The sequence below is a fragment of the Bos grunniens genome, chromosome 19 (assembly GCF_055505025.1).
Source record: "Bos grunniens cultivar Pamir isolate PY7600 chromosome 19, Bosgru_T2T1.0, whole genome shotgun sequence".
Taxonomy (NCBI): domain Eukaryota; kingdom Metazoa; phylum Chordata; class Mammalia; order Artiodactyla; family Bovidae; genus Bos; species Bos grunniens.
Window position 1 is genome coordinate 38,415,395 of NC_141183.1, and position 69,640 is coordinate 38,485,034.

Here is a 69,640-nt window from a genome sequence, read left to right on the forward strand (position 1 = left end):
CAGCTGAGATCAGAGGATTGCTTGGGGCTGTGGGAATGCCCCTCTCCCTCCCACGCCCATGTTGTACTTAGGAGCAGAACCCTAACAAGGACCCTCAGGAATCGTTTTTCTTGTAACCTCAGAGCCAGCCCATTTCATGAGCTCCAAGCATCAGACAGTGGTGGGTGGGGGCAGGCAGTCAGCCTGATGATGGCTGCTCCAGAGGGAGGGCTGAGACTTGGGAAGGTTGGGGGTGGCAGGTGGGGGTTGAGCTGGAGAGTCCAGCTCCTGGAGCTTGTCCCCTCCAACCTAAGGGGCAGGGAGGACACCCATAGAGGGCAGGGATGGAGCAAACAAGGGTCAGGAGGTTAGCGTGAGTCTGGGTCACTGCTCTGCCCACAGCCGCTGAGAGGCAGACCCAGCGGCAGCGATCAGAAAGTGAACAGTGATTGCCTGGCTAGGCACCAGGGGAGAAGGCAAGACGCTTATGCTCATGGCGGAAAGAACATGCCTCCTCACTGCTACCCGCCTGGAAGCTGTTGATCTCCTGCAGGGCCTGCTGCGCCCAGCTGCTCTGAACCCGGTGAGTCCCCCCGAGCCGGCCCTCTCCATGGGGGAGAGGGTAGGGATGCAGAGCAAGGCACTCATGCACAGCCATGCAAGCCCCCCAGCATGGGTCTGAGGCGGCTGGGTAAGTGCAGGCAGAGGATTTCCATGGATCTTGTGGCCACACCCCAACACCAGCACCCAAGTAGAGACCTATCTTCCAGAATACTGATTCAGCCCCCACCTTGAGTTCAAAGGGTGATGCACACAGAGTGGTGTCCCGTGCCCTCCCGACCCTGCAGTGTGGGGAAGCAGGGTCAGAGCGGGCAGTCCAGGGTGGGCACCCCTAGAGACCCACGCTGAGCAGCCATGCATCCTCCACCCAGACTGTCCACCTCCTCCTCTCCGGCTCCTGATCCCAGCAGAGACACCTTGAGGCTATAAATAACATGATTGTCTAAAGGCCTATATCCACGGGCTTTGTACCGGCCACACTTTAATCGGGCCTGCTGGCAGCCAGGCTGAGGACTCGGGGCTGGAGTGAGTGGCTTCGTGCTGGGTGCAGGCATAGGCTCAGGCCTCCCGCGGGGTTGCTGACAGCTCAATTCCCAGCCCAGCCACAGGCACTGCCAGCTCTCCAGCTGGGAGCGAAGAAACGGCAGGTGCAGCTCGGCCAGGGTCCTGGAGCCACAGTCAAAGGTGGGCAGAGGCACTGATCCAGTAGAGGTCACCCAGAGGGGTACAGACAGGGCAGGTGGGACCTCCTCGCTGCCAGGCAGGGCCTCAGGGGTCCTTTGGGGGGGCACCCCTGCCAGGAATCAGGCGTTGGTTCTCGCTCTCAAGGATCCCTGTGGGCAGAAATCACTCAGCCAGCCCCAAAGGAGGCAGAGGTGTTTGGGGACCATGCCTGGGCACAGTCTGCCACAAAATCCTCCAGCTTCCGTTTTCAAAGTAAATTCCAGATCCAACCTGTTCTCCCCACCTTCAATGCCACCACCATGGTCCCAGCCCCTCTGCTCTCCCCTGATGGCTACAGACCTCCCTTTGGCCTCCCTCCTTCAACACTGACCACCCCCACCCCGCCACAGTCTGCTCTCAACACAGCAGCACCACAGTGGTGCTTTTATGATGTCAGTCAAATATCTTGGGGCCTGCGCCCTGGAAACCCCACAGCAGCTCCCATCTCACTCAGTGTTAAGGCCTCAGTCCCTACAAAAGCCTTCAGTCCCCCATGCTCTGGTCCTCTTACTGTCACTCTTGTCTCTGCCGCTGGCCCCCCTTGCTCCTGCTTCAGCCACAGCGGCCTTCTTGCAGGTCCTCAAACACAAGCCGGTACATTGCTACCCCAGAGCCTTTGCACAAGCTCTTCCCTCCAGCAGGAGCACCTTCCCCAGACAGCTGCACAACTCAGTCCCTCCTCCAAATCTTTGCTCCAAGGCCACCTGTGCAGTGAGGACCTCTCTGACCACCCTTTCAAAGACTGCAACCTGCCCCCACCTGTTCCTCTCTTCCCACTTTCCAGCCTTATGCCTCTCATAGCACTTATGACCTCAAACACACTCTTTTATGGCTTCTGTTTTTTGTATCTTGTTTGTTTTTCTTCACGTGGGCTTGGACTTGATGTTCACTCCCCAGGATCTGCAATCTTGCCTGGCACATAGCAGGGGCATAATAATTACGTGTGCATGAATCAACAAATGAATGAATGGATAAATTAATAAATTCAGGGGGTGGCCAGTGCTCTTTGTTTCTATAGGGTCAGCCCTGAGCCCGGCATGGGTGCAAAGGAGCAGGGTACCTGTGCCAGACTTCTGGGCTTGGGCCTGGTCTCTCTCTAGGTACAGCGCAGTCAGTAGGAAGCAGCCACCACCCAAGGCAATGACGAAGGCGCAGCACAGGAAGCTCTGCTGAAGGCTGAGGAAGCGCTGCAGGTAAGTGTCAGGGCGCCCCGCCTGCAGGGCGCTGGAGATCTGCAGAGGAGAGAGGCTGGGTCTGCCAGGACCACCAGGAAGCCACTAGGCCTCCAAGTGCAGCCCTTCCCTGGAGCCCCACCATCCACCCGGCCTTACAAGTCCCATGAGGTAGGGGCTGCCGGCATCTCCCAGGATATGGCCCACTGTGATCTGAAGCGCCTCAGCTGTCCCCCGGCATCTGGGCACCACCACCGACTGCAAAACACAAGAACACCAGGGGAGGTCCCTGAGCGAGGACAGGGAGTAGGTGGCCCCTCAGACCCTCTCCTGTCCCTCTGCTGCCAAGGACCTGCGTGGTGGGGCGACAGCCTGGCCGAGAGAGTAGGGCGGCAGGGGGTCATTGATCCCAACGCCTGAAGCCCCACCACCGAGACTTTAGCCTCTCAGAGTCTCAGGAAGGCTCCCCAGTCTCCCAGGATAGAGCTGCCAGGCCCCTAATGAGGGCCACCCCTCTTAAGGGTTTGCTCTTGAACCAGGGGGCCCAGGCATAGCTGTGACCTCAGTGAAGGGGTGGGCAAGTCCCAGCTCAGGGGCGCGGAAGGCAGCAGTGGGCTGTGGAGTGAAGACAGGGTGCACAGCCAGGTGCCCACATATGTGGGCACCCAGGTGGGGTGGTGTGGAGGGCTCAGTCTCTCTCTCCGGAAGCCCGTCTGGGCAGAGACCAAAGGCAGCCTTGCTGAAAAGGCCCACCTGGAAGGGGGTGGGGAGGTTAAAGATATGAATTCTGGAGTCAAACTGTCTGGGTTCCAATCCCATAGCCCCCACTCACTAGCTGTCTGACTCTGGGCAAGTCACTTCACCTTTCTGTGCCTTGGCCTCCTCATCCCTATATGGGGATAATCATGGGACCTACATAAAGGGTTACTTTCATGATCATTCCTCATCCGGTACCTGAGGACATTAGGCTGAAATAAACTGAACCTGCTGTGCCTCCTGCTTGGCAAGCGTTCCCTTCTCTGGTCCAACTGGAGCATCCTTATTCATCCTTCAGGACTGACCTTCAAGGAGGTCACCTCCTCTTGAAGACTTCCCAGAGTTCAGGTGCCTGCCTTGAGCTCCCACAGCCCCTGTGGGCACCCCTAACTGAAGGCACATCCCCCATAGCTGGAAGGGTTCATCGCCCTCCTCCCCTTACCCTTACATGGTCTGGCAGCAAAGCTCCTGCCTAATTTCTCTTGGGGTCCCTGGGGGTTCAGCAAGGCACCAGGCATGGAAGGGACTAGCTGACAGCTTGCCAACTAAACAAGTCAAGTAGAATCATCTTGGAGACTGACCCCAGGAGAAACCCTGCTAGAACCCAGAGCTGCAACAAGACGGTAAGAGGGAGGCAGGGAGGGAGGCAGGAGGTTCAGCTAGAAGCCACAAGGTCCACGGTCCCAACAGGACATCCAAGGGGGAGCTTCCCACACCAACGCCTTATTCCCAAGGCCTAGTTGGCCATAATCTGAGCCCATCAGAGAACAACAACAACATAATACTAATTATTATAATAATAATTACTAACATTCATTAAGTGCTTCCTGTATGCATTTTCTATATCTCATATATATATTTTCTATATATCCACTCAAGCAACCCATGAGGGAGACATAATTCCTATCCACTATTACAAATGATGAAACCCTCCACAGAGAGGGTGAGTAACTTGCCCAGGGCCACCCAGCCAGCAAACAGTGGGGCTAAGATTTGATTCCAGGCCTTCTTCTCCAGGGTCTGATGCTTGACCATCCTGCTGTTAAAAGCAAAAAGGAGCCTTTCCAGCAATACTTACACGTTTGTTACAGAACGTTTGGAAAACAGTGAGAAGAACCAAGAGGAAAAGCTCACCTCAAGCCCTGCAAATGGGGAACTGGCAAGGAGGGCAGAGAAAGGGACTCCCGACAGGGAACAGGGTGAGCCAAGGTGTGAAGGCCGGAGCTGCAGGACTAGAGAGAGGGGCTTGTGGGTGGGCAGCACAGAGCAGCAGGAGGTGACCGGCTGGTCCTGGAGTCACTGGCACTTAGCCACTCTGTCCAGGTGGTGAGAGAAGCTGGGCCTCCCACCCATCACCAGGACCTGCCAACAGGCCTGAGGAGGAACTGACCACAGCTTTGCACCTTCCCCAAGTGCTTCCTTCTCACCCCATAATTATGTGATTACTCACTGGTGGTTCTGGGCAGAATGGCAGGGCCTCCTAGAGACAGCAGTCCCCAACCTTTTTGGCACCAGGGACCTGTTTCATGGAAGACAATTTTTCCACGAATGGGGTGGGGGGTGGTTTCAGGATGATTCAAGCACATTACATTTCCCGTGCACTTTATTTCTAATTTATTACATCAGCTCCATCTCAGATCATCAGGCATTAGATCCCAGAAGCTGGGGACCCGAGTCCTAGAACATGGGCTCTGATGTCCCCAAAAGTCCATGCAGGGGGCAGGGCTGCTTGGAGAGAGAAAGTTCCCTTCCTCCCCTCCCAGGAACTCCAACCTGCAGGACCCAGACCGCTCCTGCGGCCTGTGGCAGGGAGGTAGGTCTCCCCCTACCTGTTCTGGGTCCCCAGGGTCTCCACGTAGCCAGGGGCCAAGGCTGGCCCTCGCCAGCAGCTGGAGAGCCAGGCAGGTAGTTTTAGAAGCTTAGAGGCTTTTGGGTCCCCAAAACTCCAGGCTCACTCTATTCGGAGACAAAAACACCTCTGTTTTTGACTCTCCCTTCTTAGAAGAGCTGTTCCCTTTATAGCCCGGGGCATAACCAGCGCCAATCAAGGGCCCGCAGAAAGTCGGAGTGGCAGTCACCAGGTGCAAACTTCCTGGCAGCCTGCCTCACGCGCCCCAACTCAGCCCTCACACCCAGACACCCCTGGGAGGGTGAGACAGACAAGTGAGCAGACGGCTACCCAGGGGCAGAAGGCAGAGCAGGGAAGCATGGAGACGCATGGATGGAGGGAGACCTGGAGGGTGATGATCCCCCAGGGAAGGGGGATCTGCTGAAGAGGTGGGAGGTGATCGCGGTGGCAGGATTCCAGCATCCCAGAATACAGACCTGGGAGAGGGAGCGAGTCCCCCTTCTGCCCGACTCCCCACAGCTGGGGATGGGCAAACTAGAGGGGGGCCCAGAGAGAGGAGGGTGGGAAGGGAGCTGGAGACACCATCAGTGGGTTGGGGGAGATAGGGAGCTCATTTGGGGATACACAGTCTCCAGTCTTCCAGGGAGGAAGGCCATCCGAGGCCCAGCCAGGCTAGTGGGGAGGTCGCAGATGAGTCTGAAGTGGGTCTTGGCTGTGATGAGCCAAGATCCTTTTTATTAACCAAGCCACCAGGAGGCAGGGGTTTCACAGGATGCAAGGAGTGAGCTGCCCATCAGAGGGGTATGTAAACAAGGGGTGGACGGCACTGGTCAGAATTTTGCAGAAGGTTCATGAGTTGGAGAGCTGTCTGCACTAGAATAGTGCCCTCCAGTGCATTCTGAGGAGCAGCTCCACCAGGATCACGCAGGACAATTCAAGAGCAATGCCGATCCCTGGGCCCCAACACATACACAACTGAATCAGACTCTGAGGACAGAGGGCCGGGAAAATGAATTTGTAAAGAAAGTGAAGTCAAAGTGTTAGTCACTCAGTCATGTCCGACTCTTTGTGACCCCATGGACTGCAGCCCACCAGGCTCCTCTGTCCATGGAATTCTTCAGGCAAGAATACTGGAGTGAGTAGCCATTCCCTTCTCCAGGGAATCTTCCTGATCCAGGGAGTGAAATTTGTAAACCTGATTCTTATGCTCAATGAAGTTTGAGAACTTCATTGAGAACTGAAGAGTTCCTGAAGTCTCTTCCCCAGAGAGACTCTGGATTATCCTCCCTGCGGATAAGCAGATCAAAGAGAGCTGTGTCTCTGAGGCAGGACCACCGTGGGGCCCGTGGAGCCCACAGCAACCCCTCAGGGATGCAGGCTTAGCTCTCTCGGCCCTTGTAGCCTGGGTGTAACTGGTAGGTACTGCCTTTCTGTTAAATACCTATTGCACATTTGAGCACACCAAGGCCAGCCAGAGAGAGTGGCAGAGCTGGGAGTGAAAGCAGGTGGACCATGCCAGAATCCTGGCTCCTGGGCTCCGCTGCCCTCTCGCCTTCCGGGCCTCAGAAGAAAGGGCAGCCAGCAAGGACCTCCCTGTACTTCATGCCACACCAGCGTCCCCACACTTCCTGCCCCGGCCCCACTCTAACCCCTGCCAGTCTCTCTCTACCCATCTCCCCTCCGGCCTCATCTCTAGAAAAGCAGCACTCGCTACCTATGACCCCCCAACTCCAGTGACCTTCCTCTCTTCCCCTCTCCCCTGTGCAGCTTCCCACAGGCACCGTCTACTCGCTGGTCTACACTCCAGCTTCGTCACCTCTCACCCTTCCCCACCCTGCTCCTGGTCTGCCCCTCCACTCCACAGCTCAGGTCCCCGCAGCGGTCCCCTCACCAGCATTTGGCTTGAGACCCCCTCCCTTCTGGAACCCCTCCCCCTCTTTCTGCCTGGAGACTGAGCTCCAAGAACGGCAGAGACGTGGTCCAGCTCCAGCCAACAAAGTGTCACAAAGCTGTCCCTTCTGGGAGGCTTTGGGAAGGTGGGGAGGCAGGGGAAGAGGGGCTAGAAGCCTCCCTGGGTTGACAGGCCCCACTGAGCTTTGGGGGCTGGACACCTCTAAGCCAGGGGAGGAGGAGGAGCACCAGGTGGGCTGGGCCCAGTCTGGCCCCCTGGGTAGTACCCGCCCGCTGCCCAGCACCGCCAGATGGGTCAGACTATGGTTGACTGGCCCCCTCAGCTCTCCTCTCCCCGCCACCCTCTCCCCGACCCCTGCCCCCAACCCACACGTGGCGTTACAAAGAGGCCAGCTCCGCCAGGTTAATCATTCCTGCCAACACAGACCACGGGCGGGCGCAGTCTTCACATATCTGTGGGGCTGTCATGTGGAGCGGGAACAGGGCTGAGGGGGTGGTGGAGGAAGCTTTGGGGGCCCAGGTTTCAGAGGACAAGCTGTGTTGGGGGTGGGGGCAGGGCATCATCCTGTGCCTACAAGTAGGCAGCCGCACTCGGGGCAAGCTTTGGCAGCATAATCCCATACACCGAGGGCTTTCCCTCAGGCCATCTTGCTCATCCCGCCAGGCCAGTTATGATTGCCCCTTTTTATAGGCAAGGAAACTGAGGCCCAAGGCCGTTCAGCAGGTCTGTGGCTGAGTCTGGGCTGGAGCCCAAGTCTCCTGTCTGGAGGGAGGAAAAGAGAAGAGCCGACAGCCTTGCAGCTGATACACTCACCCGGGAGTCACAGACAGGATAGCGCTGTCTATACCCCGTAGCCTGGGTCAAAGGGAGGGCCAGAGCATCTAGACAGAGAGTGAGCCTCCTGTCCACAGCAGTATTCAAGCAGGTTTTGTTGGCTAGTTACATGACTACACTTCCCCACAACCCTTTCAAACTCAGATTCCAGGATGCCAGGATTTCTTTAGGAGATGGAAGATGAGAAAGTAGGAACCGCTGATTTATTACCAGAACCCCAGGCAGCATTCCCTGCCCCAGGCACAGGGCACAAGCTTTACAGGGATCATCTTGTTTCACCCTCACCATAATCCAGGAGGTCTTTTCATCCCCATTTTCCACACAGGGAAACTGAGGCTCAGAGACACAAAGTGACTTGCCTAGGTCGCATAGAGTTAGTAAGTGGCAGTAACAGGGCTGACACCTAGGTTCGTGAGCCCGGCTGCATGCCCCTGCACTGGACCACCCTCAGGACAGCTCTGGTTCCCTAATGCCCAGTGCTTGACCATGCTGGGCTGCCAGGAGGTAGGAAGAGGGCTCTCAGGGTGTCGCTAGGTTGGGGACCTGGTGTAATCCACAAGGGCACAGCCCTTCAGTGTTTAACAACTTCCCTGCAATCTCCAAGAAGGAGGCAGGGAGGCTGGATGGAGAGTGTGAGGCTCAGGGAGGGTCGTGCTAGACTCTGGACCTAGCATCATGTGGTCAGGACAGCATCAGGACTCACTGTAGCCTGAGCCTTGCAGCCCATGATATGGGAGCTGGGGCGGCCCGAACCCACCTGGGCTCGGTGCCCCCGAAGTCCAGCATCCCTGACTGCATGCCCAGTGTAGAGGCCAAGGAGACCACTTGCTTAGAAGGATAGCAGTCAAGAAACAGGGGCAAAGAAAGAGGTCTGGAGTCAAAAAGCCTAGGTCCCAGCCCTGGCTCAGTGCCTCTGCGGGCCGTGTGACCTTGGTCCAGGCCCCTGCCCTCTCTGAGCCTCCATGTGCTTACCTACAACACAGGAGTGATGGCCAGAGGATATATTTGAGAGTGTCAGGGAGGCCCCTGGTCCAAGGTAACTGCTTGCTGACCTCAGTCCCTGACCCCATGGTCTCTGAAGCCCCACCTGACCTCTGGGCCACTCAACAGCAGAAGTCCGGCCCTGAGCAGGACAGACCCCAGCTGCCCCCGTTCAACGCCCCAGGACCAGCCCTCTGCCCTGACCCCCACACCTACCAGCAGGATGTCGGCAACCACCGCCCAGTTGCAGGACAGGAGCAGCTCCCCAAGGGCCAGGAACACCTGTGGACACGGGGTCAGGATGAGGCTCCCCGGATTTCAGTCACCAGCCCCTCCCTGTGGTGTCTTCCCACCTGTGCAGAGGGAGACTAGTCTGCACACAGGAAGCCCCATCAAGACTTCCAGGGGTGGGTGAGGTCTGCAACTGTTATCCCAGTGGCAGCGGCCTCCAGAGTCGGTGGGAGGAATGGTTTAGTCGCTAAGTCATGTCAGACTCCTGCAACCCTACAGACTGTGGCCCACCAGGCTCCTCTGTTCATAGGATTTTCCAAGCAAGAATACTGGAGTGGGTTGCCATTTCCTTCTTCAGGAGATCTACCTGACCCAGGGATCAAACCTCCATCTCCTGCATTGACAGGTGGATGCTTTATCACTGAGCCACCAGAGAAGCTCCCAGAGTGGGTACACATGCCCATCTGGGCAGAGAGGAGTTAGGGCCCAGGCCTGGAAAGAGCACATCCCTTGATGGAAGGGCCCCAGTGCCCAGTTCTTGAGGTCACCCAGGGTAGCAGCCAGGACTCCCAGGCCACTTTACATATATATGTTTGTTTATTTTTATGTGACTGCACTGGGTCTTCGCTGCAGCCCGTGGGATCCTTAGTTGCGGCAGGCAAATCTTAGTTGCAGCATGTGGGATCTAGCTCCCTGACCAGGGATCAAACCCAGACCCCTGCACTGGGAGCACAGTTTTAGCCACCGGACCACCAGGAAAGTCCCTCCCAGGCCACTTTTAAAGGTGGGGAAACAGAGAAAGGTACAGAGGCTGCTCTGGCCTTGCCCACCCCTCCCACTTCGTTCCCCTAAGGCCTGTGTACACTAAGGAGGCACCTACTGCATGCCAGCCAGACCACCCAAACCAGGCATCCCATCCACAGCCCCTCCCAGGCCTTCCCCTTCCCAGTTCCCTGGAGCATCACAGGGAGGTGAGCAAGGCTGAGGCAGTAAACTGTGCCCGGATCAGGGCTTCTCTGAGGTCATCAGCTGGCCAAGGACAAAGCCAGACTGAAACACGAGGCTTCCAGCCCCTGTCCAGTGCCCACTCCCGCTCTGGGCACCTATGGGGCTCAGAAAACCTGTTTGCCTATCTGCGGGTGACTGGAGGCTGCTGTGGGCCTGTCTCCCCCAGCTCCCTGAACCCCCCACCTCATGCCAAAGGATTAGGACAATCTTCATTCCACTCACTCAAGAAGAGTTTAATGAGGCAGGAAGAAGGGGAAAGTCTCATTTCTCAGAGCTCCTGAGAGCTTATTGCTGGAGTGGAATTAGTCATTCCTGGAGTCACGGGGCTCTGCCCAGGGCAGCCCAGGCTCTGGGACCCAAAGGCCTACAAGCACCCAGGACAGAGGCACTGAAGGGTTACTACCTGCCCACTGACAACATGCCGGGCCTGTCTCCGTTTGTCAACCACCCAACTCTCAGCCACCTCGTAAGACACATACCATGACTCCCACTTTACAGATGAGAAGGATCAGGCCCAGGTCACAAATCACTTTCTGGTGATCCCCTCACCCCAGTGACAAGATGAGGGACAGGAAGCTATCAGAGGGCCGGGGGGAGACTCTGAAAGGTCCCAGAAGTTGCAGCGCAGGGCGAGGCTGGTACAAGGGAAGTCAGAGGAAAGCTCAGGATAGGGAGGGCTTCCACGTGGAAGTGGCACTGAGCAGAGCCCTGAAGGATGGGCAGGATCGGGATGTGACTAGAAGAGCCCCAAGGCCACGCCAGGCAGAGAAGCCGGTGAGCAGAGGCGAGGAGGCCAGAAGGTACCTGCCAGGCTGGGAGGGCAGGAGTGTGGCCAGGGCTGCAGAGAGAGGGCAGGACCCACTGGGGAGGGGACGCAGCAGGGGTCTTCTCCCAGTCTCACAAGGCCTTGGCCCTCCACAAACTGGGGAACTCTTGAGGGCACGGCAGGCCTCCTCTGGGCCTGGGCTGGGCATCCACAGGGCTAGGAATCAGGAAGTGGCTGGTGGGCAAGCCTTAGGTGGGGCGCAGGCAGGCCGCAGACCCACATTCCAGCTAGACAGGATCTGCCAAGCCAGTCTCCTGGGGCCACATGAAAGCGGGGACCGCTCACGCCCATCCTCCCCTCAACTCCCACCTCCAGGGCCGGCCAGGCCACTGTCCCCCTCCCACTCCAGCTCACAGGCCGGGGTCCTACCCTCCACACCCCCTGCACCAGCCACTCCAAGCTACTTTCTCTCCTGGGGCCGCGATCTGCCCCCTGCCCGCCCCCCACACCCACAGGACACGCTGAAATACACCTTTTCCTTCCTCCAGCTGGGGCAGGGTGGATCCTGTCCCAAAATAGAGCCGATCAGAGGGAAGCTGCAGCCACAATGGAGCCTTTCAGCTGAACAAACCGCCAGAGGAGGCCAGGTTTCCTCAGACACACCTGGAAACCCACCCCAAGCCACCAAACCCTTGTCTCCACGCGGCAGCTCTGAAGGGCAAAGAGAGGCCCGGCTAGGGAGAGGCCACCTCCTCACCCCATAATTACAGAGCCTCCTGAGGCGCCGCCTGGGCTCAGGGAGGGTCACTCCTTCAGAGAGGTGTGACCCCCTAAGAGTAGACAGCTCGGCCCACCCTGCCACACGGGGCCGCTCCGAGGAGATCACCACCCACTGGGTCTTGATTTCCCCAGCCCCACACCCCACCAGGTGCCTCCATGTGCCAAGAGCTTGTGCTTCTAAATCTGGGAGAGGGACATCCCTGGTGGTCCAGTGGCTGAGACTCCATACTCCTGGGTTCAATTCCTGGTCAGGGAACCAGACCCACATGCTGCAACTAAAACCGGTACAGCCAGATAAATTTTAAAAAACAAGAATAAAAAATAACCTAGGAGATAACCTCAGTGGGTGCCGTTTGTGTTCCCCACAGGCTGTGTGCAAATCAGGCTAATCACCAGCAAACTGCCCAGGGGGCTTTGCTCCTGGATGGCCCCTGTCCCCCCATCACCTGGTCAGACACAGACAGGGGGAGGTGGGGTGGGGCGTCTCCTCCACACCTTGCTTGCCCTCACACCCCTCCAGACACTGATTCCTGTCCATGCTGATCCTAGATGTCCCTCCCTTCTGCCCCCTCCTCCCATCCACTGTCTGGCCTGGGCCAGTCCCTCCTCCTCACCGGTTTCCCAGGCCCCAGTATCCCCCCTCCACAACAGCAGCCCCAGAGGGGACTTCCGAAAGGGAAATCTGACTCTGCCCTCATCCCCTTAGGACCGGCACATGCTTCCCCTGCACCCTGACTCCATCCCCCAGGCCACAGGGCCTGGGAATGCCGCTGGGAGCCTGAGAAGCATGAAGCCCCGCAGTCCCTGGCCTTTTCCATCTCAGACTCAAGAGGATTTCCCCCTTGAGTTGGGGCAGTGATGGTGAATATTTCTAGCCTGAGTCACCCCCAGACAGAGAGGCATGCACACACACACATACGCACTCACACAAAACCACACAAGCACGCACAGACACAAGTGTCCTCATCTCACACACACACACACACATGAGCTCCAACACCCACGCACACACACCTAGACCCAAAACCTGAGATGCAAAACTCACACACCGCAAGGAAACACCTAAGCATGTAACAGGGATGACATTCCAAGTATAAAAACATGTATGGCAAGAGTACCAAGCAGATAGTGGCTGACAACATTGATGCAGGCTTGCTGGGGTGAACCTGTTGGAAAACAGCCTAGCATGTACACATGCCTGCTTGTGGTCTCATGATGTGGACAAGAAGTCATGCACACACAATCACACAGGCACACTTGTGCTTGATAAGCACCTATGTGCTTGATAAGTCACTTCAGTTGTGTCTGACTCTTTGCAACCCTAAGGACTGTAGCCCGTCAGGCTCCTCTCTCCATGGGATTCTCCAGGCAAGAATACTGGAGTGGGTTGTCATGCTCTTCTCCAGGAGATCTTCCCAGTCCAGGGATCAAACTTGTGTCTCTAAATGTCCCCTGCATTGCAAGGCAGGTTCTCTACCACTAACTCCATCTGGGAAGCCCACATACACATATACAGATACACAAATATACTCTTGTATTTGCACTCAGGCACCTATATACACATGGACGTGCACACACTCATACCTTCACACACGTCATCACCCCTCCTTGTGTACACGTGCAGGCACAGGTGGGCATGGGCAGGGAGCAGGAGGGAAGCTGGAACACCTACTCCAGAGAAGACTCAGTCCCTGTGTGGTAGAAAGGACAGTGTCTCCACCTTGGTCCATCTCACTCTTCCAACTGGGTAGTCACTGACCTCTGAACTGCAAAGAATGGGTTCTAGGTGCCCCCAGGAAGGGGGAAAGCAAAGATCTCCCAAAGGCTCATGGAGACTTGGGGAGAGCTAAGGCTGATCCTCCCCTTGCATGGGTCAACTCTTCACCCAGTGTGGCTGAGCCAGTCAGGATGCAGGTCCTCAACACAGACTGGTCGTCAGCAAGCTGCTGGGCCGGCTGGCACACTTCACCCCTGGGCCTGCCAGCCTGTAACTGTAGGAACTGGCTCAGGGCACAAGGGTACCGTCCGGCTCCCAGGGGCCAGCAGCCTGGGAGGCAAGCAGGTGGGGAATGGGCTCCAGTCCTCCTGGAGAACTCAGCTGACACGGCGGACTCTTCTGCCCATCCAAGAAGAGACACCTGCTAGCTTCCCGCAGGGACTGGGTCCTCAGAAGAAGGGTAGGTGGGTCTCTCTGAGCCCCTCTGAGGCAGCCCCTGGCAAGTCTCAGTTACTCCAGCTCAAGATGCAAGAGAAAATTATCCAAGAAGCCCCCAAGGGCCAAGTGGTAGGAGAGCCCCCCTAACCTGGGCTATCTGCACAGCCCACCAGTCTCGGTCCTATACACTGAGGAGGCACCTCCTGCATGCCAGCCAGACTGCCCAGACCAGGCGCCCTGTCCACAGCCCCTCCCAGGCCTTCCCCATCCCAGACCCCTGGAGCATCACAGAGAGGTGAGCAAGGCTGAGTCACTAAACTGTGCTCGGTTCTCAGCCAGGGGTGACAGCAGATCCCAAAACCAACTCTGGAACCCTCAGCTGACCCTGACCACAGCTACAGGGTGGACACATATCCTGGCTGCTCCCTGCCAAGCACCACACAAGGTTCCCTTGTTGGCACCAGACTGGGCAGATGTGGGGCCTACATCCTTGGTCCTTGCTCAGGAATCTCCAAGGCTGAGGAAGGCAGCATCCCCTCCCGGATGTGAAGGCCTCAGTGACCACCATGCTGACTCTGCTTTGTCGTGGTAGCTGCATCTCTCCTTGGGCCACTAGAGAACTCAGAGTTATAACCCGGTTTGGGCTGGAAGGAGCCTAAAGGTCATCTGGAGCAACTCCTGGGTAAAAACGTGCTCAGTCGCTCAGTTGTGTCCGACTCTTTGCCATCCCACGGCAAGAGATGGAGCCTGGGGGGGCTTGGGGGGGGCTCTCCTACCAGAGGAGCCCGCCAGGCTCCTCTGTCCATGGAATTTTTCAGGCAAGAATACTGGAGTGGAGATCTAAGGGATCTCCCCAACCCAGGGATCGAACCTGAGTTTCCAGTGTCTCCTGCATTGGCAGGCGGATTCTTTACCACTCTGCAACCTGGAAAGCTCCCATACTACACTTGATCTTAGCTAAAAGGCTGAGAAGTCTTTTGTAAAAATGGAAGGTTGCAATTGCATCATAGATCTCCCATCCCCCAGAAGTAAAAAAAAAAAAAAAAATTTACACCAGGGGGGACAAATGTTTTTCACCAAAGAAAAGAACAAAGCTTAATGAGATAAATATTAAATATTGGCAACAAGGCAAAAAAACCCCAGATGATTCTAGGGTAGAAAATATAGCCATTCCTAGCTCTCCCTCCCCAAAGCTATTCTCCAAAACCTCCATATCTGGAGGGAAATAAACTGAGGAGGGGTCCTTTGTTTCCACTCTTAACTGAGACCCAATGGCAAAAGCTACTGGGGAGAAATGGGTAGAAGTGGAGAAAGTGAATGAATGACACCAGTTATTGACTTCACGTGAGACCTAAAAACAGCTCCCATCCCAGAAGAGGGGATACACCCCGTCATTAAGTAGAATGAACCCTGTGATAGAGCATTTACCTAAATCCCAGAAGAAAGAGCAGCGTCCAGGTGTTCTAACAAAGCCACTCCCACCTTACCTGAGCCCTGCAATTCCCTCCAGTGACAGAAAACCTAACACTCAACTCTCAAGCTGCAGCCCCTTTGGGGAAGAGAAGAGTCACAGGAAAGGCAGGAATAGGGTGGAAGAAAACAGAGAGTCACCCATACTACATCACAGCACTGTGACATCAGAGCAGAGCTGCCCATACCCAGGCTGGGGAGAGCAAGCAGCATGTGAACTCTGCAAACATACAGAAAAAGAGAGAGAGGGGAGGAGGAAGGCAAGTGGGGAGGGAAGGAAGAAGAGGAACGAAGGGAGGAAGGCAGAGAGGAGGGAGGGAGGAAAGAAAGAGAAAATAGGGAAAATAAAGAAAAAAAGGAAGAGAGGATGAGAGGCAAAAGGAAGGGGAAGAGAAAGAGGGAAGGAAAGAAAGGAGGAGGGAAAGAGAAGGAAGGAGAGAGAGAAACAGAGGAAACAAAGATGGAGAAGGAAGAAGAAAGAGAGGAAGAAAAAAGAACCCGACCTAGAAGACAAAGGACAGGAAGAGGAGCAGGAGGAAATCTCTAATAATGGTTCCAAACCAGCTGTGTGCTCAGTCGCTTCAGTCGTGTCCAATTCTGCGACCCCATTGACTATAGCGTGCCAGGCTCCTCTATGGAGTGGGTTGCCAGACCCTCCTCCAGGGGATCTTGCCAACCCAAGGATTGAACCCGGATCTCCCTCACTGCAGGTGGATTCTTTACCACTGAGCCACTGGGGAAGCACTTTCAAACTATATTGAATATTAATTCAATAAAGAAAGAGCTCAAAGGACTTCCCTGGTGGTCTAGTAGCTAAGACTTGGTGCTCCCAACGCAGGGGGCCCAGGTTTCATTCCTCATCAGGGAACTAGACCCTACATGCCACAGCTAAAGATCTTGCATGCTGCAATGAAGATAGAAGATCCCACATGCTGCAACTAAGATCTGGTGCAGCCAAATAAATATATATTTTTAAAAAAGGAAAAAAAGCTGGTCAGAATTCGTCAATAAGTCCAAAATTTTCAAATTAATTTGAAGTTAAACAATTCCTTTGATTTCAATTCAATTTCTTCAGGTAAGTTCATACTAATGAATGAAACATTACGTGATTCTATGTATATGAAATATCCAGAATAGGAAAATCTATAAAGACAGAAAGCAGATTAGCAGTTACGTATAGCTGCTGGCTGGGGGAAATGGTGAATGATTTATATGACTATAGAGTTTCTTTTTTTAATAGAAAGTCCAAGAAATGCATTTACTCTGTTGTCCCTTAGTAAGTTTCTTTTTGAGGTGATGAAATGTTCTACAATTGATGTGGTGATGATTACAAACCTCTGCAAATATACTAAAAACCATTAAATTTTGCACTTTAAATGGGTGAATTGCATGGCACATGAATTTCATCTCAATAAATCTGTTTTTAAAATTATCGTATAGGGACTTCCCCAGTGGTCCAGTGGTTGACTCCGTACTTTCAATGTGGGAGGCAAGGGTTCGATCCCTGGTTGGGGAACTAAGATCCCATGTATCACAAGGCACAGTCAAACAATTTTTTAAAAAGAAACAAGAAAAATTTCCATATAACCCCAGTTTAATAAAAGTATTTCTAAAAACATAAACCTATGTTTATACACTGAGAGACACATACAGAAGGATGGTCACATAAAAGTGGAAACAAACAGGCCAAGATGTTAAGAGTAGCTGATTCTGGAGGATGAGAAAATGGAAAGCTGTTATTTTCTTCTTTGGGCTTTTCTGGTTTTGCTTTTTTTTTTTAATTTTTCCCCAAATAAAAATAGAAAGGGCACTGATAGAGTGTGCTGGATTGAACTGCTGGTCTCAACGTTTGAGTTCACTGTGGTAGCATGTGGCTGCCACATCCCTGATGTGTCAAGGGCCCCAGAGTATCATCCTCTGTCCTCTCCTCTTCTCTATTCAAGGTCAGGCCCGTGCTGATTTCATTCAGCCTCATGGCTTTAAATAACCAGCCTAGACCTCTCTCCTGAACTCCAGACTCATATATTTCCAACTGCCCCTTAACATCTGCAGGTGAATGTCCCAAAAGGCACCTCAAATTCAAAATGTCTAAAATTGAACTCCTAATCCTACTCTTTTCAAAAGCAAAAAAACAAAAAAACAACTTAGCACCTCCATCTCAGTAAATGGCAACTCTGTGTTTCCAATGGCTCAGGCCAAAAACCCTGGAGTCATCCTTTCTCTCATCCTTTTCTCTCACACCCCACACTGAACCCATCAGGAAATCCTGTTGATTCTACTTCCAAAACACACCCAGAATCTGACCACTTCTTTACACTTCCTCTACAACCAGCCCAATCCAAGCCACAGGCATCTCTTGCCTGCATTATTGGAAAGTCTGCTAATGGGCTTTCCTATCTCTTATCTTTATCTATTTCATGTTGTTATCATCCCAGCAGCCAGGAAGACCTTGTTAAGCCACATGCTAGGGAGTTACAAGTGAAAATGAAAGTGTTGGTCGCTCAGTCGTGTCCTACTCCTTGCGAACCCATGGACTTCAGCCTACCAGGCTTCTCTGTCCAAGGAATTCTCCAGGCAAGAATACTCGGATGGGTTGCCACTTCCTTTTCCAGGGGCTATTCCCAACCCAGGGATCGAACCAGATTCTTTACTGTCTGAGCCACCAGGGAAGCCCAGGTAGTTACAAAAAGTCCACAGCTGGGACTGCCCTGGTGGGCCGGTGGTTAAGTCTCCATGCTTCCACTTCAGGATGCATGATTCAATCCCTGGTCAAGAAACTCAGATCCTGCATGCCATAAATAAATTTAAAAATTTAACAAAACAATTCCCAATTAATCATGCTTCTTGGTATGCACATCCTTGTACAGTCCTCTCCCAAGGGGAAAACTGGGCCAGCTTTACCCTTTGCTTCAACCAATGCAGTAAGGCAGCAGTGATGCTATGCTCTTCCTGGCATAGGCCTTAAGAGACTTCACAGCTTCCATGTCTGCTTTCTGAGAATGCAGCCCTGAGACCACAATGGAAGCAATGAGTTTGGGCCAGTGGAGGATGAGAGACCGAATGGAGGAGCCCCAGCCAACCACCAGACACAAATGAGATCAGCTTGGAGGTTCAACCCAGTCTCCCAGTTAAAGGCAGCTATGGAGTGAGCCATCCAGCCAACTCACAGAATCATAAGAATAAATCATTAACTGAAGCCACTAAGTGGTATGATGATTTGTTACTCGGCAATAGCTAACTGATACAAACCATCAGTCAGAGCATCACCTCTGAGCTAAAAATCCTCTAATGGCTTCCCATTTCACTTAAATTGGAAGCCAAAGTCATTTGATGTACAGGGTTCCATACAATCAGCACCTCCCTCTCCACCCCTACCACTCCCTCTGACCTCATCTCCTCTGCTCTACCCTGGTTGGACCCATTCCAACCGCATTTCCTAGAAGACACCAGTATGTTTCCCCTGCCCAGGGCCGTTGCACTTGCTGTTCCTTCTACATGGAGGGCTCTCCCCACCTCTACCCCCGTATCCACATGGCTCCTTCCCTCACTGGCTTCAGGTTCCCACTGAAGCATCACCATCTCAGTGAGGCCTCCCTGACCTCATGGCACAGCCCAGTCCCTCTTCTTGTCCACTCTCTGCACTCTGTCCTTTTCCACAGAACTCAGCCCCATCTAACTCACCATTTATTTTACATCTTTTTTTTTTTTCGGCCGCGTGCACAGCATGTGAGATCTTAGTTCCCCAACCAGGGATTGAACTCATGCCCCCCTGCGTTGTAAACATGGAGTCTTAACCACTGGACCACCAGGGAATCCCCTATTTTATATCTATTTTGTTGCATACATATTTTTGCCTGTTTTGTTCAATGATGCACCCTCAGAGCCTAGAACAGAGCCTGGTACACAAGATACGTTTGGGAAATACTGGGTAAGTGAGTGAACATCATTTCTGCTCATCCTGGCTAGGACCTGCCTTGCAGCAACCTCACCATGTCCCCAGCTCTGCTCCCTCAGCCCATGAAGCCCACCAGGGTGTGAGGGTAAAGAACCCCCACTTCCAGGCTTCTCACCTGTGAGACGAGAAGAGCAGCACAGAACCAGAGACGACTTGGGCGGGGGCGGGTACACCTGTGGGGCTTCGTGGCTGCGTGTGCCCAGATATAGCGCACCATAATGCTGGATAGCAATTGGACCTGGGGCTCAGTGAAGGATGAGCCTCTGGGCCACAGAGCAGACTATTTTCCCAAAACAGCCACTGCAATATTTCCACATGCTCTTTCAGATCACTACTAGTCTCCACCAAAAAGAGTAAATCCATTCTCTCTCCCTTTGAATCTGAGCAAGAAGTTGTGGCTCCAATGAAGAACAGAATGCCGTGAAAGCGATGCTCCGTAACTTTCAAGGGTATGTCATCAAAGACTATACAGCTTCACCGGGCTCTCTCAAAACTCTAGTCCTTGGAAGCCAGCCACCATGTTGTAAGGAAGCCCAACCACATGGGGAGGTCACAGGCAGCTGCTCTAGCCAGTATGTCCAGCTAAGGTCTCAGCCAACAGCCAGCATCAGCCATCAGCTCTTAGGCTTTGACATCCAGTTCCCACCCCCCTTCTGCCTAGTTAACCCCAAGTGGAAAACGGATATGTTACCCTCACTCCCAACCTTGTCCAAACTACAAAGTCATGAGCAAAATAAGTGTTCCTGTTTTTTTAAACCACTAAATTCCATTATATATCTATAGTAACTAGAACTGGCCCCAAAGTTCATTTATCTCTTCAGTTAAACCAAGGGGAAAGTACCAGCACTCCCATTTTATAGCCGAGAAAATTGAGGCTCAGCATGGTCAAGATCTTGCCCTAACTCACACAGCTAGGTAGTGAAGAAGCAGGAACAGGTTCAGGTCCTTCAGATGCCTCAATGCATGTTTGTTGCCATCCCCCAATACCAGCTCCTCCCTCTGGACCACAAAGCCCACCTAAGGGGGTACTGCCAATGTTCAACCATCGCCTCCAGCTACCAAGCCAGCGATGATGGAGTTCCTACCCTGAGCTCAGTCCCTCCACTGAATACAAACCCCTTCTCCTCTGAAGGGCAGCGACTCTGGGAAGAAGGCCAAGGAAGAGGGTGTGAGCCAAGACCTGCTGTGCGCGTCTGGATCCCAATTAACAGCCGAGAAGTCAAGTTTCCCTGCCAAGGGGACTGGAAGGAGGGAAGAGAAGGAACCCTCTGCTCCTGCAGGTGGGCCCCAGGGCACAGGCTCCCCCACAGAAGCCCCCAGACCAGACTTCAGATGCTCGGGAAACCTCATCACCATGAAACATACAGCATGACTTGGCCCTATTTCAGCAAACTGGGGATGAGCACGCCCACGATGCTTCCCCAAACCCTTCCTTCCAATGCAATGCAGCCACAAAAGCAGTGGGAGAAAAGCTATATGCAGCTGCAGACACGTGTGTACACACATCCCACACAATTATCTGCTTGCCTGGATACACATGAATGTGCACACTCACACACAGACATGTATTCAAAACAGCACCCATGACACACTCATACACACTGTTCATATATACAATGAATATACATGTACCTGCAATATACATAGAGCATGACTGGGTACACAGAAATGGACACATACGAAAGTACATATATCTGCATTCATATTCACAGACCTGCATATAGTCACACTTAGATGCACGCACACACTAGCACACATGCCCACATTCCTGTGGGCCTTCCCAGGAAGCCCCATCAATTTCCCCTGGAGCCTATCAATTTCCCCAGGACTGGCAGAGAAAGTACAGGAAGAACTGTGCTTCCTTCAATCTGAGAAGGTGAAGGATGGATGGGGGGGGGGTGGATGGATGGATGGATAGATCAATAGATGGAGGGATGGGTGGATGGAAGACACTCAAGTGACTTCCTATTTTGAAGCTAATTTGAACAGAAGCCAATTCCTCAGCCCCCTTTGGCCACCCTTTCTGATACTGACCCGCATAGGTCTCCAAAACCTACTAACAATCCTTCATGGTGAACTGCAGCCAGTTCCCACCCTCTGAAGTTTCAGGGGTGATGTCATATCCAGGGACTTCAGACTTGTGTACCCAACTCCACTAACACCTCTACTTGGATGTCAACCTCCTGCCACAAACTCAGAAGGTACCAAACCAAGCTGCTCATCTCCCCCCAGATTCCATTGTTCCTGCCTAATTTCCTATCTCAGTTAATGGCCTCTTTCTCCTTCCAGCTGCACAGGCTAATATCCTAGAACTCGCCTTTGAGTCTTCTTTCTCTCACACTCTACACTGAATCCATCAGGAAATTACGACGGCTCTACCTTCACAGTGTATCTATAATCCAACCGTTTCTGACCACCCCTGACACTTCTGCTCTTGCACTCTCCACCCTCATGGGAAGTCCATTCTCAGCACAGAAGTCAGAGTGATTTCACTGGCAGAAGTCAATGACAGAAGAACAATAGAGAAAGTCAATACAACCACAGTTGGCCACAAAACTGACCGACCTTTAGTTACACTGACCAAGAAAAAAGGAAAGAAGACTCAAGTTACTAAGATCACAAATGAACATTATGACCAACCTTACAGAAATTAAAAAGATTATAAGAGAATACGATGAATGAAATTCCTAGAAAGATGCAAACTACCAAGACTGGCTTAAAAAGAAATAAAAAGCCTTAATTGACCAATAACAAGTAAATATTGAGTCAGTAATCAAAAAAACTTGCCACAAACAAAAGCCCAGAACCAGATGGCTTCACTGGGGAATCTGAACAAATGTCTAAAGATGAATTAACACAAATCCTTCACAAGCCCCTCCAAAAAATAGCAGAGGAAGAAGCATTTGTCAACTCATTCTATGAGACCAAACAAAGACATCACAAGAAAACTACAGACCAATATTTCTTATGAATAGAGATGCAAAAATCCTCAGCAAGATACTGGCAAGCCAAATTCAGCAACATATGAATATGATTTTACACTATAACCAAGAGAGGATTTATCCCAGGAATGCAAGGTTGGTTAAACATACAATCAATGTAATATACCATAATAATAAAATAAAGGACAAATGACATGATCATCTCAATAGATTCAATAAACATAAGCCAGACCACCTGCTCCTTAACACAAAACTTCAATTCACTCTCAGTAAAAGCCAGCTCGACCCAATGCCCACGTGGCCCATCACTTCTCTGTCCTCCTCTCCTTTCTTCACTCCACACTAGCCCCAGTGCCCTTTTTATTGGTCCCTAAACCTACCAGATACACTCCTGCCTCAGGGCACGTTCCCTCTGCCTGGCACACTGTTCCCCTAAATATCCCATAATTCACCATATTGTGAATTTTACTTATATATCTTACCTGTTAGCTATCTCTGCCAACTAGAATGTGAACTCCTTAAGAACAGAGCTATTTTTGGCTGTTTTATTCACTGATATATCCACAGCATTTAAACCAGCATGCCACTTGGTAGGCACTCAATAAATAGTTGTTTAAAAAAAATGAATGAACAACAATAGCTGGTCCCTCAACCATTCACACAATGAGCAATCATCACCCCCACCCCACCCCCACCAGCCTGACACCATGCTTTGAGCTAGGAGGGCTGAGAAAGATCAGAACCAACCTGGGCCCAGCTGGGAGGGGCGATAAGAGCATATGTAACCAGGACCCGAGGAAGACAGTGCTGAAGAGTGGCGAGGATGGAGAGAGAGGGTAGGACCTAGCAATGAGCGATGGCTCCATGGAGAGACGGTGCTCCAGCCAATCCGTGAGGGCCCAGAATGATTCAGGCACACGGAGAAGGGGAGGGAGTAGAGAGAGCAGATGGAGAGCCCAGATGTAGGGCGCAGGGGGCGTGTCCTGGGAACCAGGCGGGAACTGCATGGCAGGACCACATAGGAATAAGGCTACTAAGGATATCAGGGCCATCCATGAGGGGCCTGAAATGCCAGGATGAGGAGTCAGACTTAGTTTTCCGGAGGCACCAAGGAACCACGCAAGGCTTCTGATCAGGAAAGGTCCGTGGTGTCACTCTGGCAGTGCGAGAAGAACAGGTTGTGGTGGGGGAGCAGGAACACAAGGAGACCAGGAAGCTGGGTTCTTGGGACAGTCCCAGAGAAAGACAGCAAGGTGTGAGCCAAGATGGGATGGAGTGAACCAAGAGAACAAGGGCAGAGGCTGCCCCGGTGGCTCGGTGGTAAAGACTCCACCTGCCAGTGCAGGAGACACATGGATTCAGTCCCTGATCTGGGAAGATTCCAGGTGCCGCGGAGCAACTCAGCCCAAGGGCCACAACTACTGAGCCTGCGCTCCACACCAAGAGAAGCCACCGTGATGAGAAGCCCGCGCACGGCAACCAGAGAGTAACCCCCGCTCACCACGGCTAGAGAAAAGCCTGCACATCAACGAAGACCCAGCAGAGTCACAAATAAATAAATCAATAGAAATTATTTTTTTAAGTCCATTAAGGAGATAAATTTACAAAAAGGAAAAAGAGAAGAGGGGCGGTTTGGAGGTGTTAGGGTTTATGACTGGTGTTAGTGGGCAGGGGTGGGGTGTGGGGAGGTTGGGGGGAGCTGGAGCCTCAATCTCGGGACCTCAGGAGCACAGAGCCATGGAAGTGGCCAGGGGGTCTGGTCAGGGCATCCAGAGGGATGAGGAGGAGGATGAGGAGTTCTGGGGGTCCCGTCCGGCCCCTGTGGGAGCCACAGGGAGAAGCAGGTTCCCAACACAGGAGGGTGGACATGTCCCAGACCCTCCCACCTTCCTGCCCCTCAGCCCCTCACGCCCCAGGGCAGGCCCAGAGAAGAGATTCTCCAGCTGGCTTTGTCAGCCAAGATGCAGTGTCATTTCTAGATGAGCCATCCAGCTCTGGAGATGCACCAGGCTACGGAGGGGGGACAGCTGTGTCCCCGCAACACAGCCAAGGAGCCACTTCCCAGAGCCAAGCAACACAGTGGCAGAAGCAGAGCTGGCAGGGGCTCCGCGGGCCCAGCCAATGCAGAGACAGGCCTTCAACAGGGCCTCCATCTGCCCGGGGCCGCCGCCTCCCTGCAAGGTCAGGCTCATTCAGTCCCCACCAGCTGGAGATGATGATCCCGTCACGCTCTCCACCAATAAGCACTAAGGCATTTATTAGGCTGGCCTGGTGTATGCCAGCCTCTGTTTCTCTCCCATGGGGGTGACAAGGGTCAATGTGGCCTGAAGGACATAGACCTTGGAGCCTGCGGGGGCGGAGTTAGAGGCTTATCTGTCTCATTCTTGGTGCGGCTGTCTCTGGGCCTCAGTTTTCCCATCTGTTGAGTGGGGATAAGAAAAACCCTTTCCAACAAGGGCATATGGTGGTGGTGGGTTAGTCGCTAAATCGTGTCCGACTCTTGCGACCCCATGGACTGTAGCCTGCCAGGCTCCTCTGCCCATGGGATTCTCAGGCAAGAAAACTGGAGTGGGTTGCCATTTCCTTCTCCAGGGACAAGGGTATGATAAGGACCAAATAAGAGCACATGCGGGAGGGAATGCTAACAGAACTTGTCTATTTCCCAGGAATTTCAGTGGAAACCCAATCAAGGCTGAGGACGCTGGTGAGAAGCCCTCATACCTTAAAGGAGGTGCCACCTACCAAGGACAGTACGGTTATATCTACCCACTTTGGTCTAGCTTATGACACTCCTCCAGGCAAATATTCTACATTTGATTTTAAATAGAGAAGAAGATAAAAGAATGAGACTTTCCCTGCATACTTTTAGACTAGAATAATACAGTAGAAGAATCATTTTTAAAAGAAATGAGGTCCCATTATCTCCAATCAAAGCATTAACTAGGAGGGACTTCCCCGGTGGTCCAGTGGCTGAGAGTCCATGCTCCCGCTGCAGGGGGCCGGGGTTCAATCGTTGGTCAGGGAACTAGATCCTGCATGCCAAAACTGAGATCCCATGTGCTACAATGAAAACCCAGTGCAGTGAAATAAGTTTTTTCTTTTAAAAAAAGCATTAACCAAGTGCTCAAAGGACACACTTTAGAGTCATAAAAGCTTAGGCTCAAATCCTAGTTCTACCCTTTCCTAGCTGAGGTTCTTGGTATGCCTTAGTTTACTCATCCGTAAAATGGGAATATCAGAGCTTCACCTGGAAGGAGTGATAAATATAACATTTGGGAAGACCTGGCACAGTGTCAGCCTACGCAAAACAGGAGTTCCCTACCCACCGCAGCCCACTCCCACCTCTGAAGGGCCCCTCACTTACATAGGAGGCCAGGAGGGTGGTTGGGGCCAGGATGAGAGCCAGGTAGAGGCAGGGGGCTGCAGCGAGCAAGCTGGCAGCACAGATGAGGGGCTCAGCCTGAGGGTTGACTTTCTTGTACCTCCTTGAAGTCTCTGCTCCCAGGATGACCCCAATAATGCCAGTCACAACAGTCAGTGCCCCGAAAATCAGGCTGATGGAAAAGAGCAGAGAGGGCTTGGTCAGCAGTGGGATCAGGATAGGGGTCCAGCCACCTGCCCTCCAGTGCTTGATCTGGTGTGTGTGCGTTCAGTCATGTCCAACTCTTTATGACCCCCTGCCAGGCTCCTCTGTCCATGGATTTCCCCAGGCAAGAATACTGGAGTGGGTTGCCATGCCCTCCTTCAGAGGATCTTCCCGACCTAGGGATTGAACCCATGTCTCCTGAGTCTCCTGCATTGCAGGCAGATTCTTTACAGCTGAGCCACATGATCTGGTACCTGCAGGGCATGTGGCGGTGGGCCTCTTCCCCTCCCTCCTAACCTGGGTCCTTGGGACCCTGCTCAGGGATCCATGTACATCCTTCAAGACCCATCACAAATGTCTCCTCTTTGGGGATGCTTTCCCCTGTCCGTTTGCTGATTCATTCACTCTCAGTTACTATAGCACCTTCTGCATCTCTATCATCAAGATCACTCACTAGACTGTGAATTCCTGGAGAACAGAACCAGGCTTGGTTTACTTTCTTGACTCTAGGCTGGGAGCATAGAGTCTGGAACAAGCAATATATGTTAAGCAAATGGCTCACTGATCTCTCCCAGAATTCCCAAGTGAACAGGTGAGGAAGGTGAGGTTAAGAAAAGTCAAGGCCAAGATACCCAGCTAGTAAGTGACAGAACCAGGATCTGAATATACATCTTCATCCTGCTGGTCCATCCTAGCGCAAAGGATGGACCCAAGCCTCCTGTGAAGGGCAAAGGGATGCTGAGACTGACTAGCGTGAACTCTCAAAAGCAAATGTAACTAAGACTTTTCCAACCCTTAACTGGCTTCCTGTCATCCTCGAAGCTCTTGCCCAGCACTGCAGCACTGGCCCCAGCTGACCTGTGTAACCTCCCTTCTTGTCTCCCTCCCTCACTCTGCACGAATGATTGAGAATTCTCTAAACTTACCCTACACTTTCCGGCTTCCCTGTCTTGGCCCACACTCTTCCCTCTACCTGGAGCACCACCACCCCCCACCAACCATTCTCCACCTGGCCAGGATCCTCTCCCAGAGCCAAACCTTTCCAAAAGTGCCAGGTGCCTGCCATTACCTCCATGGCTCCCACCAAGGCGTAAGAACATGACAGATGCAAGACCATGGTTACTGACAAACTGAATGTCACCAAAAAAAAAAAAAAATCTCTCCAGAGAAGACAGGGACCTGCCTGAGGCCACACAGACCCACACTAGCAAAACCGGGTCCCCTGGCTCTCTTCCTACTGAACAAAGCACGTGTGTCCTTAGGCAGCTTAAAGGTGCTTAACCAAACCTTCCTAGGCTTCCAAGCTGTACCAGGCTCCAGCTCAGCCTGGTCAAGTGACCCCAAATCCAGATGAATGCTATCTGCCTCTGAGTCTCGGTCTGAGCCGAACTTGGCAGGCTCTCAAGACCTTTCTAAGACTGGGGATTGATTATTCAGACAAGTGGTTTAGATGGGGGCCCCCCAGAGCCCCTGACCAGAGGGGTGGACAGAAGACACACCTACCATGAAGTGTCCCCACCCCCACATCGCCTTCCCAGAATCAGACTCTCAGAGCCAAGAGGGTCCTCAAGGCCTGCAAGTTCTGTGCTGGTCCTCTGTGCAGTGGCCCAGGCAAGCAGCTACCCAACGCCTGCTTACATGACCCCAGGGGTGTGAAACTCAGTAGCCCCTTGCTGCCCCTTCCCTCTGGGCTCTGGATGTTGGAAGCTTTCCCTCTGGCTGAGCTAGAATCCTGTGTACTGCAGCTTCCTGCTCCCATCCAACCCTCACCCGAGGGCTTAGCCTAACCAAGGAGGGTGTATGAACAGGTAAGTTCTGGGGACTTCCCCAGTGGTCCTGCGGCTAAGACTCCATGCTCCCAATGCAGGAGGCCCGAGTTCAATCCCTGGTCAGGGAACTAGATCCCACGTGCCACAACTAAGACCCGGCACAGCCAAATAAATAATATTTAAGGAAAAAAAAAAACCAGCTAAAATCTATGCAGAACCAGGGCTTTCTACCCACCCTGGGGTAGGCTAAACAATGCCCCCCACCCAAGACATCTACGTCCTAACTTCTGGAACCTGTGACTGTTCCCTTGTATGGGCAAAATAATCTTTGTGGATGTGACTATATTAATGTTCTTGAGCTAGAGGAATTTTCCTCCACTTTTTAGGTGGGTCTTCAGTGCAGCTACAAATGTCCTTATAAGAGGGAGATATGAGACTGAAGAGGACAAGGCAATGTGACCATGGATGCAGTGATGCGGCCTCAACCAGAGGCCGCCCACAGGCACCAGAAGCGGCACAGGAGGAGGCTTTCCGAGAGCCTCTAGCGGGAGCACGGCCCCGCTGAACTTGCTTTTGACCCAGTGAAACCATTCTGGACTTCTGGCCTCCAGGACTATGGGAAACATTTCTGTTGCTCGAAGCTACTGAGTGTGCGGTCATTCGGTCCATCAGCCCTAGGACCCGAACACTAACTCCCAGGTCAGTTTCTCACCCAGGTTCTGGGAAGGAGCCAAGTTAGACGAAGAGGCTGAAGCAGAGAAAGTGGAAATCACTGGCCCAGGAATGCACAGCCAGTGAATGTCTGAAGTGGGATGGAGGCCTGGTTTATTTTTCCACTTTTTCAAGCTGCTGGGGGACTTTTAGGACTCAGTCTTTGCCTCTGGGGAGATAAGAATCTAGCTGTAGAGCCAGGATAAACACCATAATATCCTGGGACTTCCCAGGCGGTCCAGTGGTTAAGATTCTGCACTTCCACTGCAGGGGCATGGGTTCAGTTCCCTGGCTGGGGAACTAAATTCCCACATGCCATACAGTGCAGCCAAAAAAAAAAAAATCACAATCTCCTTTGGTGCCTCAGTTTGCCATCTGTAAAATGGGACAACGTCATGCTACAGGTCCCTCTGAAGGAAGGCTGCCTAGAAATCCCACCATTCCCTAGGTTCCACAGAAGCCTCACTCACCCCCAAGTGCCTTCCGGACCCTCACAGTGGCCCAAGAGCGAGAAGACAGGGACTGGGGCCCGGAGAGGACAAGGGAGCGGCCTGTGGCCACTCAGCAGCAAGAGCTCTGTCTGAGCTAGAACCAGGCCAGTGAGCCCCAAGTCCTGGTGTCCGCCCAGAGACTGAGTCTTGGGGCTCAGGACCCCAAGAACTTCCCCATCAAGAGCCCAGACGTTGGGGACGTCCCTGGCAGTCCCATGGTCGAGACTCCACGCTTCCATTGCAGGGGGCGCCAGTTCGATCCCTGGTCAGGGAACTCAGGTCCTGCATACTGTGTTGTGTGGCCAAAAAAGAGCCGAGACGTCCCTCACCTGTCCTGGCTGTTGCACGGCTCCCGAAAGCAGGGAAGGAGTAGCCCGTGCACCACACGGGCCTCGAACAGAAACTTGGGGGCCCAGAAGCCCAGAGCTCCAGTCACAAAGGCCATGGCTGTCACTCCAAGCGTCGACCACACAAAACTCCAGCTGAAAGAGAAAGTGAATGAGACAGAGGACAAGATGGTTGGATGGCATCACCAACTCAATGGACACAAGTTTAAGCAAGCTCCGGGGAGACAGTGAAGGACAGGGCAGCCTGATGTGCTGCAGGCCATGCAGTCGCAGAGTCGGACATGATTGAGTGACTGAACAACGAGGAAAAGTGCTCTGGATGGAGCTGGGAGAGGGCTGGGGCTGTCGGAGCCTGTCTGCTCCCATCCTCCATCTCCTGGGCACTCAGGTGGTCCCTGATCCTCCACCGACACCCCCTAAGCAGGCTGCCTGCCCTTCCCACCTCCACACCTTCGCTCCCGCTCTGCCTTCCTCCCTCCTCTCTGAGGATCAAGTCTCCCCCACCAGAGCGACCCAAATCCAACATCACATTCTCCAGCAATCTGTCCCTCTTCCCTGCCCTCCACTTGGCTCATGGCTCTGTAACAAAGAAGTGGAGTCTGGTCCATGCCCCATATTATGGTAAATTATGAGACCTGGGTAGGTGACCCCAACCTACCTCCCCAGCCATGCCTGGAACAGAGGAGGGATGCTCTCCCATGAGGCTCGGAGAGGTGAGCATTATACACTTGGGCATCTTCCCAACAACCTGAGAAGCCGGCAAAGCTACAGAACCATGTCTGCTGAATAAATGAGGGGAGTGAGGCTCCAAGTCTCAGGTCACTCAGGGATAAGGCAGTGGCAGAGCCAAGGCCGGAGCTCCCTCCCTCCCAGCCCAAATTCTGTCTCATGGCAGGCAGAGGGAGGCCTCTGAGTGGGGGAGCAACATCTCAGCTGGTGACAGAGAACTCAAAGGAAGCAGAGGGCTGTGAATGCTGCTGGGGCAGTCAGGGAGGGCTCCCTGGAGGTGGAGGGAGGGAGGGCGGTGATGCTGGGGCAGGCAGAGAGGGCTCCCTGGAGGCGGAGGGAGGGAGGGTGGTGATACTGGGGCAGGCAGGGAGGGCTCCCTGGAGGCAGAGGGAGGGAGGGCTGTGATGCTGGGGTGGGCAGAGGGGTTTTCAATGACATGCAGGGAGGAGTAGAGACACTCACTTTCTCCACAAGTATCTGACGTCCTCACACCAGCTGCTCCGTGGGTCCCCCGTGGTTGCGACACCCTGCTTCTCAGCAGCTCCCCGGGGTGGGTCTGGAACCAGCATGATAAGCAGGATCAAGGCCACAGCTTCCAGGCAGGGCATGATCTGGGGACAGGAGGGCCCAGGAAGCTCAGGGCCACAGTCCTGGAAGCCAGGAGATCCCAGCTGTGACTGAACTTTGTGGACCAGTTTCTTCGGTTGCTCTGTGCCCTGGGGGCTAGGGGAAATGGGCTCATATCGGAGGAGCTGGTTATACACAGAGCTTGACATACCACTGCTTCTCATCCCCTCACCCCTGAGAGGACAGGCTCTCTGGGGAGCATGGTCCCCTTTGGATTTGACTTAATACCTGTCTGTCCTGTACTGACACTACTCTGTTAGAATCAGTGAGACTGACATGGTTGAGAACTGGAGGCTTGACTACACTGACACTGACTGTTGAGTTCTTGCTGCTCCAGTAAGGGTTTCTTTTCCTGGCCCACACCTCCATCTGCCACGCCAGCCCTGTCCAAGCGTCCTCCCGTCCCTTGCCTCACTAATCCTTAAGATTCCATAAGGTAGCTTTACTTCCCCACTCTACAGATAGGTAAAGTGAGGCCCCAAAGAGGGAGGTGACTTCCTTGAGATCACACAGCTAGCAAACTGAACAGCTGGGATGTGAACCAGGGGCACAACTTCCAGAGGCCACGGTCCATACGCAGCCCTGAAGCTGCCGATGTCTGAACACCCGCCATGGCGCCAGACACTGTGCCAAGGGCAAAGGCCACTGGAGACTGGAAAGTCCCCGCTGGCCCAGGGGGGAAAGCAGAGGGAAGAAGAGGAAGCTGGACTCACTCGGAGGGCCCAACGCCAGTTCCCAGTCAGCTCTGCCACAGCCGACCCCAGTACATAGCCCAGACCACTGCAACAGAGAAGGAGGGGAATGGGCTGTGAGGGGAGGCAGGCGGCCCCAAGACCCCAAGGCCAGCCTGAGCCAGGGTGCCCCTACCCCAGGGAGCCAGCTCTCAGCAGCTCCCAACTGGGGAAAGTGAGCCACACGAGGCCCAGATGTCCACTGCCCTTGGTAAGTCACCAGTGATCTCTGGCTCCAGGCCCATCCCAACCATCCACAGTCTCCCTATATAAGGACCACTCACCCCGCCTCTCCAAGTCTCAGCCCTGCCCAAGTCAGGTGATTTCAGGAAACCTAAGTCAGAGTTCAGGGGTCCGACTGCAAAGCCCACTCTGTCCTATCCCATTGCGGGGTGTGTGGCCCAACCCTAACACAGTTCCCTGCCTCACCTCCCAGAGTCAGCCCCTCCCTGTGTAGCCCACACTGCTGAGCTGCTCTTTCTCCCTCCTCCAGGAGTGCGTTAGTATGCAGGGAGCATCTCCATTACACATCTCTAACCCCCACCATAGCCTACAGGTAGGTGCTCTTGGCCCCATTTACAGATGAGAAAACCGAGGCTCAGAGAGATAAAGTGACACAGAGAGGAAGGTAGAGTTGGGTTTCAAATGCAACCCCTTCTGCTCAATGTCTCCTACATCCAGCCCAGCCCCTGTTCTGACCCCTTTGGTCCTCAGTTTACCACCCAGAGAAGTAGATCCAGGGTAATACCAACCTTCCAACAGGAATAAAGATGTAGAATATGGCCAGCACACGGGTCCGCTGGTCCCTCACGAAGAGGTCTCCCAGGACAGTGGGTGCGATGGTGGAGTAACTGGCTGTGCCAGTCCCCACCAGCCCCCGGGACAAGAAGAAGAGCCAGGAGTACTGGGAAAATGGGCACAAGACCACAGTCAGTTCCAGAAATCACCCTCAGGGCAAAGGGGACTTAAAGATCTGTCCGCGGGACCGAGGGCATTTTGTGACACGGAGGAGCCCTGATCTCTAAGTGAAAAGTGAAAGTGTTAGTCGCTCAGTCGTGTCCGACTCTTTGCAACCCCATAGACTGTAGCCCACCAGGCTCCTCTGTCCATGGGATTCTCCAAGCAAGAATACTGGAGTGGGTTGCCGTTCCATTCTCCAGAGGATCGCCACAACCCAGGGCTCCAGATACCTCACTATTCCCCCAAATCGTACAGGCGCCCCCTGCTGGCTCCCACAGCCACTGCCCTGAGGAGCCTTTTTCCTGGGCATCCTGGTTAACAAACTGGCCTTTGCTCACCAGGCCACTTCCCGCAGACAGTAGCAGTTACCCTCACCCCAACCCCCACTCCCACCCCCACCCCTAGCTCAGTCCGGAGGAAGATGCCAAAGAGGAAGGCCCCTGTTAAGAAAGTCCAACGACCTGTTGAGAAGACCCCTCTCTCAGCCCGTGGAAGGCAGTCCCCTCCAGCCAGGCTGGAGCCCGGAACAGAGCAGAAACAGCTCTGCTGGAGCTGGATCACAGAGGAAGAAGATGGAGGAGGGGGAGGGGGAAGGGGAGGACCCCCCCGGCGGCCGGGAAGGAGTGAGAGCACCTACCCGGGGGGAGATGAAGGAGCTGGAGAGACCGGCTCCGGACCAGAGCAGGATACCAAAGCTCAGCGTGGCCTTGCGGCTGTGTCGGTCGCCCAGGTAGCCAAACACGGGTGCAGACAGCAGCAGGAAGCTGATGAAGACTGGAGGAGACACACAAAGGGCGGCATGCAGCTCCCACCCCAACAAAGGGTGGCGGCAGGTGCGGAGCAGAAGGGTCCAGTAGGCCCAGAAAAGGAAACTGACTCAGCTTGCTTTAAAGTGAGTAGAAACCGGCTAGAGAAAAACCTAAGTTGAATCCCCCAAGCCCCGCCACGGCCTAGAGTCAGGGGGAGTGGGAGGAAAGGGCGGGGGGCTGGGCCCGGACTCAAATCTCAGCTCTGCGGCTAGCTCACTGTGCAGCCTTAGGTGACTAAGGAGCGCTCTCTGAGCACCAGCCCAACAGTGGAGGTCAACATTCCCTCCTCCCAGGCTGTGTAAAGGTGAGACAGAAGTGAGCACAGGGTCTGGCACGGAGCTGCCAAGGCCCTGTCTTTAGGAGAACTCCCACCCCTGTGAGCCTGACTTTGGGCCTGGTGAAATTTTGCTCTCAGGCCCCTGCTGGAGGTAGCGGGTGGAAGGCCAGGTGGGCGGGGTGTGGGCCAGATGCCTGCTTTGAGCAGATGAGCACGGTTAAGAATGAGCACACTGATTATAAACCAGCGGCCCCTGGAGGCTGGAAGAGACTTGGTTTTCCTAAGTAAAACATTCCCCTGACGCTGCACTTGTATTTATACCATTTTTCCAAAGTACCTAACACTTATGAATTGGTGACTGGATTAATGAAAGCGTTTACTATTCTGCGAAGACAAAGAAATTGCCACGTTTTTGCTTAACTACACCACGTGGATAGGTATACCTTCACTGCTTCTGTTCCTCAAATAAAATCGCCTCCATCCTTCTCGCTGAGTCCGCTGCCTCCGAGAGCCGGCAGGTGGCCAGGGTAAGGTCTAACCCTCCGCCACCCGGTCCCCCCACCCAAGGGCCTTGGGCTCTTCGGGGTCCCGCCCAGCGTCTGCGTCTTCATTCACTAAGCACAGATGATTGACGTTTTCTGAATCCAATGAATGCCCAGAGGCGTCCCAACTCAGGTTCCAACCCCTCCCACTTTGCCCTGACCGGTTCTCGTATTGGGTTACGCCATAAGCAATTGGCGGAAATTAAGCCAGTTTTGACCTACAAAAACGGCACTTGAATGTGGTTTGACCTAATACTCCGCAGAGAATAATCTTTGATGTCAACGGCATTTAAAAATGTAATTACTGCCAAAATGAAATGTCAAAATTGGCCTCCAAAAAGGCTGTATCAATTTACGCTGGAATAGAAGTATTACATATTGTTTGCTGACACTTGATAGGATCAGTCGATTTATTTTTGTTCATTTAATGGTTAAAACACAAATGGTGTCTCGCCGACGTTTTAATCTGCATCATCCTTTTCCCCAGTGAGGCTGAGGATCAGCCCCTGGGTTCACATACTCAGCCTATTTTTTTCTATTGGCTCTGTGTTAATTTCTCCAGTCCCTTACATTTGTTTTAAGGATTTAAAATCAAATTCTGAGACTGAATTCCTGGGCTCACATTCTGACCCCACCGCTTCCTAGTTGTGTGACTTTGGGCAAAATCCTTTCTTTACTCTCTGATTCCCCTTTTATCAGAGTACAAAAGTAATGGTACTTCCCCCCTAAGCTTATGAGGAAGATTAAATAAAATAAAGCACATAAAAGATAGGCTTGCTGTAAATACCCAGCGGATGTTATCTATTGTTATTGCTAATTGCATTTATAATTTCAATCACCATCATACAAAATAATTTAGCTGTGATGTAATCAGATGTATCAGTCTTTCTCTGGGGAGGTTGCTTTGTGTCTTGGTAACACATATCTTTGTCACCTAAAGGTTCTATTTCCCCAAATGTTCTAATACTTTATGAGATTAGGGGTAGGGATCCCTCACAGTATGTGTGTGTGCATGCTCAGTCGCTAAGTTGTGTTGGACTCTTTGCTATCCCATGGACTACAACCCACCAGGCTCCTCTGTCCATGGGATTTTCCAGGGAAGAATACCGGTGTGGGTTGCCATTTCCTTTTCCAGGGAATCTTTCCGACCCAGAGATGGAACACAAGTCACCTGCGTCTCCTGTATTGGCAGGCAGATTCTTTACAACTGAGCCACCTGCAGGATATAAACACTTTAAACCAGCAGATCTCCTGGAATGGAGAAGCCCGTCCCTAAGTGGAAGGCAGGCACGCCTTCACTCCCAGCATCTCCAGATTCAAATCATTCCTGTGACAAGGTGGAAGTCATTAAGGAGCACAAGGTTTAGAGAAGGACTCTATAAGCAACCACCTGGATTTGAATCCCAGCTCTCTCACTTGCAAGCTGTGTGGCCTTCAGAAGTCCTGCTGCCTTTCTGTGCCTCAGGTTTGTCATCTGTAAAATGGGCATAATAATAATAACCCCTGCCTTGTGGGATTGTTGTGAAGATTAAATGACTACATGTTATTAAGCCCTTAGAACAGCACCTGGTACATGGTAAAAGCCACATCAGTGTTTGTTTTAAATATTGTAAATCAGTTAACTAACTCCAGCAGCTTCTAAGTCCCATTGCAGTGGGGCAGAGGGTGTCTGATCACTGCTTCGCCCCACCTCCCACCCCATTCTTAGAGCTACACTGAGCCCTCTGAGCCATCAGTTTCCTCCTGTCTGCACCCCTGTGGTGACTCAGAAAAGTAAGAAGACTCACTTGAAGTCACCGGGGACAAGCCTGGTTGTCAGGCCTCCAAGCTTACTGCCCTTCCCACATACCTGTTTGGGCTACTTCTGCAGAAAAGACCCTTCCCTTCATCCAGTCTCAAACATATATACGCACGTGCACATCCCCACTACCCACTCACAAGCACAGTTCTGTGTTCACAGGCTTTCTCTCTCCCTCTCTCTCTCTCACACACACAAACTTCTCCCTCCACACAACTCATTTATCAGGGGCTTTGCAGTAATAAGCCTACTCGCCATGGTAAGAACCAGAGAAGGGAAATATTGACTCAACTTCCATTATCTGTTTAATCTAGAAGGTTCTGGGTGTTGAGCCTAGAAAGCCTCTCTGTGGCTACAGTATGACTGGAAGATGAGCACCACCTGCCCACCTTAGCCCTGAGATATGAGCAACTGGGAAAGACTGCCATCTAACGCAATAATCTAACTCTTTTGTTAGGTGCCTCCATTTGTAGAGCCGTGTATCCCTTTGCATGTTTTCAGCTGACATCTAAGGCATTTTTTATCGTAAGTCTAACTAGCTGCAAAGGATGTGATTTCCAGCCATGATTGTATTTTTAAACCAGATTGTCATCAGTCCTTAGGGCTGCAGATCAAGTTCATGGGAAACATGCACCATAGAGCCTTATGGGCAAAGTCGGTCCTCATTTGGCAAATCAATAGGGCAAATCAGACTGGTTTTCTGTGAGAAAGATATGAAAATGTTGGCTTCGTTTTTTAATTAATTTTTATTGGGGTTTTGTTGATTTACAATGATATCTTGGTTTCCACTGTACAGCTTCATTTTTTTTTCATTGAAATAAATGTGTTGATACCCATCCCTGAGACAACCATCTCACTTCTGAATTCTCAGTTGTAGATAAAGAGAAGACTGTCACACACGCGCACGGGCCAGCGAGATAAGGCTTGGCGCCTTGCCATCCGGGGTTTGTGGCCTGGAGCAAACATCCCCGATCGGTTTCCACCGACTCTCTGTCCTGCCCGCAGGGCCTCGTCAGCAGAAGCCAGCAGCCGTGAGGGGTCCCTCTGTCTGATACGGAGGCGGTGGGGGGGGCGTTAAATATTCTATTTATTTATTTGGGTGCACCAGGTCTTGGTTTCAGTACTCAGGCTCCTAGTTGCGACATTAGTTCCCTGACCAGGCACCGAACCTGGGCCCCCTGAAGTGGGAGCATAGAGTCTTAGCTGCTGGACCACCAGGGAAGTCTCCCCTGGAGGTTTTTTACACCTAGTAAAACTCAGAATGGGGAGAGCTGTATTTTCCTCCCAAAAATGGTGGACAGGTGACTATTAAAGGGGAGGTGGGAGAAAAGACCCAGATGCTTGTTCTCAGGCAGATCTATCTTAGGAAAGAAATACATGTGCTTGAGGAGTACCGGGATTCTCAAAACTGTGAAGAGCACACATGTTTATCCTGTGTTGTGACAGTGTGTGCACACATGTGGGTACGTGTGTGCATCTGTGTGTCACCATCCAGAAACCCACAGAGGAAAAGTTAGCACCTCGTGACCCCAACCACCCCCACCTTGACATGGAAGGTGTGGCTGCTCCCCTCTGCTGGACTGTAGGCCCCAGTGGGCCCAGACCCCATCTGAGCCCCTGTGGGTATGTGTCGTAGGATCTTAGTTCCTTGACCAGGGATCGAACCCGCACCTACAGTGCAAGCACAGATCTTAACCACTAGACCGCAAGGGAAGTGCCCTGTCTGTCTGTCTGGGTCCTAGTGACCAGGGTTTTCAGATCCATGAGAAGAAAGCACATGTTAGAAATTCTAACCCCAGCTACAAAGCTGAGCTTAATAGACATGAAGGATGAATGACCAACTCCCCAGCCAGGATCTGAAGCCTGGGAGCCTTTTCAAGCCCCAGCTCCCTCCCTTCTTTCCCCAGTGTGTGTGCATGCTAAGTTGCTTCAGTTGTGTCCAACTCTGCACAGGCAAGAACACTAAAATGGTTGCCAAGACCTCCTCCAGGGTATCTTCCCAGCTTGGGGACAGAACCCGTGTCTCCTGCATTGCAGGCAGATTCTTTACCGCTGAGCCACCAAGGAAGCCTCCTTTCCCCAGCACTCACCCTCAAACCCTGAGGCTGTTCAGGCACCAAATCCCAGCCTCTACTGCCTCCTTCTCTGACACAGACTGTCCCTCCCACCCAAACACCACCCATCCTCTGTGCCAGGGGACTCAATGGGGCTCAGGCTGGCCCCCCACCAGCAGCTGGAGCTGCACAGAGAACAGGACCTGCCAAAAGACCCCCGCCCAGCGTGAGCCGACGACCCCAGGCTGGGGACTCCCTCCTTACCTGTCTGAAGCAAACCAGCATTGCTGTCACTGATATGGAAAAACTTCTGTACGTCCAGCAGCACTCCTATGGACAGATGGACAGTGCTCAGGAAACAGGAAGCTGCCTGCCAGGCCTCCAAAGGCAGCTGCCTCTGCATCTTGGACAGGCTCACAGCTGACCAGCTCAGCACAGACATGGCACCCGGGCCCACTCTTCTCGTCCCTCTCTCCCACACATATGCACAACCACACACACACACACAAATACACGATCCAGCATATCCCAAAGGCACAGACATACCAATTCACACACAAGCCTGCATGCCTGGACTACACACACATACTCACGCATCACAGACATGCAGATCCACATAGGCACATACAAACAGGCACACCCAGAGATATATACTCCCAGAAGCAGACACACACACACACACAGGAGCCAGCACTCACAGTCGTGTAAGTCCAGTCTTGTACACCCACACACATGTACACTGAGAGGTACACATAAAGACACACCCACAGGCACATGTGCATTTGCTCATAAGCAGGCCTGCCATTCACATCATAGAGTGACTGGTGTGCTCACTCAGTCGTGTCTGACTCTTTGCAACCCCATGGACTGTGGCCCACGAGGCTCCTCTGTCCCTAGGATTCTCCAGTCAAGAATACTAGAGTGGGTTGCATTCCCTTCTCCAGGGGATCTTCCTGACCCAGGGATTGAACCTGAGTCTCCTGAACTGACAGGCAGATTCTTTACCACTGCGCCACCTGGGAAGCCTCGGAATGACTGGCAGCCATCCATTCAGACTACAGTGTAATGAAAGTCCCTGAAACTGTGCAGCACAGCAGCCCTACTTGTATACAAATTCCAGACATTCATAGATATACATACACATGCATGAGCATGTACACGCAAAGACATATGTGCCCTGGCCTGGCATAAGTGCACACACAGCACGTTCTTCCAGAGGCATGAACACACCGACATGGAGTGCCTGTGAGAGCTGCAGAGACAGGTCCCACTTAGGTCTGACCTTGGCCCCACCTCCCTGAAGCTTGCAATTTCTTGCTCTAAGATCTTGCTAGGCTGATATCCCATCAGTCCGTAGTAGTATATCAAAGCTAGTCAGGGTCCAAGGCACCTACTTATGTGAACTGTGAGGCTCTGGCCCTGTCATCTCTTTGAATTATGAGACGGCTGAGGGCCATCAGTATCACTGTCCCCATTATACAGATTGAGAAACAGAGGTCTCAGCCACCTATGGCTGTACAGTTGGGACCATCCCAGCCAGAGGCAGCCTACCCGCCCACCCAGTGTCACAAATGGGGCTCTGCAGAAATGCCCCCACGGTGGAGAAGAAGACCTGCCATTCACACCTCGAAGACCTGCCAGCGGGTGAAAAAGATGGAAGAAACAGAGAAGTCAAATAAGAGATTTTTGTTCTGATATTTACTTTGGACCCAATTGCCACAAAATCCAGATACTAACATCTATGTCTTTCCTTCTCTCTTAATACTTTTAATTACATGAATTAGATATATTCATTGTCAAGAAAGAGACAACACAGATAAGCAAAGTCAGTGGTGGGCTTCCCTGGTAGCTCAGTGGTAAAGAATCTACCTGCCAATGCAGGAGACATGGGTTCGATCCCTGGTCCAGGAAGAACCCACATGACGCAGAGCAACTAAGCCTGGGCACCGCAACTACTGAGCCTGTGCTCTAGAGCCCGGGAACTGCAACTACTGAAGCCCACATGCCCTAGAGCCTGTGCTCCACAAGAAGAGAAGCCACGGCAATGAGAAACCGGTGCACCGCAGCTAGAGAGGAGCCCCTGCTTGCCGCAACTAGAGAAAAGCAAAGACTCAGCACAGCCAAGCCTAAATAAGTAAATAAAATTAAGTCAATGGCTAAGTAAAAAATTCTCTATAATCACATTCATTCTGGGGACTGGGACTCAGCCCCTTGTTTTGGCCACTCCTGGGCTCCTCCGAGCCCCATGCTGCTCTGGAGGCAGCCGGGGGACCAAGTGTGGGTCCAGCCTTGTTTTCATCTTTCTGCTATCACTCTGGCCTCCCAGAGACCTGCTTCACACAAGAGAATTCTTGGTGCGTGAGAACCACCTGCCTCAACATTCCCCAGGCCCTGGGCAAGGTTTCACTTCCCCGGGCCTCCCTCAACCCAATAACCATGGCCCTGCTACTCACACAGCCAGAGGATGTCCTTTCAGTCCTAGGGGGCTGAAAGGCCTCCATACCCCGTTGCCCCTTCCCCTCCTCTTCAAGCCCTCCACCCCGACTCCAACGCAGGACTCCTCTGCTTCAGCCTAATCTATCGCAGTAGCCTCTGATTGACCTCTCTGTCTCCTTTGGCCTCCATCAGAGCCTCAACCCCGATTACGGTCTCCCCACTTGAAAATTTTCCATGGCTCCCCATTGCTTCAGTAGAACGTGCAAGCTCCCAGCCTGGTCCCCGAGAAACCTATGATACAGCCCAAATACTCTTTCAGAATAATTTCCTGCTTTCTCCGCATCTCTCTGATCAGACCATGCACTTTTGCTCCATTCCCTGCCTTACTGATTTTCTCAGCCTTCAAGACCCAAACCTTCTGCCCCTCCCTCATCTGTGAATTCTACCTGAACCCTCAGTGTTTCATCCTGGGAAAGTTATTTGCTCAGTTGTGTCCAACTCTTTGTGACCCCACAGACTGTAGCCCACCAGGCTCCTCTCCCCTGTCCATGGGATTTTCCAGGGAAGAATACTGGAGTGGATTGCTGTTTCGTCCTCCAGGGGATCTTCCTGACTCAGGGATCAAACCTGGGTCTCCCGCATTGCAGGCAGATTCTTTACCACCTGAGCCACCAGGAAAGCCCCTTTTTTTTTCATCCTGGGGCTGTCCAGCTAATGGTCACTCAGCTCTGTCCTGGGTTAGAGACACTTGGACGTGTGTTCTGTGTCCCTCTGAGCTCCTCAAAGGCAGTCACCCACAGGGTCTGGTGCTGTCTGCAATCCCCAAGTCACCTTCATTCTGCATTTGCGAGCTGGTAACTGATGAATCCATATCCTGGCCTCAGGGAGCCTGGCTGCTGCAGACACCTCCTCTGAGCTCCCCAGGTACCCTCCCCTCAACCCACGCTTCTTCATCTGGCTGCATCTCTCTGTCTCAAAGGAGTCCTATTAACAAGTTTCTCTCTCTACCACATGAGATGGTCACTCCTGTGTTCAGGAGCTACAAAGTTGACTCCCCCCTCCCCTGGGTCCCCAAGGCCCATAGTACTCAGTTCATCTTGAATGAGCGCATGATCAAGGCAGAAAAGAAGGTTGAACCTTGAACGAATGAACGAAGAAGTCAATGGGTGGTGACATGCAGACAGAGTGAGTTGAGCCCTGGGGCCTACAAGAAGGAAGGCAGAATGTGCAAGGTTTGCACGCCGCCTGCTGCCCCAGAAACAAGCAGCCAGCCTGTTCTTGCTTGGAAGCAGGGCCAGGCCACCCTGTCCTACGCCAGGACCTCACCTCAACGTTCCACCCAGAATTTCCAGAGCTTTGCCCGAGGCCCAGCCCTCCCTGGAGTCCTCACCTACCCACCGCCATCAAGCACCCACACCTGTAGGCACACTCAGTCGGGGGATACATTGGGAACTCGTTTGGTCCTCTCCCCATTCAGGCTGGCCTGAAACCATTGGGGTGGGGCGTGGAGGTGAGAATAGCAGAGATGTGCCGCACAAGGAGAAAGTTTGCTGGGTGGAGGGCCACTGTGGACACACAGCAGCAGCTGGTGGCAGGTGCTGCCCAGCCTGCCCGGCCCCCGCCTCACCTGCAATGATGAACCAGTTCATGTAGTTCAGGAGGTTGATGTAGCAGAGCACGGCAGCGGCCACATAAGCTCTCCAACGGGGCAGGCTCCAGGGGGCGGGCAAGGATGGAGGATCTGTGTCTGTGGCCCTCGAGGGTCCACCTGGCCCTGGGGACTGACCGTGAAGCCCCTCTGGCTGCCTGAACTCCACAGACATGCCCCCAGCCTCACCAGCCTACAGCTCCCGTCCCAGGATGGATGCCGAGATGAAAGACACATCAGCTCTGCACAGAGTCACTTCCTGTGGGCTCCCAATCACCCAACCTCAAAGCAGCTGCCCTAACCGCTCAGGATCTTATCGCAGGTCTCTGCTGAGCCCACTGCAGCCTCACCGGTGAGATTTCACCATCCACAGCCCCTGAGGCTCGAAGTGAGGGAAGAGAGCTCCTGGCCCGCCACCCAGAGTAACTGGTCCTTTTGACTCAGCCTGCGATGCGGTAGCTGCCCTGAGAAAGAGAAGCTTTGCGGACAGGAAGTGAGAGGAGTCTCCTCGAGTCCCATGTGCTGCGGGAGGGTCTGGCTGCCACATACGAAACGGACTGTGAATGAGGGATTTGAATCTGGGTCCTAGGTGTTGGCCAGGAGAGCGACACTGGACTGGACTGTAAGTGGTACTTACGGTCCACAGCAGGGTACCGTAGCAGGGTACCGTAACCCCTGCTCCTGTGTAAAGTCCTACCTGGAGAAACAAAGATGATGAGGGGCTGCTGACAGGAAGGCAGCCCGAGGGCAAAGTTCACCAATGGATGTGAAATTTAAGGGGAGATTTTTGATGAGGGGCAAAATATTGGCATGCTCTTAAAGTGCCTCTCTAGGGACTTCCCTGGCAGTACAGTGGCTAAGACTCCATGCTCCTAATGCAGGAGACCCAGGTTCAAACCCTGGTCAGGGAACTAGACCCCTTCACGCTGTGACTATAAGATCCCACGTGCCACAGCTAAGACCCAGCACAGTCAAATAAATAAAATAGCATGACTAATGAGGGGCAGAATTCCCACCAGGATTGCATGGCCCCAGTGTAATCATGACAGAATCTCAGACAAACCCAAACAAGGGACACTATTTTTTTTAATAGACTTTATTTCTTAAGAGCAGTCATAAGTTCACAGAAAATTGAACAGAATGTTTAGATTTCCCATTTACCCCTCTGCTTTCACACATGCTTAGCCTCCCCCCTTATCAACACCCCTGCCCAGAGCAGGACGTTTGCCACAGCCGATGAACTTACACTGACACGTCATTATCACTCGGAGTCCATCATTCACATTAGGGTTCACTCTGGGTGTTGTCCCTTTTATGGGTTTGGACAAATGAGTACCACCTGTACCTATCATTATGAACTAGAGTCCATGGTGCTAGTGGTAGAGAACCCGCCTGTCACTGCAGGAGACTAAGAGACAAGGGTTCGATCCATGGGTCAGGAAGATCCCCTGGAGAAGCACTACCCACTCCAGTATTCTTGACTGGGGAATCCCTATGGACAGAGGAGCCTGGCCGGCTATCAGTCCAGGGGTTGCGAAGATTCAGACGTGACTGAGCTACTAAGCACGCATGCACATCATTATAGTGTCTTACAGAACAATTTTATTGCCCTAAAATCCTCTGTACTCTGCCTGTTCATCCCTCCCTCCCCTCATCCTCTGGCAACCACTGAAATTTTTACTGTCTCCATAATTTTACCTTTTCCGGAATGTCACATAGTTGAAACTGTACAGCGTGGAGCCCTTGCAGATTGGCTTCTTTCTCTTAGTCATTTGCATTGAAGTTTCTTCCATGTTGCTCTATGGCTTAAGAGTTCATTTTTGCTTAGTGCTTGCTGAATAATATTCCACTGTCTGAATGGACTGGAATTTATCCATTCACCTCTGAAGGGCATCTTGGAGGCTCACAAGTGTGGACAATTATAAATAAAAACAAAAATAAACAAATGGGACCTTATGAAACAAAAAAGCTTTTGCACAGCAAAGGAAACCATAAACAAAACAAAATGACAGCCCTCAGAATGGGAGAAAATATTTGTAAACAAAGCAATTGGCAAGGCATTAATTTCCAAAATATACAAACAGCTTGTGCAGCTCAATATCAAAAACACAAGCAACCCAACCAAAAAATGGGTGGAAGATCTAAGTAGACATTTCTCCAAATAAGATATACAGATGGTTAAAGAGTACATGAAAAGATTCTAAACATCACTAATTATTAGAGAAATGCAAATCAAAACTAATGAGATATCACTTCACACCAATCAGAATGGCCATCATAAAAAAAATCTACAAACAATAAATGCTGGAGACGGTGTGGAGAAAAGGGAATCCTCTTGCACTGCTGGTGGGAATGCAAACTGATACAACCACTATGGAGAACAGTATGCAGATTTCTTAAAAACTAGGAATAAAACCACCATATGACCCAGCAATCCCACTACTAGGCATGTACCTTGAGGAAACCAAAATTGAAAAAGATACATATAACCCAATATTCATCGCAGCTCTAGTTACAATAGCTAGGACATGGAAGCTACCTTGATGTCCATTAACAGATGAGTGGATAAAGAAGCTGTGGTGTATATATACAATGGAATATTACTCAGCCATAAAAAGGAAAGTATTTGTCAGACCTAATGAGGTGGATGAACCTAGAGCCTATTATACAGAGTGAAATAAGTCAGAAAGAGAAAAACAATTATCTTTTACTAATGCATATATATGGAATGTAAAAAGGTGGCGCGGATAAACTATTTGCAGAGCGGCAGTGAAGACACGGACACTGAGAGCAGACTTGTGGGCAGGGCTCAGCAGGAGGAGAAGGCGGGAGGCATGGAGAAAGTGACGCGGAAAGACACATTACCATATGCAGAACAGACGACAGCCAATGGGAATTTGCTGTATGACTCGGAACTTAAACCGGGGCTCCATAACAACCTCGAGGGGTGGGATGGGGAGGGAGGGGGAAAGAATGTTCAAGTGGGAGGGGACATGGCTCGGAACTTAAACCGGGGCTCCATAACAACCTCGAGGGGTGGGATGGGGAGGGAGGGGGAAAGAATGTTCAAGTGGGAGGGGACATGGGTAAACCTGTGGCTGATTCCTGTTGATGTTTGGTAGAAATCAATACAATACTGTAAATCAATGATCCTTCAGTTAAAAATAAATAAATAAATAAAAATCTACAAACAAGAAATATTGGAGAGGATGTACAGAAAAGGGAACCATCCTATACCGTTGGTGGGAATTTAAATTAGTACAGTCTCCATGGAGAACAGGTTGGAGGTTCCTCAAAAAGCTAAAAATAGAACTGTCATATGGCCCAGCAATCCCACTCCTGGGCATATATCCAGAGAAAAACATAACTGGAAAAGACACACACACTTCAGTGTTCATTTTAGTACTATTTACATTAGTCAGGACAGGGAAACAACCTAAATTTCCACCAACAGAGGAATGGATAAAAAAGATGTCATACATATATACAGTGGAATATTACTCAGCCATAAAAAAGAACAAAATGCCATTTGCAGAAACAGGATGGACCTAGAGATTGTCACACTGAGTGAGGTAAGTCAGACACAGAAAACAAATATCATATGATATCATTACACGTGGAACCTAAAAAAAGGGTACAAATGAACTTATTTACAAAACAGAAGTAGAGTCACAGATGCACAGATATAGAAAACAAACATGGTTACTGGGAGATGGGGCTGCTGCTGCTGCTAAGTCGAGTCAGTCGTGTCCGACTCTGTGCGACCCCATAGACAGCAGCCCACGAGGCTCCCCCGTCCTTGGGATTCTCCAGGCAAGAACACTGGAGTGGGTTGCCATTTCCTTCTCCAGTGCATGAAAGTGAAAAGTGAAAGTGAAGTCGTTCAGTTGTGTCTGACTCTTAGCAACCCCATGGACTGCAGCCTACCAGGCTCCTCCGTCCATGGGATTTTCCAGGCCAAGAGTACTGGAGTGGGGTGCCATCGCCTTCTCTGGGGAGATGGGGAGGGGAGGAATAAATAGGGAGATTGGGAGTGACATATACACACTACATATACAAAATAGACAACTAATAAGAACCTACTGCATAGCACAGGGGCTTGACTCAGTACTCCACAGTGGCCTTATGGGAAAAGAATCTAAAAAAAAAGAGTGGCTATATGTGTAAGCGATTCACTTTGCTGTACATCTGAAACTAACACAACATTGTAAATCAACTATACTTCAACCAAAACTTTAAAAAAACTTGAGGTGACTCAATAAAGAAATAAAGGTGATAAAAAACATCCGTGTGCAAGCTTTTGTGTGGACATAAGCTTTTAACTGGGCTTCCCCGGTGGTGCTAGTGGTAAAGAACCCAGCTGCCAATGCAGGAGTCGTGGGTTCAATCCCTGGGTCAGAGAGATCCTCTGGAGTAGGAAATGGCAAACCACTCCAGGATTCTTGTCTGGGAAATCCCATGAACAGAACAGCCTGGCGGGCCACAGTCCACCGGGTCGCAAAGAGTCAGACATGACTGAGCAACTGAGCACACGCATAAGTTTTTAACTAGAGCCCTTGCTCCGCAGCAAGAGAAGCCCACGTGAACAAGAAGAGCGTGTGTGGTGCAATGAAGACCCAGCACAGCCAATAAGTAAATAAATAATTTTTAAGTGTCTTAAAGAAACCACAATGATATATTGTTCTTCATATCCACTAGTATGGACTAGAATTTTAAGCTTTATCAATTAAAAAACCAGAAAATAAGTGTTGGCAAAGATACAGAGAAATTGAAACCTTCATACATAGCTGGTAGGACTGAAGATGGTTCAGTTACTGTGGGTTGAGAGGAGGACCATAAAGAAGGCTAAGCACTGAAGAACTGATGCTTTCGAATTGTGGTGCTGGAGAAAAGACTCTTCAGAGTCCCTAGGACAACAAGGAGATCAAACCAGTCAGTCTTAAAAGAAATCAACCCTGAATATTCACTGGAAGGACGGGTGCTGGAACTGAAGCTCCAGTTCTTTGTGAAGAGGCCACTCACTGGAAAGACCCTTGCCATTCCCTTCTCCAGGGATCTTCCTGACCCAGGAATTGAACCCAAGTCTCCTACACTGCAGGCAGATTCTTTACTGACTGAGGTACCAGAGAAGCCCAGTGCAGGAGACCCGGGTTCAATCCCTGGGTCAGGAAGATCCCCTGGAGAAGGGAATGGCAACCCACTCCAGTATTCTTGCCTGGAGAATTCCATGGACAGAGAAGCCTAAGGAGCTATAGTCCATAGGGTCACGAAGAGTCAGACACAACTGAGCAACTAACACACACGCACACACACACACACTCTCTTACTTACATCCCCACAAACATATGGCTTTAAGCAACTATGGTTGGTGGTGGTTTAATCGCTAAGACATGACCGACTCTTTGCAACCCCATGGACTGTAGCCCACAAAGCTCCTCCACCCATAGGTGTTGGGGGCCAGAGTGAGGTACTCCGCCCGTGACAAAGGTCATGAGGAAGGAGGCTCGACATACGCAAAGGCGGGATCGAGCCTCAGGAGTCCCCCTGGAAATCCTTGAGCATCTACCCCCATAACCAGAGCCTGCCTACTTTACTACTTTGTGCTCTCACCTACACCTCTGACTTTACGGGGGGCTCTTTTGGAGAAGGAATTAACTTAGAGCTCCAGTTAATAATAATTCCTGGGCGTGATAGGAGTGTTTCAACCTACAAACTCCTCTGAAGGTTCTCTAGCCTGCCTGACACGCTTGTCCGGCCACATGTGATTGCTCACAGCCTCCCAACCGTGAGAGGCACGAGATGCTTTAAACCTTCTAAAAACAGGTTCCTTAGAAAAGTTAGAAAACTATTAGTATAAGTATAATGGGCTGATTAGAAATTGTATTGGTGAAGGGTTTTTCATTTGTTGAGCCAATGTTTGTTGCTAAATCTCCACATCCCCTGCCCTTACACACATTAATGAATATATAGAAGAAATAAGTATTAACCTTTGATATTAATCACGTTAGACCTTAGGCTAAGTAAATTCTTTCCTTAACTAAAACCCACTACACCCTCACCCTATAGGAATGTAACTTTATTTGGGTGGCGTCTGTTTTAAGAATAATCACCCTTGGAGAAAAAAGTGTTCTGGTTGACTGACTGCTGTCACAAGGAGAGGGTCATAAATTGTCAGCAGGCCCCCCTGGCCAGAAGATGATGTAACACCCCTAAGACCTCTGTATACATTTGTGTGAAGCACCTAACTTTAATAAAAGTCAGGATTGCTGTCCCCACGTGACTTTTGTATAACATCTCAGTGTATAAAAACAGACTCTGGAAAATAAAGAATTGGGATCAGTTTCTTGAAATACTGGTCTCCCCATGTCGCTCTCTCTCTCACTCTGGTTGAGTCTCCATCTGGAGCGCGGAACCCGCCAGGCTTACTAATTATGCCTGGGCTTCTAAGATCCGACCGGGGAGGCCTCAGTGTCTCCTCTCCTTTGGGAGAACGGAAGGACGCCTGCGGCCTACGTAAGTGGTGCAAGCTTCTTGTCTTGAAGTTTTATTGGTCTCCCGAGTAAACCAAGCTACTCAGCCTCTTTTCTCCACTGAATTTTCCTACTGAGCTATCCTCATTCTATTACTCTTTATATCTTTGATGAATATTTAAATAGTCGCCTAAGCCGTCTCCCCTTCGAATACCCTAGATCAGCCAGGGCTGGACCCCAGCACATAGGATTCTCCAGGCAAGAATACTAGAGTGGGTTACCATTTCTTTCTTCAGGGGATCTTGCCAATGCAAGGATCAAACCCATGTCTCCTGCATTGTAGGCAGATCCTTTACCAGTGAGCCACCAGGGAAGCCCTTAAGTAACTATAGTTATTTATTATCCCTCATGGTTTCAGTGGGTCAGGAATTCAAGAGCAGCTTGTCGGGTGTTCTGAGTCAGTCTCTTGTGTGGTGAAGAGAGATGCCACCCGGGGCTGCGCTCATTTGAAGGCCAGATTGGGGCTGGGAGGGTCCATCTCCCAGGACCCCTGAGGTTCACCCACATGGCCGGCAAGTCGGTGCTGGCTGTTGGCTCCTCTCTGCAGAACTGCCTGAGTGTCCTCACAGTGGGGTATGTGCCCTTGCGTGTGTCCTTATAATGTGGCGGCTTGTTTCCCTCAGAGGGAGCAATCCGATAGGATCCGGGGCAGAAACTTCAAAACCTCTCATTTTCTAAGTCTGCATTCTGCTGCATTCTAATCTGTCACACAGGCCAGCCCTGATTCATTGCAGGACAGGACTACTCAAGGGCACGGATAACCAGGAGGCAAAGCTACCTGGAGATCCTCTTGGAGGCTGGCGACCTCAGCCTTCATCTGTAGGCTTGACCTTTTACATATAAGAAGGAAGGAGATGTCTCCTGAAAGACGGTCATGCGTATTTATCAGGAGGGAAGTCTTGCCTAGAAATCCCCAGCCAGCAGCTCCTCAGGACCCCTCAGCAAGGTCTGAGCCAATGTCCGTGACCCAGCTGCATGAGAAGCTGGGAAGGTGGGGACGGGGTGAGATTGCCTCTGTTGGTGAAGAAGAGGAAGGAAAGTAGCCGTTGGATGAGCCAACAACGTCTTTTGCAGATGGCTAACCACCTCAGCACCCTCCAAGAGGGACTGAGCAACCACACTCCCAGGAAAACGGGGTGTCATAAAACCCTTGACGTTTGGAGGGTTTAAACAAGCCCCCGGTGTGGGCTCTCAAGGAGAAAAGGAAATACTGTCCTAACCTGCGGCTCCTGAAGCTAGTGGTCACCCTAACTAGTGGGAAAAAAGTGAAAATGTTAGTCGCTCAGTTGGTCCCAACTCTGCAGCCCCATGCACTGTAGCCACCAGGCTCCTCTGTCCATGGAATTCTCCAGGCAGGAATACTGGAGCGGGTAGCCATTCCCTTTTCCAGGAAAGTGTACGGGAAAGAGAGCTGCTGCACACTGAGTGCCACAGTCTTGAGATGTCAAGCCTGGGGAGGCCCTAGCTGAGTGCAGCCCATTTTCAAAAAGCAAGGGCATCCTTCACCAGCAAGTCCTAGGGACCGGTTGGGACCAGGCTCCCATAGCGACACCCTGTGGCCATAAGAAGCAACAGCAGTCAGAGCTATTTCGGGCATTGTGTAAGCAACCAAGTTAGTTCATGGAAACTTCAGGGTGCGCTCAAGATCCTGGATTGCTTGCAAATGAGACACGTGCGAGTGTGAGTGATCAACTGGGAAAATAAGAGCTGTGATAATATTGTATCCCACATTATGGAACCGACCATAAACCCAGGGCAACAGCATAGACGCATATATCCCAAAGGGTTAACAGGCGCCTGAAATCATAGGTACTATGTTTCCTTTCTTTTCTTTTTTCCTTACTTGCTAATGGTAATAATCACAAATATTAACATAGTACTTTCCATGTGATGGGTCCTGCCAGCTACCTGTGAATTGGGTATGATAATTATAGTTATCTTTTAGAGACAGAAACAGCCCCCAAAAGGCTAAACAATTGCCCCTTCTGGCTCTGAACTCTGTGCTCCTCTCCTTTTTCTTTTCTTTTGGCCGAGCTTGAAGGATCTCAATTTCCCTGACCAGGGTTTGAATCTGAGCCCCAGCAATTAAAATGCTGAGTCCTAGATAACATCACCCTTATGGCAGAAAGTGAAGAGGACCTAAAAAGCCTCTTGATGAAAGTGAAAGAGGAGAGTGAAAAAGTTGGCTTAAAGCTCAACATTCAGAAAACTAAGATCATGGCATCTGGTCCCATCACTTCATGGGAAATAGATGGGGAAACAGTGGAAACAGTGTCAGACTTTATTTTTTTGGGCTCCAAAATCACTGCAGATGGTGATTGCAGCCATGAAATTAAAAGACGCTTACCCCTTGGAAGGAAACTTATGACCAACCTAGATAGCATATTCAAAAGCAGAGACATTACTTTGCCAACAAAGGTCTGTCTAGTCAAGGCTATGTTTTTCCAGTAGTCATGTATGGATGTGAGAGTTGGACTGTGAAGAAAGCTGAGCGCTGAAGAATTGATGCTTTTGAACTGTGGTGCTGGAGAAGACTCTTGAGAGTCCCTTGGACTGCAAGGAGATCCAGCCAGTCCATTCTAAAGGAGATCAGTCCTGGGTGTTCTTTGGAAGGAATGATGCTAAAGCTGAAACTCCGGTACTTTGGCTACCTCATGCAAAGAGTTGACTCATTGGAAAAGACTGATGCTGGGAGGGATTGGGGGCAGGAGGAAAAGGGGACGACAGAGGATGAGATGGCTGGATGGCATCACCAACTCAATGGATGTGAGTTTGAGTGAACTCTGGGAGTTGGTGATGGACAGGGAGGCCTGGCATGCTGCGATTCATGGGGTCGCAGAGTCGGACATGACTGAGCGACTGAACTGAACCGAACCGAACCACACTGGATTGCCAGGGAAATCCTTATACTATCTTACTATCTTATTTGTTTATACTAAATTTTCTGCAGTATCCCACTTATGTAATAATATATTAAAAAAAAGCAGTGGCATAGATAGATTTTATGATCACACCAAAAAATAACGCTTGCAACAAAACAAGAAAAACATGGCTGACCATGAACTGTACTTCTGGCTGGGATGGGAGGCTGTGTGTGCCAGGGGTTGCTGATGTCACGTGGGTACAGCTACACCAGAAAGTCAGGATTTTGCACCTGTACAGGCCCACATCCCCTCTTCATGTGGGCTCTCCTGATTTCTTTTTTTTGACCACACCACTTGGCTTGCAGGATGTTAGTTCCCTGACCAGAGATCAAACCTGGGCTCTGGTAGTGACAGCACCAAGTCCTAAGCCCCGAGTCCTAACCACTGGACCACCAGGGCTCTCTTGATTTGGGAGCAGTTTTGAAAATTCCTCCTTTCCCTCAGAAGCTATGAATACAAGGACTTGCAATTAATAGGGGCCCAGCCCTGGTGAGTGGTGGGCCTGCACTGGGGGTGGGGTGAGCTTGAGGGAGGCTGCCAAACTGAAGGAAGGATGAGAAAAGAGAAGGAAAAGAAGAAAGGAAAAGAGGAAGTGGAAGAAGACAGATTAAAAAAAATAGGAAGATAATTTTCTCAACTTCCCCCATCCCTGGCTTTCAATATCCACCCATCAGCCTCATGATGCTACCTCCTACTGGTGTTTCCAAACTCCACTCAGAGGTCACCTCCTCCAGGAAGCCTGCAGGTTTGGCTTATCTCTATCATGAAACTTATTGCTTATTATTGAGATTTTCTGTCTTCGCTGTGGGTCATCAAGCCCCTCAAAGGAAAGGCACTCTGCCTGCCTTCTCCAGAGTCTGACCCTGGCCTTGACCAGAGGAGAAACACAAAATGAATGTTGTAAATGAGTGGATGAAACTTGCTTCTCAGGCCACCAGCTGCACCAGCCTGGGAGTAATGGTTCTCAGCAGCGGTATTTCTGTCCCTCTAGCCTTTACCAGCAGCAGCAGCCTTTACCAGCAAATAGCTAGACCTCTTCCTTTTTGAAAATATGACCCCAAACACGTCTGAGGGGATCATACAGAGGGAGACTTGCTTGTGCGTAAAATGTTTCTCCCAAATATAGAGCACTCAGGAGCTCTCTGCACACAAGGGCACCTCTCTGGGGCCTGGGGAAGCCATCGCTGTAGCAGTGTTCCCAGCTCCCTCCCCCTTGGGTGTGGACCGGGGTCTGAGGAGCAGAGCACAACCCAAGTGGTGGGCAGGAGCCCAATGGGGCATCACTCTGCCCTGCAGCACTGGAGGTTTGCCCTCATCAAGCTGGAGGCCCTGAGACTTCCCTGGTGGCCCAGGGGTTAGGGCTCTGCATTTCCACTGCAAGGGGCACAGGTTCAATCCTGGGTCGAGAAACTAAGATCCCACATGCCACACAGCGCAGTCAAAAACTTTTAAAAAATTAAGCTGGAGGCCCTGGCTCTTTGGTTAATCGAGGCAAATTATTTTCCAGGTGGTGGGGGGCTTCCTTGGTGGCTCAGATGGTAAAGAGTCTGCCTGCAATGCGAGAGACCCAGGTCCAATGAAGCAGGAAAATCCCCTGGAGAAGGGAACGGCCACACACTCCAGTATTTTCCAGGGACCACCCAGGCCCTCATGCAAATAGACACCACCTGTCTTCCTCATGTATTCAAGTGTTACCGAAAGCGACAGGAGGACACAGATGAAACTCAAGCTGAGTCATGACTTTCATTGAAAGAATTTGGAGAGGCAGGGACTTGTGGCTTAGGTTCTAGTTCCAGCTCTGCTTCTAGGTATCCTGTGTCCAGCTGTAACACTCATGCCACCACAGAGAAGAGTGTGTCCTTGGCTCCTGGCTCCACGTGAGACTACCCCACCACCCAGACACTGGAGAAACAAGGCCTTCACGGCACCCAAGAGAGCAGATACTGGAGAACCTAACTGCCCCACTCTTGATCCCAGTCACCTGGCAGCTAAGGTGGCAAGGAGCCCATGGCCCCATACTAGGCAGCTTGAACTAATTATCTTTTGCTGCTTAGCAAATTATCCCCAAATTTAGTGGCTTAAAACAATAATAATAGTTTTAATTATAAGAATTATGCACCATGACCAAGCAGGATTTATCCCAGATGGGTTTAATATCTGAAAAATCAACTGATGTAATGTATCTCATCAATAAGCAAAACTCACATGATCATCTCAAAGAATGCAAAATAAAAAGCGTTTAGCAAATCCCACACCATTTCCTGATTAAAACACTCAAACTGAGAACAGGAACTTGCTCATTATGAAAAAGTACATCTATGAAAAAAATCCACAACTGACATCACAATTAATGACAAAAGACTGGATGTTCCCTCCCATCAAGATCAGAAATACGACTAGAACGTCTGCTCTCCCCTCTTCTACTCAACATTTTAGTGGAGGTAGTAGTCAGGACAATCAAGCAGCGGAGCGTTCCCTATGCAGGGGGCCCAGGTTCGATCCCTGGTCAGGGAACTAGATCCCACAGGTAGCAACTAAAGATCCCAGGTGCTGCAACTAAGAACCTATGCAGCCAAATCAATAAATATAAACATTTTTTAAAAATGAAATTCTTGGTTCCTGCTCCCAAGTTCCTCCTCCCTCAGTCTTCTCACACCATTAAAGCACCATCATCCACCAGATGCTCAAGTAAAAAACCAAATGAGCCTTTTTCTTCCTTCATCCCCCATACTCAGTCCTTCTGCAAATCCTGCCCCCTCTGCCTCTAAAACACATTTTGAATCTATCCTTTTTCTCCTCATCTCCAGCAGCCCTCACCTGGACCACCACAGTGGGATGTGAACTGGACCCTCTGTTTCCACCACTGCCTCACCAGCCCACAAGCTACACAACCCCCGAGTGATCTTTGTAAAATGGATATCAGATTAGGTAACTTCCCTGCTTGAGTAAACCACTGGGAGTGGGGGGACTACTTTCCAAAGGTTTTCTCCCACACATAGTGTAAAATCAAATTCCTTTCCCTGATTCAGCCTCTAGTGATCTGACTCTGCTGACTTGGCCCCACATCTCTTATCTCCCTCCCTCTGCCCATCCTGTTACAGTCACGCTTTCTCTGTCCCTCAAACACAAATGCTCATCCTCATTTCAGAAACTTAATCCCCTCTGCCCGGAATGCTGTTCCTTGAGATTGTTGCACAACCAGCTCTTTCTTATTAAGATATCAGCTTAAATGTCACCTCCTCCAGGAAGCCCTCCCTGACTACTCAATTTTAAAAAAGTCACCCAAGGACTTCCCCGGTAGTCCAGTGAGTAGGTCTCCACACTCCCAATGGAGGGGGCCTCAGGTTTGATCCCTGGCTGGGGAACTGGATACTGTATGCAGGCTGCCACAAAGATCCCACAAGCCACAACTAAGACCCAGCACAGCCAAAATAGATAATAAATAAATTTTTGAAAAACAAAAAGTCACTTAATGTGGAGAAGAGGGAATCCTCCTACACTGTTGGTGGGAATGTAAGTTGGAGGAGCCACTGTTAAAAAAAAAAATGGTGTGTAGGTTCCTAAGAAAACTAAAAATAGAATTACCATGTATGTGTGTGCTCAGTCATGTCTCTCTGTGACTCCGTGGACTGTAGCCTGCCAGGCCCTTCTGTCTATGGAATTTTCCAGACAAGAATACTGGAGTTGGTTGCCATTACCTACTGCAGGGGATCTTCGAAACCCAGGAATTGAACCCTGCTGCTGCTGCTGCTAAGTCGCTTCAGTCGTGTCCGACTCTGTGTGACCCCATAGACGGCAGCCCACCAGGCTCCCCCGTCCCTGGGATTCTCCAGGCAAGAACACTGGAGTGGGTTGCCATTTCCTTCTCCAATGCACGGAAGTGAAAAGTGAAAGTGAAAGTGAAGTCGTGTCCGACTCTTAGCGACCCCATGGACTGTAGCCCACCAGGCTCCTCCATCCATGGGATTTTCCAGGCAAGAGTACTGGAGTGGGGTGCCATTGTCTTCTCCGAATTGAACCCTAGTCTCTTGCATCTCCTACATTGGCAGGCTAATTCTTTACCACCACGCCACCTGGAAGCCCAGAATTACCATTTGGTTCAGCAAGACACAGAACCAACCTAAATGTCCATCAACAGATGAATGGATAAACATGTGGCACCTATATACAATGGAATACAACTCAGCCATAAAAAAAGACAAAGCCATTTGCAGCAACATGGATGCAACTAGAGATTATCATACTAAGTAAATCAGAAAAAGACAAATACCACATGATATCACTTATATGTAGAATATAAAATATGACAAGGGACTTCCTTGTGGTCCAGTCCAGTGGTTAAGACTCCATGCTTCCAATGCAGAGTATGAGGGTTTTATCCCTGGTCAGGGAACTAGATCCCAAGTGCTTTGCAACACACCCAAAAAATAAAATAAGACCAAATGAACCTATTTATGAAACAGAATCATGGACATAGAGAATAGATTGTAAGGGTGAGAGGTTGTGGGAAGGATGCAAAGGGAGGTTGGGGTTAGCAGATGGAAGGTTTTCTATATAAAATGGATAAACAACAAGGTCCTACTTTATAGCACAGAGAACTATATTTAACATCCTATGATAAGCCATAAAGGAAAAGGACATTTTTTAAAAGTATGCATATTTATGTGTGTGTGTGTGTGTATAACTGAAACACTTTGCTGTACAGCAGTAATTAACACAACAATGTAAATCTCTATACTTCAACTAAAAAAAAGTCATCCAGTCACTTTCTGTCCCAGCTTCAGTTTAATGCTCTGCATGGTTCCTATCACTGATTGTTTTTTCTTTCTTCCCCCTCTGTCTTAACAACTGCTGTCATCACCAGCACCTAACACTCAAACCGTGTTCATTCACATTTTAATAAAGAAAGGAATGAATTGCTGTGTGACTTAAGGCAGGACAGTGCTGTTCTCTGAGCTTTCTCCACCAAAAAAATTATGTGACTGAGTAAGCTCTTGTCTCTAAGGACCAATAGCCCTTAAGGCAAATCAGAGCTATGATGGTCAGTGACCACCAGGTGTCGCTAAAGACAGCTTTGCTAAGAAGTGATTCCGTGGCACAGCCCTTTCAAGGCTGCACCAGAGGGCTAAACCATCAGCTCACCATTAAGAAGGTCTCCAAGAACACTTGGGAGTCAACACACACCTACTAGAGGCCAGCCAGGCAAATGCCCTGGGGCCGGGGACTCAGTCTTCCAATCTGTCCATTGGGCATAGACTCATTGTCCAGGTTCTAGGTCAAACACTTCCACTGCTGCAGAATTAGGGTGGGAGGAAACAAATTTAAAACATTTCCGCAGGGACTTCCGTGGTGGTCCAGTGGCTAAGACTCAGCACTCCCAATGCAGGGGGCCCAGGTCTGATCCCTGGTCAGGAACAAGATTCCACATGCCACAACTAAAGATACCACATGCCCAGTGGTATCTTTACTGGACCCAGTGCAGCCAAATATAAATAAATACCAAAAACAAAAACATTTCTTCAGAGAGTTCCCTTGTGGCCTAGTGTTTAGATTCTGCGGCTTCGCTGCTATGGCCCAGGTTCAATCCCTGGTCAGGGAACTGAGATCCTGCATGGGGCAGCCAAAAATAAATAAATAACATTTTATCAGCATGAAAAGAAACCCTGTACCCATGAGTAGTCACTCTGCATTCCCCCCAAGTTCCCTCTTCTACCCCTTACCCCGGACCTGGTAACTACCAGTCTACTGTCTGTCTCTATGGATTTGCCTGTTCTGGACATTTCATACGAATGGAATCAGACATGTGGCCATTCGTATCTGGCTTTGTTCACTAACCATAATGTTCTCAAGATTTACCCATGTCCTCGCCTGGATCGGTACTTCATTCCTTTTTATAGCTGAATAATATTCCATTGTAGGGATCCCCTACCACTTGTTTATCCATTCATCAGTTGGGTTGACATTCGGGTTGTTTCCACCTTTCGGTTGTGAGTAATGCTGCTATAAGCATTCATGTACAAGTTTTTGTGTGAATCTATGTTTTCAATATATTGGGTATATATCTAGAAGCAGAATTGCTGGATCAAATGGCAGCTCCATATTTAAGTTTGAGGAACTGCCAGAATTTTCCCACAGTGACTGTTTTGTTCAGTTCAGTTCAGTTCAGTCACTCAATTGTGTTCGACTCTTTGCGACCCCATGAATCGCAGCACGCCAGGCCTCCCTGTCCATCACCAACTCCCGGAGTTCACTCAGACTCACGTCCATCGAGTCAGTGATGCCATCCAGCCATCTCATCCTCTGTCGTCCCCTTCTCCTCCTGCCCCCAATCCCTCCCAGCATCAGAGTCTTTTCCAATGAGTCAACTCTTCGCGTGAGGTGGCCAAAGTACTGGAGTTTCAGCTTTAACATCATTCCTTCCAAAGAAATCCCAGGGCTGATCTTCAGAATGGACTGGTTGGATCTCCTTGCAGTCCAAGGGACTCTCAAGAGTCTTCTCCAGCACCACAGTTCAAAAGCATCAATTCTTCGGCGCTCAGCTTTCTTCACAGTCCGACTCATGACCACTGGAAAAACCATAGCCCTGACTAGACAGACTTTTGTTGGCAAAGTAATGTCTCTGCTTTTTAATATGCTATCTAGGTTGGTCATAACTTTCCTTCCAAGGAGTAAGCGTAACATTCTACATTTCCACCAACAACATTCGAGGATTCTGATTTCCCCACATCCTTGTAAACATTTGTCATCTGCCTTTTTGATTCTAGCCATTCATTCTAGTGAGTGTGAAGTTGTATCTTATTTACTGGGGGTTTGATTGGTACTTCCTTCATGACTAATGATGTTGAACGTCTTTTAGTGTGGTTACTGGTCATTTGCATAACTTCTTCAGAGAAACGTCTACTCAAATCCTTTGCCCATTTTTAAACTGGGTTGTCTTTTTATTGTTCTTTTGTTTTCTGCTTTATTTTTGGCCATGTGGCCTGTGGGGTGTTAGTTCCCCAACCAGGGATCAAACCCCCACAGAAGGCAGTAAAAGTGCAGAGTCGTAACCACTACACCTCCAGTGAATTCCCTCTGTGTCTTTTTATTGTTATATTTTAAGAGTCCTTTATAATTTCTAGATACAACTCCCTTATCAGCTACATGATTTGCATAACTTTTTTTCCCATTCTCCCATGGGTTGTCATGTTCTTGATATTTGCTTTATATGTCTTAAGGTGACTTGTTTCATCTTAGTAGGTTACTCCTAGAATTATGATGTAGACATTCTTATTTTTCCCCATAAATATCTAACTTTTCATTTTTTATTGGGCCATAGCCGATTAACAATGTTGTGACAGTTTCAGGTGAACAGCGAAGGGACTCAGCCCTACATATACACGTATCTGTTCTCCCCCTTCATAAATATTTTTTGTCTTAAATAATTGTTTGATATTTGCAGAGATACACCAGCTTTCTTTTGGTTAGTATTTTCTATTTACTTTCAACCTTCATATCCTTGCTTTAGATGTTTCTCTTTGTAAACAGCATGAATCTGGGCTCTTTTTATAATCCAATCTGACAGCCAATCTGGCTGAGTTGGTGCATTTACAATTATCGTGACTCAGGCTAATCAGAGGTATCTGCAATCTGCCATGGACTGGACAGGAGGAGGGAAAAGGAACAGCCATTTATCAAATGTTAGTTCTGTGCCAGCCCTGAGCCATGTGTGCCCCACAGGTGGCCTTGCACAATGCTCACGCTGTGTTGGCATAAACATCATTACTATTTTTTTGGAAATTTTTTTTTTTCTTAATGGCCAAGCCATGTGGCTGGCAGGATCTTAGTTCCCCAGCTGGAGACTGAACCTGTGTTCTCAGCAATGAGAGCTTAAGTCCTAACCACTGGACTGCCAGGGAAGTCCCAGAAGTTTTTTGGGTTTTTTTGAAAGTTTTTTTTTCAACTGAAGTACAGTTAACTTGTTTTTTTAAGTATACAACAACACTTTTTCAGTTATACATAAATATATGTATATATATGCGTGTGTGCAAGCTAAGTCGCTTCAGTTGTGTCCGACTCATTGTGACCCTCTGGACTGTAGCCCACCAGGCTCCTCTGTCCATGGGATTCTCTAGGCAAGAATACTTGAGTGGGTTGCCATGCCCTCCTCCAGGGGATCTTCCCCACCCAGGGATCGAACCCACATCTCTTACATCTCCAGCATTGGCAGGAGGGTTCTTTACCACTAGCACCACCTGGGAAGACTATGTATATATGTATCCTTTTTCAGATTCTTTTCCATGGTAGTTCAGACAGTAAAGAATCCACCTGCAATGCAGGAGACCCAGGCTCAGTCCCTGGGTAGGGAAGATCCCCTGCAGAAGGGAATGGTTACCCACTCCAGTATTCTTGCCTGGAGAATTCCATGGACAGAGGAACCTGCTGGACTACAGTCCATGGGGTCACACAGAGTCGGACACGACTGAGCAACTAACACTTTCCATCATAGGTTATTACAAGATATTGAGTATAGTTCCCTGTGCCATACAGTAGGTCTTTGCCGTTTATCTATTTTGTATATAGTAGAGTGTACATGTTAACCCCAAACTCCTAATTTATCTCCCCCCTCGGTTACTCCTATTTTATAGAGAAAGGGATCAAGGCTCTGCATGGTTAAGTACCCCAAAGCCACACAGCTGGTAGGCAGCAGAGTCGGGGTCCTGGCTGGACTCCGGACACCATCCCTACGACTTGCAGGGCATCCAGGAACCATCCCAGAGCGAGCAGGATCCAGCTGCACCTTGAAGGTCCAATTGTGATAGACAAGGAAAGGTTTCCAGGCGAAGGGTAAAAACACAGCTGTTGGGTACTGAGGTGCATCATGGGCTGGAGGGTGGGGCCCCTGTTCCACTTAACCCAGCTCACCCACAGGTGTAGAAATATCTGTTCTCCACATTCACCCCCCTCCCACTCCTTGCCCTTGCCCACCAGCACTTCTGCCCATGATGGGCACAGCAGGTCATGCTAATAGCTTACACGGGAATGTGGGAAATAAGGTCATTCTATTCCCGTTCCAGTCTTGTTCTGGGGAAATGTTTAGCAACCCACTGAGTGGGGAGGGGGACTTGGAGCATCTGCCAGTTGCCACAGTGTAAATACTCCCATCTCAGCTAAAACCTCACGAAAATTGCAACATCACTAAATACACAGCTCTTGTGAGCCCCGAAGAGCCAACTCCAGGCCATCACCCTACCTACTCCCTCCTGGAAAAGTCTGCCTAAAGGTGGATGAGAACTGCTCCTGAAGGCTGTGCCTTCTCAATGCGGTGCAGACCCTTCATGCCCCACCTCTTCTTTCTTCAGCTGGGCTTGGCAATCTTTGCCTTTCAGGGAGTGGTACAGAGATAGAGCTGAAAGAGCGCTTGCCCAGGGAGCTGCTGGAGACAACAGATGCACCTGTGAGTGTTTATGTGTACCGTTAGTGCCTGCACAATTCTGCACGTGCCCACATGGGACTATGCATATTCACATGTGTCTGTATGTGGGTGAACATGCCTGTGTAACTGGGGGCTATTCCGGAAGTTGAACCAGAACAGGAACCGTTAAGTGGTGCTTTTTAAATGTGATGCTTTAAAAAAGTACCCGTGTGCTGATAATGACCACAGTTGTGTCCTAAGCTATTAACTGCACATGGCTTCTGTCTGCCTCAGCAATTCTGAACCCCTGTCCCCATGGGCACAGGGACACAGCCCAAGACAAACATGGAAACCAGCTCCTGGGGCTTCTAGGAGACGACAGTTCATGGCATACAGCCGAATCCTCAGGTGAGTGGGAATCATGGTCAAGGAGGACAGTGAGCAGGGAGAAGTGGGCATGGGGGATGCAGACTGTCAGCAGGACGCAGGTAAGGAGGGGGTGGAGTACAAGGGACAGGGCCGGTGCTTCAGGCAGCGGGTGCTCCAGACCAGTGGAAGCGCCCTCACTCATCTGCCTGCAGGCATCCCTGGCACCACTGCAGAGGCTTGTGGGGGCAGGGGATGGACACGTGTCTAAATCAACCCAAGGGACCAGTGTCAGCCAACTACCAGCTGACTCCATCACTCAACATGAATGGCATTTCCTTGGCTCCACACTTTGCACACTTTGCTGGTGGGCAGAGCCCCAGGGAGAGGCTTGATTCTAGCTGGCCAGGGAGAGACTGAGTTCCCAGAAAGGCAACCGGGACTGCTGCACCACCTGAGGTCCTCGAATGCAGCCCAGCTTCTCCACCCACACTGCCCCCAGGACTCCTCTCCCCTCTCCTATCTTCCCTCCTCCCCTCTCCCCCAATCTTCCTGCCCAGCTCACTACACCCATCCATCGCTGGGCTGGTCAGAGTTTTCCTAGAGGATTATTTGCAATGTATGTGCATGTGTGAGTGTGCGTGTGCGTGTGTATCCGCAGGGCATACACAACCCCATGTGTGCCTAGGCCTTGAATCTTCTCCCTTGGGGTTTACTTTGCCAGAATTCCATATATCATCTACAATGGATGTTAACAGGGCAATCACTCAGGGATGTCCCTGGTGGCCCAGAGGTTAAGACTGAGATCCCAATGTAGGGGGTGAGAGTTCCATCCCTGGTCGGGGTATAAGATCCCACAAGCCATGTAATGTGGCCAAAAATGAAAATAACAATAATAGAATAAAATGGCAGTCACTCACATCTGAAGTCCCTCAGAAGTCACCAAATTCAACCCTACCAATGCTTCTTAGAGAGTCATTATTGGTATATGAATAGAGATAATTCTCACTTTGATGGGACTAAGTGCCGCCTGCATCTTTTGTTTGTATGTTTATTATGCATTGTTTTACATCAATTTTTATTTTTATTTCTTTTTTGGCCATGCCTCTGGGCATGCAGGATCTTAGTTACCCAATCAGTGATCAAACCTGTGCTCCCTGCAGTGGAAACTTGGAGTCTTAACCACTGGACCTCCAGGGAAGTCCCATGCTGCATCATTTGATGGACCTAGGTACCCCATTCCCTTGGACATGGTGATGTGCTGAGGAGCCCAGTTGTCCAGGTACAGAGTGGGCTACTATGTAGAGATCTGCAGAAATTGCTCTAAGGCTTCCCAATGTGGCTGTCCCAAGGGCCACTCCCAGCACACAGCACTGGCCGGCTGACCGGTTGTCCCACGTCCTCCAGGGCACCTTTTATAGGTGAGACCCGAGGACTGGGGCCTGCCTGGGCCTGAGGATGACCTCACACTGCCTGGATCCCTTGGTCATTAGCATTCCTGGAAAAAATACTTGAGTAGATGTTATTGAGATGAAGGCCTTCTCTGGAAGTTAGATCTGTGCACATAACTATCTTCCATCTGGGAAACAGGCTAAGGTCACTTACCCAGACTTTTAAAATCAGCTTATGACGATGATTCTCTAACAGTTTTTGTCATACTGGATGTTTTACCCAGAGGGAATCTTTCCACTGGATTTTTTTCAAAGTATCTCCCTTTGCAGCAGATTTGAAATAAATTTTTAACTTGGGAGTGAAGTGCTTAAGTGTTCAGTCGCTTCAGTTGTGTCCAACTCTTCGCGATCCCATGGACTGTAGCCCACCAGCCTCCTCTGTCCATAGGATTCTCCAGGCAAGAACACTGGAGTTGGTTGCCATGCCCTTCTCCAGGGGATCTTCCCTACCCGGGGGATCGAACTCGCATCTCCTGTGTCTCTTGCATTACAGGTGGATTCTTTACCCACTGAGCCACCTGGGAAGCCCCTTTTAACTTGGGGGTGGGGGGCGGCGCATCAAATCAGTGTACCTTCTCCTGCCCTCTCAACATGACTTAACATGTAGCTTAACATGACTACACTTTGAACACAGCTGCTTAGAGAAGAAAATTAAGAAAAAAAGTAATCAAAACAGAAATTGAGGGAAAGATTGTCTATATCCACAATCACCTGTCTTCCTTCCTTCCATCCTTCCTTCTTCTGTCTCTTTTCTTCTTCCTTTCTCTGTTTCTTTTCTTTCTCCCTCTGTAAGCAGATAGGTTAGGGGGTCCCTGGAGAAAGAGAACCAGGAATGACTTTCCTGACACTGTTGTTATTTAGTTGCTAAGACGTGTCCAACTCTTTGTGACGCCGTAGACCGTAGCCTGCCAGCCTCCAGTGTCCCTGGAATTCTCCAGGCAAGAATACTGGAGTGGGTAGCCATTCCTTCTCCAGAGGATCTTCCCAACCCAGGGATTGAACCTGGGTCTCCTGCATTGTAGGTGGATTCTTTACCATCTGAGCCACCAGGGAAGCCAGAAACAAGGCAGGCTGCACTTGTTTATGCCCCATAATACATCCTTGGGGCAGGGTCCTGGTTCCTCAGGGGATATACGTAGTAATACATTTTTGAGTTCTTCAGGAACCAAGGCCCCCATCCAGGTGGAAGATAGAATGATGACATTGACCCTCCTGAATTCAATCACCTTCAGCGTGGACTCTGTCACCCTTGGCCCCAATTCTGTGCTGAATGCTCCTCTGCTCAAGCCCCCTCATGAATATGCATGTACCTTTAGGTTAATGGCATCACCGTCATGAGTTTGAGTAAGCTCCGGAAGTTGACGATGGACAGGGAAGCCTGGCATGCTGCAGTCCATGGGGTCGCAAAGAGTCAGACACGACTGAGCGACTGAACTGACCTTAGGTTAAAACGTCCCCAATTTTGCTGTTGGGGAGACACTGCCTTGGAGGAAATGCCCCTCGTTTTCCTTTCTTGCTGTTGTAATAAATCCTTACTTCTGATCCTTTTGCTTGGTTGTGACACCCACCAGTGTTCTTTCCTGGAGAATCCCAGGGACAGGGGAGCCTGGTGGGCTGCCATCTATGGGGTCACACAGAGTCGGACACGACTGAAGTGACTTAGCAGCAACAGACACCCACCAAGGGATGAACTCAGTTTTCAGGGAACACCTTCCCTTCCATTCCCTTCCCTTTCCTTCCCTTCCTTTCCTCCTTTCTAGCTTTTGGGAAAGCTTCAGGAAGGTTCCTGGTGCTCTTTAAGCCCCTAGGGAGCCTAAAGCTCACCCCTCATTTCTAACCCCACCCCAACCCTAAGCCCTTCCCCCACCAGCAGCACAGGGCTCATTAAAAAAAAAAAAAAAAAAACTATTCAAAACTCAAGTATCTAGCAGCCTCTCTGGTAACTGCAAGTGAGAACCTGAGTAAGATCCGTAAAGATCATGTGAGTCAAGGGGGAAATAAGGTCTAATTTACAGAAGTCTCGTTTTGACCAGATTTTCCCCAACCTCTGTCCACCCACCTAACCCCCACCCACCCCGCGCGGGGTTTCCAACCCTCCCAGCCAGCCTTTCCTGACCCACCGTCCGTGACCCACCTTTCAGGCCAGGCTCCCAGTCCCCTCCCATGGAAATATGACCTGTCACCTCAGCCGCTGGCTCAGACCACACACCGGGACACAGCCCAGCAGGAAAAGTCCAGAAGTGATCATCCCCACAGGCTCACGCCCCCTGGAGCATCGCGGGACTCTGAGCACCGCCCAGATCCGCATCCGGAGCCTGGGCGGCGAAGGGGCGCGGGGGGTCCCGGTCTCTAACCCCCAGGTTTCAGGAAGTCTGCCGAGAGGCTGCACGCCCCCTCCTCGCACTTCCCGTCCTCCCCTCTCTCCCCGCCTTTCCCTCCGCCCCATTCCCGGATTGAATTCCGGAAGAGTCCCCGAGCCTGCCGTGGGGTCCTGCAGGCGGTCCCTCTCCCGTCTGCTTTCTCTATTATTCTGATCGACTCTCGGGGACACCGTTTGTCAACTGTCGAGAGCTATGCATATGACCGGGGTTGGTATTGTTATTACTAAGAGGCGCTCGGTTTCGAAATCGCTTTGAATTTTCTGGCACCAAATCTTGGCGGTTCCCGTGCCTGGAAGCCTCGGCCGCGTGGGTGTTTTTTCGTCCCTGTGACTTGCGGAGTGGAAACCCACTCCTGCTTTCCTGCTCGGGAAGACGGTGGTTTGAGACGGGTGAGCAGAGAACTTGAACTTGGAGTTGGCCGGTGGGGGCTGGGACTCTTCCTCTGCGCCTGCCTTTCCCGCTGACCTTAGACAAGTCACGTCACATCTCCGAGCTTCAGTTTTCTCACCCAGAGTGGACTGAACCCCCTCCTCAGAGTGTTGTCCTGTGACCATGTGCCAAGGGAATGAAAGTAAAGCTCCTGGTGCCTGTACTCTAAAGACCTGGTTCAGTGACAGGTCAGGCATGCTGGCTGTCTCCACCGGCTGGGAAAGGGCTGGCAGGGTGGCCTGAGTTAGCATATTTTAAAAATAGGATGCCCAGTTAAAGTAGAATTTCAAATAAGAGACTTTTGTTTTTAAGTATATAAGTATGTCCTGTACAATATTGGGGATATACTTAGACTAAAAAAAGTATTCCTTATCTGAAACCCAAATTTATCTGCAAACCCTAAAAGACTAAGGTACTGATAATGGATTCTCTTGGTGCTACTGGAGAGTTTTTGTCTGAGACAGAACTCCGGGGAAGATGAGGTGAGAGTCTTTGAAAGAAATATGGGCTGAAGTAGAAAGATCTAGAACACGGTCCTAAAAAGGGTAGCAGTGGCCTCCAGGCCTGGTTCACCTTCTGCTCTCAGACCAGCAGCAAACACACCAGCAGCCTGGACGGGGGCTGGGCTTGGCGGTCCCCTGTCTCTCCTCTTCTCCCCCGTTTCCAGTTTACCTGCTCCTCCTCCAGCTCTGGCTGGGGGCTGGCCACTAGGCCAACAACCCCCTTCCCAACCCTGCGTTCCCTACACCAGAAGGACAGCAAGAGATATCACAGAAGAAGCTAGACCGAGGTAGTAAATCGGGAGTAAAGCTTGCTCTGTGTTAATTATCTTCCAGGAAACCAGGACTGTGTCGCTGCAGAAAGCCGGGAGCAAGACACGCCCCAGAGCTGGTTTAACCTGCTGTGACTAGACTGGCTGAATTAACTATCCCTCAACTGGACACATGACCACTCATTCCTATGGAGGACTTTCATCTGACAAACATTTTCTCCTCTCCTTTGTCCATCCCACTGGGAAGCATCAACTGGCTACTCCTCCTCCATCCTGACTCCGCCCCCATCACCTGTCTGCCTCTCCCTCCTCCACCTTACCTAGTCAGTCGCTTGGATCCTCCCCAAGCTCCACTGCTTAGCTCAGGCTCATCAGAGCTCACCTTAACTGCGGTAGCCTCCTCCCCATCTACCCATCTACCCCAGCTCCATTCCCCATAAAAGCAGGTCTCAGCTTGCCACTTCTCTGCTGCTAATCCTGTTTTGCATCAGAGGCCAAGGCCCAACCCTCAGGGACCAACGAGCAGGACAAACCAGGGTGCCTGAATAAAACATGCCTCTTCCAGTCAGTCACCCAGGAGAAACTTACTCATCCCAGGAGGGGAGGCGGGGGAAGAAGCTCTAGGGAGGATTCTGGCCCAGCCAACTCTCATCAACCGAAGTGAGGAAGGGGGACACGGTGGTGGCTCAGCCTGGGGTAAGGACTAGACCCCACTCCACTTACAAACTGCCCTCTGCTTTTCTTAGATGTTCAACCTCATTCATAAAATCTGCTCAGTTGCTCTGTCGTGTCCGACTCTTTGTGACCCCACAGACTGTAGCCTGTTAGGCTCCTCTGTCCATGGGATTCTCCAGGCAGGAATACTGGAGTGGGTTGCCATTTCCTTCTCCAGGGGATCTTCCCGACCCAGGGATTGAACCCTGGTCTCCTGTATTACAGGCAGATTCTTTACCATCTGAGCCACTGGAGAAGCCCCCATTCATAACATAAGAAATGTAAATTAAAACTACAAGATACCATTTTTCACCTATCAGATGAGCGAAACCAGAAACCCAGCAAAAGGGAGCTCATGCCTGTCGAGGTCAAGGTGTGTGAAAACAGTCTGAAAGTTAATTGGCACAGTCTCTTTAAAGGGCCAACTGGTAATACTTGTCAAAAAATTACATATACAAACTCTTCCTCCTAGCATTTCCACTTTCAGAAATTTACCCTGCAGGTATACAGGTGCCCTGGTGGCTCAGACGGTAATGCATCTGCCTGCAATGTGGGAGACCCGGGTTCGATTCCTGGGTCGGGAAGATCCCCTGAAGAAGGAAATGGCAATCCATTCCAGCACTCTTGCCTGGAAAATCCCACGGATGGAGGAGCCTGATAGGCTACAGTCCCTGGGGTCGCAAAGAGTCGGACATGACTGAGCGACTTCACTTTCCTTTCCTTATACAGGTGCCCCAGGGTTTTCCCAGTGGATCAATGGTAAAGTATCTGTCAATGCAGGAGACAGTGCGGGTTCTACTCCAGAATTCGGATGATCCCCTGGAGGAGGAAATGGCAATTCACTCCAGTATTCTTACCTGGAAAATCCCAGAGACAGAGGACCCTGGCAGACTATACAGTCCATGAGGTTGCAAAAGAATTGGACGTGACTGAGCAACTAAACCATAACAACACCATACAGGTGCCCTAACGTATGTATAATATGCATCAGGATATTCACTGAACTATAGCTTTCATAGTTTCCATTTGGAACCAAAATAGGAGGGTAGTTAATAAGTTCTACTTCAGCAATACAATTAAATATTATGTTCTATTTAAAAGAATGAGGCAGCTAAGTACTAAAATTAAGTGATCCTAATTAAGATTTATCATGTGCAAAAGCAAAGTGCAGAACAGTGAGTACAGCATTTAAAGCTTATGATTTAAAAAAAAAAGTAAACGTTTCATAAGTATAGAGTGTCTTTGGAAGGAAACAATCAACAACAGTGTTGTGGAGTGGGATGCTGGGAGACCAAGAATATAAATGGGAGGAAGACTTTTTGGTGTGTGCCCTTTGAATTTTGTGAAATATTATCAAATCCAGCAAAATATCATGAATGTATATTTCATATGTATATTATGTATGTGTGTGTGTATAGAATAATTTTAAGTGTAAGGGACCTTTTAAAAAATATGTTTATTTATTTATTTGGCCATGCCTTGAAGCTTGCAGGATCTTAGTTCTATAACCGGGGATCAAAACTCAGCAGTGGATGTGCACAGTCCTAACCCCTGCACCCCGAGGGAATTCCCTAAAACGAGAGGATTTTTCTACCCTGCTGCCCTCTATGGGGTCGCACAGGGTCGGACACGACTGAAGTGACTTAGCAGCAGCAGCAGCAGTGCTCCGTGAGAGATGGTGATAAGCGTACTGCATGGCCCTGCCCCTTCCAGACCTCAATTTTCCATCTATACAATGGCAGTCTCGGGGACTGCAAGGACATCAAACCAGTCAATCCTAAAAGAAGTCAACCCTGAATATTCATGGAAGGACTGATGCTGAAGCTGAAGCTGCAGTACTTTGACTACATGATTTGACAAGCCGACCCGTTGGAAAAGACCCTAATACTGGGGAAGATTAACGGCAGGAGGAAAAGGGGGTGACAGAGGATGAGATGGTTGGATAGCATCACCAACTCAACGGACATGAATTTGAACAAACTCCAGGAGATAGTGGAGGCCAGAGGAGCCTGGTGTGCTGCAGGTCCGTGAGGTTGCAAAGAATCAGACACAACTTACCAAATGAACAACAGTGAGAGTTTGAGACTAGGTTCCTGCCTTATTTCTTAATCTTACAGCTAACCAACCAAACCAGTACCGATGTAGTGGCCATAAGATGGCCTTTGATGGGCTGGGGAAGGGATGGTATAAAATGGCATTAATGAATGAGCAAAGTCCGGGAGATAGTGGAGGACAGGGAAGTTGGGCGTGCTGCAATCATTGGGGTTACAAAGAGTTGGACATGACTTAGCAACTAAACAACAACAACAACAACAATAAAAGTAGGAGGCACTGCCATCAATTGAACAGGATCACTCCTGTGGCTTTGGAGCAAGTGATCATGGGAAAGCTGCATCTGCCTGTATTGGGGACACCTGTCTCTCCTGCAAATCAGTTCCCTAGGGCTTGGCAGCTTCTTCCCTCCCATCACCTATCTGCTTCTTCCATCACCAATCTGCCCACCTGCCTCTATCCCTGAGGCCCTCAGGGAGGAGCTGACCCAGGGAAGGAGCTAGAGACAGCAGTGGAACAAGTTCTATGGGGCAGAGGGAAGGCGCCTACCTCCCTATTTATTAACTGAGGTCCTGGCCTCCCTCCGGCCCTGATCTAGGCAGATCAGGCTCTGCCTAGCTTAACCTGCCTGCCCGCTCCTCCCCACCTCACTGTGCCCATTCAAAGGAGGCAGCTCTCATATATGCTGGAGCTTGACACACCCAGCTCCTTCCACCAGTCTAGCCTTCTCCTCTAACAGAAGATGTCTGTGCCTGAGGCTGGGAGACCTGAGATGCCTGCTATGTTGAGCCTCCCTGGGAGGTGAGACCTGGCAATCTGAGCCTTCAGAGCACACCCAGAGCCCCAGTTAGCAGGCAGCCACCTCTCTCCAAAGCCTCCTGCTGGGCTCAGCACTGGCCTTTTCTCTCTCTGTCTCTTTACGAAAAAAAAAAAGTATTTATTTATTTGGTGGTATCAGCCTGTAGGATCTTCAATCTTCGTTGCAGCATGCAAGCTCTTAATTGTGGAATTGTCTAGTTCCCTGACCAGGGATCGAAC

The 69,640-nt window shown here is 50.6% G+C and overlaps 1 protein-coding gene and 2 long non-coding RNA genes across 5 annotated transcripts; 1 reads left to right on the top strand and 2 right to left on the bottom strand.

Annotated features, from left to right (window-relative positions):
• Positions 1 to 995: 995 nt before the first annotated feature.
• Positions 996 to 41,796, bottom strand: SPNS3 (SPNS lysolipid transporter 3, sphingosine-1-phosphate (putative)). Of its 3 annotated transcripts, XM_086359551.1 has the most exons (12): positions 41,569 to 41,796; positions 37,770 to 37,835; positions 32,663 to 32,799; positions 31,818 to 31,969; positions 31,048 to 31,114; positions 30,170 to 30,318; positions 28,961 to 29,113; positions 25,439 to 25,628; positions 8,984 to 9,049; positions 2,595 to 2,693; positions 2,324 to 2,495; positions 996 to 1,373 (listed from the first exon to the last, which is right to left on the bottom strand). In XM_086359551.1, the coding sequence occupies exons 1-12, from the start codon at positions 41,762 to 41,764 to the stop codon at positions 1,309 to 1,311; spliced, it is 1,512 nt and encodes a 503-aa protein (XP_086215677.1). In that variant the 5' UTR covers positions 41,765 to 41,796; the 3' UTR covers positions 996 to 1,308. The 3 variants fall into 3 exon arrangements, with proteins under 3 accessions (XP_086215677.1, XP_086215675.1, XP_086215676.1); XM_086359549.1 differs by lacking the exons at positions 37,770 to 37,835; positions 41,569 to 41,796 and adding an exon at positions 33,555 to 33,714; XM_086359550.1 differs by lacking the exons at positions 37,770 to 37,835; positions 41,569 to 41,796 and adding an exon at positions 33,555 to 33,707 and having other exon boundaries at positions 2,324 to 2,439.
• Positions 41,797 to 62,933: 21,137 nt separating this feature from the next.
• Positions 62,934 to 64,641, bottom strand: LOC147352259 (uncharacterized). The gene is made up of 2 exons (XR_015148050.1): positions 64,389 to 64,641; positions 62,934 to 63,066 (listed from the first exon to the last, which is right to left on the bottom strand). It is a non-coding gene; the product is annotated as an uncharacterized LOC147352259 (long non-coding RNA).
• Positions 64,542 to 67,944, top strand: LOC147352260 (uncharacterized). Its single transcript, XR_015148049.1, has 3 exons — positions 64,542 to 65,024; positions 65,901 to 66,532; positions 67,280 to 67,944. It is a non-coding gene; the product is annotated as an uncharacterized LOC147352260 (long non-coding RNA).
• Positions 67,945 to 69,640: the final 1,696 nt, after the last annotated feature.

Bases quoted from the DNA above. Each gene is read 5' to 3' on its own strand.
- SPNS3 (XM_086359551.1), bottom strand. From the start codon at position 41,764: ATGTCTGTGGAGTTCAGGCAGCCAGAGGGGCTTCACGGTCAGTCCCCA. The intron at 9,050-25,438 runs GTAAGTGAGGGG...CCGTGTCCACAG, and splicing joins CCACCCTCCTGGCCTCCTAT to GTGTTCCTGGCCCTTGGGGA. The intron at 2,694-8,983 runs GTAGGTGTGGGG...TGTGTTTTGCAG, and splicing joins TGGTTGCCGACATCCTGCTG to TCGGTGGTGGTGCCCAGATG.